The 72089-nt window shown below is 37.6% G+C and overlaps 1 protein-coding gene and 1 long non-coding RNA gene across 2 annotated transcripts; one reads left to right on the forward strand and one right to left on the reverse strand.

Moving 5' to 3' along the window:
• The first annotated feature begins 33207 nt into the window (after positions 1–33207).
• LOC149840622 (ethylene-responsive transcription factor 3-like) lies at positions 33208–34915 on the forward strand. The gene has a single exon (XM_090004504.1). It carries the CDS (start codon positions 33909–33911, stop codon positions 34593–34595), a length of 687 nt encoding a protein of 228 aa, XP_089860630.1. The 5' UTR covers positions 33208–33908; the 3' UTR covers positions 34596–34915.
• Positions 34916–42108: 7193 nt separating this feature from the next.
• On the reverse strand, positions 42109–54442 carry LOC149840623 (uncharacterized). Its single transcript, XR_016431576.1, has 3 exons — positions 54365–54442; positions 53738–53900; positions 42109–42407 (listed from the first exon to the last, which is right to left on the reverse strand). It is a non-coding gene; the product is annotated as an uncharacterized LOC149840623 (long non-coding RNA).
• Positions 54443–72089: the final 17647 nt, after the last annotated feature.

The following is a 72089-nucleotide window of genomic DNA, read 5'->3' on the forward strand; positions in this document are numbered from 1 at the left end:
TCTATATCATTTTATCGTATTTATTTCAAAGGATTTTATCCTTTACTTAGTTTGATAATTATCGAAATTTTGCGGGTTTTACAGGACCATCTTGGACCTCATTCAAATTCAATTTTGACTATTCCAAGTCAAAAATAGTTGTTGGCCCTTGTTAATGTTCATGGCCAAAAATAGGCTAGTCAAGCTCATTTTTTAAGCTTGGCTTGGGAAGGCCATTTGGCTCTTTAATGTAGCCATTTCCCAAGCCCCAAGCCTTTTAATGTATGGAGGTCAACCAAGGGAAGGGAGATCTTTTTTATTTTCATTTTTGGTGTGTGGCTGGTTCAAAAGAGAGGGAAAATTCTGTTTTGGTGGCTGGTTTTGAGAAACCGAGAGGATTCTTTTCGGTGTCGGCTTCTTCCCAGCGACATCCATTGTCTTCGTCATCCGAATATCATATTCCCGGGTTCTCTTGCTCTTACATCTTTGTTGTTTTATCATTGGTATTTTTGTTGTTGTTTCTATCAAAGTATATTGCTTGTGAGTTGCAATAGGTTATGTATTATTTTTCTAGTGAATGAATATAAGTCTTTTATGCTACAGAGTGATTCTATTATTCACAAATATCCCATTTTATTGGTTAATACATAACTCAGATTTTTCTGTCAAAACCCAAATTCCTGAATCCTGAGTTGTCTATAATGACTCTGAAGAATCACTTGTATCGGCTTTGATACTGGTTGAATTCTTGCATTCTTTAGCTTTTTAGAAAGCTAAAACATTTTCCTACAACTTTGTAGTTGAGGTCATTTCGTAAATCATCCATCTGAGTCCCTAAAAAGTGATGTCAAAGTCTCATACTGACAGGACTCCACTATTACCAGTTTGGTTCAGAACACTCCTAGTGGTGTTCGGTATTTCTTTGTTATTTGGAGATTCTCTACATGAAAATTCAATTTTTTTATTCTGTGGAAATTTAGAACCTATATCTATAATGTTTATGTTTTGTGTTTTAATTGAATTTTCGTTTAAATACCTTAAAAATATCAATCTTTGCTGCTGTCAAATAGTGGAAAATTTAGTTCTTTATTCAATAACTCATACCATTTTCTAGAATTCAAAAATTCATAGAGCTTTGTAGAAAACTCAAAAAATTTCAAATTTTAATTCGTTGGAAAGGTCTGGATCTAAACTTTGATTTCTCAGTTAAAAGTTTTCACAAAATCCACTGTTTGTAGGGTCAAAAACCCCTTAGAACAGACTATCCACAGAATTCAGAAGTCTGTCATAGCCTTGTTCGTCAGTCCCAGTTTTGAGTCTATAGAATAGACACCACTGATTCGAATCTAGTGATTTTAGATTCGTTAGAAAGCTGTGTGTGTCACGCACAACTTTTATTTAGGTCACATCTATCGAAGCAGAGTGTTTGGGTTTCGAAATTCCATTTTTCCAGAGTCCTATTTAGACTCATCTTCGTAAAAGCTTCTACGCGTGACGAGATTCATTTGGATCTTGGATCATGAATCGGTACATATCAAGTCCACATTGAGTTATTGTATCAGATACCATACATGAAAACAGGGTCCAAGTCTGGTACTTGACACCCCTAGTTTGGAGACATCGAAAGTGATTGCTTTATAGCGACATCGAGACCCAACTTGGAAGTATCAATGTGTATAGGCTGATGCGTATCGTATTGGCAAAAAATTGTTAGGATACTAACTTGAATTGGCTATTTTTTAATAAATATAAACAAATACTTAAAGTGTTTTTTAATCTTTTAATATTATTTTAAGGGTTTTAACAAGTGCCACATTTTGATAGACACGAAATAATTTGTAATTATTTTTTGCCAATTCAGAATTATTCACTTGAGAATCAGTATCGGCCGATTCACTAGAAACGTCGGACAAACGATTCAAGGCTGATATCGATATTGACAACATTGCATGTAAAAAAAGACCCCCTGATGTGGTTGGGACAGTTGGCACATGGGACGAACATGAAAGGGCATGGGAAAGTGGGTGGTTAGAGACACGCCCAAGCAAAGATGAGATTCTGGTCATTTGAACCAGAGTCGAAACTAACTTCTCCATGGGATGGTCAGAAAGGAGCTATCTATCCTGGAACCCAACTTTCATTGTCATCGACTCCATCATCGATTGTTGCATGGCAGGAGTCCCGCCGGTGGCTGGCATCATCGCCACACTTGATTTCCTTATCTTGAAACTGCAAAGATGTCCCCTGTGGCTGAGTCATTTACACTTCCATGGCAGATCTTGTGTTATAAGAAGAGGGCTTTTCTGGTTGAGGGGGATCCTGATCAGACAAATGAAGGACCTTCTTCCTTTCTGGTTCAAATTGAATCGCATAGTGGTTTGGATTGATGTCATTCACAGTCCGACTCGTTGTAGGCTTGGGTTGACGATAGATTTTGACATGTTGCCAATCATCTTTCGGAACCGCTTCATTGGTGATATTATTCATGTTCTTTCTCAATGAACAAGTTGTTGGAAATATTACTTAACTTAGTGGGTCAGACAAATCAGGTAAGCTCAGTAAAACGCGTATATACGTGCTATCTTTCAAGCGATAGTTGCCCCACTTAAAATCAAATCTTTGGTGCAATGGATACTCGTGAAACTATGTTCTCAGAATGCAACTGAGCTTTTGCCTACTTGCAAAAATTTAGTTCATGCCCTACACTGAACGAGACTGATAATCTCGACATGAAGCACCTTGAACAACCTCTTGACTTGGAAGGAATGATCTCGGTTAGAAATTGTTATGGATCTTAGGTTTAAATATGGGTATAGATCCAAACTGCAAGTGGGTATCGACTCGAACAATACCCAAATTTTGATAGCAATTAGATTGGGATCTTAGTAATGGATTTGAACATCAACTGAATTTGAATAACAATTGAATCTGGATCCAAACTACAATTGAATTTGGATCTCAAGATTGGATTCGTACTCGAATCGGTTATGAATTCGAATTGCAACTCTGAAACCAAAGAGGAGAGAAAGAGCAGAGCTCGTGGAAGAGGGAGAGAGAGAGAGGAGAAAAGAGAATTGAGGATTGAGATGAGATAAATAACCAGCCATAAAGGCCCAAACCGTTATACAAAAAGTCGCATAAAAAAGTATCCAAAATGACTTTGAAAGGTCTAAGAACGACCTTATCGAGTCAACATGTCAATGGTCAAACCAGGTTGAAGATGAGAGGCAACTATGGACTATTTTGAACCTTTAATGCCCATATAAAATCATTGGGCAAGGTTCAAACAGATCTGAATAAGATCTAGAGATATCTGAACAAGATTAATGTTGGGTCAAAGTCAATTAATGGACTAGTCAAAGGTTGGTTTTAGACTTGGGGATTAAATTCATCCCAAGTACTAAAAAGCTAAGTCTAAACCTAAGCCCAAGATCCAAATCCAAAGCCAAAGGTCAAGATCAAGATCAAGGTCAAAGATCCATGGTCCAACGTCCAGGAATAAAAAGATAAATAATTGTAAGATACAATGCCCCTTGAGGGCATTGCCCTTTGAGGCACTACCCCTCTATATAAGGACAAAAGGTTTATCAAAATCCTTTAATGTGGGACAACTTTTGCAGAGAACCCTATACCCACAAACTTAAAAAAATAATAAAGTTAGAGGAAAACTTAGAGATAGTTTTGAGCCAAAATCCAACAATCTCCCACGTGATTCAAAATTATAGAAGATGACTCAAGAGGTTGTTTGTGAAGATACAATGCATATGTGAAGGTACCTTTTGGGTTTGAACCCCCACGTTAGTGTTACTTAGTCTTAGTCAGTCTGGTACCTCAATAGTGTTAGCTTTGAATTAAGAATCTTAATTGACCTTCCAAACATCGTAACACACACTTTTCACTTCAGGTGGTTATATTGTGTCTACTAATATATAAAAGTTGCATATTAAGAGTCTTGTGTTTATCTCAGTTTCAGCTCTAGAGACAAAGTTTAAGTCCCACGTAAGGTGACCCTCACCTTCACACTCACATAGGTAAGTCCATCGAGGGTGTAAATCTGTTTGAAACACCCCAGACATAGGGCTTATGAATCTTATTAAGAGTTCAATTTGAACTCAACCTCCGTACATAGATTTTGAGCAATTGACATCAGAAATGAAAAAATTATTAAGTGTTCAATTCAATCATTCAAAGACTTGTTCTTCCCATTAAACCACTCAACATGGTTTGACGCTTATCATGTGATTAGGTTTTCGTCAATAATGTTGCTTTTATAAACTTTAACCTCATTTCTCTTGATGTCTTAAATGTGATATCTCGAGAAAGTTTCTTTGTCAACCAATCTATTAAGTTTTGACAAGATTTCACATATTCAATTGAGATTACTCTTGGTTTGAGTAAACTATTCCCATAATTATGCATTAGACTAATGTCTAGATTTTTCACCATAAATATTACTTTCTACTTTGTATATAGTTGCTTGACTATCTTAATGCATAGTTATCAGGGGTACTGGTTTATCTCCTAACAATATCTCCATTAAAAGATTCTTTAGCCACTCAACTTCTAACTAGCTGATGCTAATGTTATCAATTATGCTTCTATTATAAAATGAGTTATCACAGTTTGTTTCTTATATCCTCAAGCAATTGCTCCAGATCTAAAGATAAATATCCAACCACTTGTGGATAATGATTCATTAGAATCACAATTCCAATTTGCATCATTGTACCATTCAAGTACAATGGCTTCTCTTTCATAGAATATTCCATATTCTAGAGTTCCTCTCAAGTACTTCAGAACTCGATATATTACATTCCAATGACCTTGTCCTAGATTACTAGTATATCGACTAAACTTGCTCATGCTGAAAGCTATAGCTTATCTAGTTTTATTCATAGTATATATGAGACTGCCAATAATACTTGCATACTTCAATTGTGATATACTTCTTTCAGTGTTAATCGATAGCTTAAAATTAGGATCAATCAGAGTAGCAACATGCTTATAATCATAATGATTATATTTTTTCAATATGGTGAGATTGAGTTAATGTATAACTATTCTCATGTCTAATCAGTTTAATACCAAATATGACATAAGTTAAACTCATGTCTTTCATATCAAATTTAGATGAAAGAAAACTTTTGGTATTATTTATGTATTCTATATTATTACTCATGATTAACATGTCATCCACATAGAGACAAATCATTATAACATAACTATCTTCTAGTTTGTTATATATATGCATTTATCAAAGTCATGAATTTTAAAAGCATATAAAATAATTACTTCATCAAATTTCTCATGTCATTGTTTTAAACCATACAATGACCTTAACAGTTTGCAATTTTTTTTGACCTGGTGTTATATAACCTTCTAGTTATTCCATATAAACTTCTTCTTTTAAGACACCATTCAAAAACGCACTTTTGATATCCATTTGATGAATTTCAAAATTGTAAATTGATGCCAAAGCAACTGTAATTCTAATATATGCAATTCTACTTACATGAGCATAGGTGTCTAAATAATCAAGTCTAGGTTTTTATTCAAACCTTTAGTTACAAGTCTAGGTTTAAACTTTTTAATAGAGCTACCAGTATGAAGTTTTCTTTTGAAAATCCATTTGCATTCTAAAGGTTTAAAACTAGGGGGTAAATGAACCAAAATCCAAGTTTTTTTTTTTATGATAGAATCTAATTCACTTTTTATAACTTATTTCTAAGAAGGAGTATCAGGAGAGGTCATAGCTTTCAAAAAAGAAACATGATCTCTATCTATCATGTAGAGATGAAAATCATGACTAAAATCTTTTGGGTTTTCTTAATCTTTTACTTTTTTGAATTTCAAGAGTTTTAGGCTCACAAGTTCTTTTTTTTGGATTATTTTGAATAACTTTTTAAGATTCAAGTAATTTTAAAGTTAAATCATCTCTAAATTAGACTTGGATAGATTCAAAAATCACTTTGATTTCAATATCTATAAATCTATGTCTTATTATTTTGAGAATATCCAATGAAGATGCATGTTCTGGTTTTTGAACCTAGGTTGATTAATTTTGGTTCAGTAAGCTTCACATAAGCAATACAACCCCAAAATTTTAAATAATTTAAATTTGGTTTTCTACCTTTCCAAAGTTCATAAAGTGTATTTGACTTAGAATATGAAACTCTATTTAGAATATGACATGAACTAACCAATGCATCACCCTATAGATTATAATCTATACTAGAACTAATAAGCATTGAATTAACTATATCAATTAGAGACTGATTTTTACGTTCAGTTATACCATTATGTTAAGGAGTATATAAACCAGTATTTTGCCTATGTATTTCATGAATTTCACAAAATTCGATAAACTCATTTTAAAGATATTCACCACCTTTATCAGATCAAAAAGACTTTATTTTATAATTATAAAAGTTTTCAACCTCAGTTTTAAAAATCTTAAAAAAATTTAAATGGTTCATCTTTTGTTTTTATGAGATAGATATAAGCATATTTTGTGAAATCATCAATAAAGGTTATAAAATAATTGTTACTCCCACGAGTTGGAGTATTTTTCAAATCACATACATCGTTGTCTATTAAATCTAATAATTTAGAAGTTCTTTCAACACTCATAAATGTTTTTTTCATAAACTTTGCTTGAATATAAATATCACATTTTCTAAGATGTTCAGTTTTGCCTTTAAGAATAAGTCCTAAGTTACCTATGCTTCTCAAAAACTTATAATTTGCACGTCCTAATCTATCATGCCATAAATCATATGAGTCAAGCATATAAACAAAAGCATAATCAACTTTATTCATCAGATTAAGCTTGAACAATACATTGGTGGCATAGCCTTTGCCTACAAACTTTTGGTTCTTCGACAATATAATATTATCAAATTATATTACAACTTTGAAACCATGAGTTGTAAACAGATTGACAGATACAAGATTTTTTGTAAGGGCAGGTACATGATACACATTTTGGAGAGTTAAACATTTTTCAGATGTGAAGTGAAGTTTAACACTCTCTTTTTCATGAACTTTAGCTTCATGTTTATCTCCCATATAAATCATATGGTCTTCCACATGGTTTAGTATGTTTTGAATATATTTTTATCATTGCATGAATGAATCAGCAATCTAAAATCTACATAATACCTTTTATCTAAATTAATCATAAATATTTCACTAACTACATTCACCAGGTCATCATCGGATTTACTAGCTTTATTGTTTTGAAATTTCTTTGTGTGTTGACATTATCTCGCATAGTGACCTAGTTTTTCATAAGTGCAGCAGAAAATAATCTTTCTCTTTTTAGCATCAAATTTGGATTTCTTGTTCTTGTTCTCAAGTTTGGCTTTGAACTTTGATTTATGTTCAACCATGTTTACCTTAGAATAAACTTCTTTTACTTCATCTTTCTGACCTCGAGATGAAGCTTCCTCCTCGATTCTAAGATATTAAAGAAATTGTTCTAAGATAAACTCTTCATTTCTATGTTTTAATTCATTTCGATAATCTTTTCAAGATGGGATGTAGCGCCCCAAAATTTCCCGACTTGAAAATCCTTTGGATTTTTTAGTAAACTTTTTTTTTTTTGAAAACCAAAACGCAAATGCGGAAGAAACCGAAAGGGGAAAGAAACAAGTGGAAAACTCTGGGCGGCCGCTACAAAAGTGGAACAACAGTATATGAAACAACTCTTATTAATCATTTTACAAATTTACAAATCATTCCCTTATACAAAACCAAGCTGCCAGAATCCAACAGGCGAGGTTCTGAAGTGTGGGTTCAGAGTCCGCTGCAACACACCGAGCTCCATCGCACGCCTAAGTAAAATCTGTATCCCCATAAAACGGGGTCAGTACTCTTTCGAGCTGGTGAGACAAACCAAACCACAATACCAAAGTGTGAAATTCGAAAGCAATCTATTCAAAACATACATAGCAGGCTAATCTTACATTACTTGAGCAAACACAGCATGAACAAGTATAAACTACACATGGATCTACGAAGGACTGCAACTAGCATGAATCAGTGCAAGTAGGCAAAGCATGAGTGATTAACTACGACTATTCATGTCATAGTTCATATCGAATAGTAAGGTATGCATCACAAAACATAAAGTGCTAACAATAGGTTGTGCTATGCAGGTGAATGTGTCATCGTGAACTGCACACAAGTACAAGTTGACAAGTATGTGCATCGTGTCATAGGTGAAAGAACTAGTCTATGAAAATTCAAACATTGCACACTATGATGAGACAGTTAGAAGCATTTGCCACGGTAGGGCGTGACTTACAAACAGTGCCAAGGTTCATGATCCATACATCTTGATCATGAGCGATCTCAATCTCGCTAACGACTCGCCAAGGAGTTCCAAGGTCGCATAAGTCTTGCACGACTGCAATATCCATAGACTAAATCGCATAAGTCTCGTACGACTGCAATATCCATAGTGCACCCCAAGGCATAACAAGCACGATTATGCCCACATTCCTTAGGTGACAAACATTCCAGATTCACTAACATGAGTTAGCGATTGCATTCATTTCGTACAATTACAAGTACGTGTTTGCACTCGTTACGCTACATAATACCATCATGATATGTTAAAACAAATAAGTTTATGAAGTGCCAAAGTATCAATTACTTATAACATGACCCCTATTTGAAAACACTCTATAGAGCCTCAATCTCCATTACTTGTGTATTATGCTAAAGCGAATCCTATGAACATGTGCGTAGAGATATGCATTCGAAATGCTCATATTGGGGGGGGGGGGGATTGACAAAGCCAAAACATTGTGTTCTTTTGAGAAGCTGTCACACGCACACATGAGCTAAGTTCATAAAATATCACATTAAAGATTTTATCATTTCATTGCGCGTTCAACCGAATATATATACATATATAAAAGTTTGTTTTAGGACAGTGCACACCATTCGTTGCGTTACAACGAGTCAAAACCATACATTATTGGGGTATTGGACCATGTGCTGCATAAGCACACATGCAACAACATGGGTTGTAATCCGAGTATGTGCTAAAACCAGCAAAAGTAGCGAAAGTAAACCAGTTGCGGCTGGTGTTGACCAAGACGGACCTACATCAACTGCCACCTGGTGCCATGGGGCACCACGTACACTGCAGACTCGACATGGGCAAAATGGCAAGACTGAAACAGAGACAGCTATGCTGTCACAAAAAAATGCAGAGGCCGAGTGTTGGGACTGTGTAGGGGCTGGTCCAGAACATGACCCCGACATGGGTCTGCATCAACGCACGGCAGCCCAGGTCTAGACTAGACGTCCAGACCGGATGGGCTCAGCTCACCAAGATCGGTCCAGGTCTGGACCGATTGGTCCAGACCCAAAAGGAGACACACTCAGGTCTAGGCATGGTCTGGGCCGATTGGTCCAGACCCAGTTGGCTACTGCCAACACCCAAAAAGGGTTAGGGGTGCAGGCCTACTGCCTGTACCCAGCTGCAGCTGCAAGGCTGCAGCCAAGGCCGAAACGAAATTAAAAATGAAAAAGGGTTAAGTGCCCAACCAGCTATAACCGGCCATGGCCTTTGACAGGTCTGGACCGGTTCGGTCCAGACCATGTCAGGCCCCAACGAAAACCCCAGCCGCCCACAATGGGCGTTGGCAAGGGGTTTGCTCCAGGCTGGACAAAAACGAGGAGAAGGAAGCGCCCCGTACTGACCCAACTGGGGTCGGTCTGGGCTAAACCCTGTTGGACATGTCCAACATACCTGGACCGTCCAGCCAAGAAGTAAAATAATGGCCCAGCATGAAACAAAAATAAAATAACTGGAAATGGAAAAGCTTGATGCACATAGAGTCGCGGCTCGACCTGCTTGGCCAAAACCAGTAGCACCCTCAAAGGGGCTAACCCGCATGAGCTGGGTTTGCTGGCCATGTGCCAACCGTGGCCTCCTTGCCACCCGAAACCAGGCATTAGAAAAACCTTGCTGCTACAACCAAACCATGCAAGAACCCAACTTGAAGCCTTTGAGGAAAATGCAAGGCTAAACATTTTCTTGTAAACACCTTTTTCCAATGCTAAAACAAGATTTATAAAGTACCAATAATTGTGCAATCACGAAGAACCGTATGGCCTTAAGCCAAAGTGCCAATATTGCATGAGGAAAAAGCTTAAAAACGTGTTCAACCAAACGTTCATAATGCATGCCACCCATTTCGTAAAACATATAAACGAGAAATGAGGAAGGAATGAAAATGCTCAAATTGCAAGCCAAGGTAGAACCTTGCTCAAACGAAATCCACAATAGGCATAGGGAAGGAGGTGTCTCACCTTCGCGGCTTTAGAAAGGGAGGAGAGGAAAAAGGTACCACGGCTGGAGCTGCTCCACTCACACTCCTAACCTCACTCTCAAACTCAGTTTTAGAGAAGAAGAAGAAGAGGAAAAGAGAGAGACTCCTCCAAGGAAATTGCCCAAGAGAGGGCTCTCTTCTCTCTCTTCAAGGGTTAAGTAGGTAGGGTTAAAAACATTGGATGGCTAGGATTAATCCAGCCTAGATAAAGGGCTAAAGTGCTCCACGCCCCTCCCTTAGGAATCCACGCCCAATGCATGTCCATCTTTTGAAATCTCCAACTTTTCTTTCAAAAATGCCATTTAAGAAGGCCTTTAATGTTTATAAAAATTACATGGGCTGCCATCCAACCCAACCAATCAGCCTTTGTTATTAGAATCATTTTGAAAATATTACAAAAGCACCATGGGGCGCCAACCCCATGGTCCCCTTTATTAAAAAACGTCTTTCATGATGAGCTTCAAGGCTCATTATGAGTTTCAAAAAGAAGAAAATGGCCAATCGTGGCCTATATTTCAAAATCCATGAAATTCTTTTCAAAAGTACCACCCAGCTGGTCAAACCTTGACCAGTTGGTCAAACATAGACAAAATCGTCCTCCTAGAGGGGAGCCCAAAGGGTTTGGGTCCTCTAGGTGACCCGGATCCAAGATTCAAAATCGCCAATTTATAAGTTTCAAAACAATACTTATTCAATGCCTTAAAATATCAAATAAACTCCGATAAATCATTTAGTGCTCTGCTAAACACCAATTAATACGAAATGCATGAAGCCTTTTAAGAAAATTCTCATCCAATTGCGAGAATTAAGCGTATCACGTTTCCGGTTCAAACTTGGGTCAAAACTCGAAATTCACATGCACTGACGAGGTTTTTACATCATATAAGTCCCAAATTCGGGGACAAACCATAAAATTATATTATAAATTAACCCTTAAATTTTCAGAAGCTAATTCATCCAGAATTAGACACTTCTTACTTACACAGTAAAACTATGCGATTTTCGGGTCGCGCGTACATGGCAGAAATACAAAGCACAGTCAAATCTCATCAAATCATGTGCTACATCTCAAAAGTACACACAAGCATACATTCTAGCTCAAATCAAACAGTAAAGCACTCAGAAATTCGCGGGTCTTACATGGGAGCAATCTATCAATGATTGCAGCCACCTGAAATAATTAATTAAGGTTCATGCCTTCAAACTTGATCTCATTATCCAAGATCTACATCTCATGGACTTGAGGTAGCAATGGCTTATCATCGAAGAATTTAAAATCTATATATTTGTTAACAAAAAACTTACGATTTTCTGCATCCTCTGTTTTGCACATGCTTTCAAGGGCTTCCCACAACTTCTTTACAGTGCTAACTTCTGAGTAGAGGTCAAAAAGGGTGTCAGAGACTGCATTCAGTATATATTCATGACACACAAAGTCATTTTGCTTTCACTTTAGTGTCCTATGATTTTCAACAATGGTTTCGTCCTCCAGTTATTCTTGATAGTACTCTATGAACACGTACACCACTTTTGCAACCATGAGGAAGATGAGCACCTTGTGTTTCCATCGTTTGAAATTGGTGCCATCGAATTGGGACAACTTGGGCAGCTCCTGGTTTCAAACCTTCAGAGATTTACATACTATAACTTGAAAATTATTGAAAATATTGCTTAACTTAGTGGGTCAAGCAACTGAGCTTGAACCAGGTAAGCTCGGAGGCATGCATATATATGCGCTATCTTTCAAGCAATAGTTGCCCCACTTAAGATCAAGTCCTTGGTGCAATGGGTACTTGCAACTATGCTCACAGAATACAACCGAAGATTCACCTACTCATAAAAATTTGGTCCACACCATGCACTGGGTGAGACCGATCACTATGACATGAACCACCTTAAACAACCTCTTGACTTGTAAGGGATGATCTCAGTTTGAAATGGTTATGGATTCTGGATTCATATAAGGGTATAGATTCAAACTACAAGTGGGTATGGACCCAAACAGTACTTGAAATTGGATAATAATTAGATCAGGATCTTAGTAATAGATCTGAACATCAACTGGATTTGGATAACAAATGCATCTGGACTCAAATAGCAACTGGATCTAGATCTGAATAACAACTAAATCTAGATCTGAATAGCAATTGGATCTATATCTGAACTGCAACCAAATTTAAATCTCAAGATTGGATCTAAATTGAAACTGGATATGGATTTGAACTACAACTCTGAAACCAAAGAGGAGAGAGAGAGAGCAGAGCTCATGGGAGAGGGAGAGAGAGCACTTGAGAGAGAGAGAGCTCAGGATTGAGATAAGAGAAATGAGAGATGGCTGGGGTTTATATAAGCCCCACCCCCATGCCACCCATAAAGGTCATAAAGGGCCTTTAAGAGGCCCAAACAACCAAAAATAATAGGCATGGGCTATGGTTGGCCAAGACGGCCAACCATAAAGGCCCAAACTGTTATACAAAAGGGTTCAAAATGGCCCTGAAAGGTCTAAGAATGATCTTCACCGAGTCATAAGCATATTATATATAAAGGATTGTTTTGAACCTCTAATGCCCATACAAAACCGTTGGGCAAGGTTCAAACAGATCTGAATAAGATTCAGAAAGACCCAAACAAGATTAATGTTGGGTTAAAATCAATTAATGGGATGCTCAGAGGTCGATTTTAGACTTGAGAATTAAATCTGTCCCAAGTACTAAAAAGATGAGTTCAAGTCTAAACCCAAGCCCAAGATTCAAATTCAAATTCAAAGACAAAGGCCAAGGGTCAATATCAAGATCCAAGGTCCAAGAATAAAGAGATGCACAAGCCCAAGATCTAATGCCCTTGATGGCCTTGCCCTTTAAGGCATCACTCTTATATATAAGGACAAAAGGTTTCTCAAAATCCTTCAATGTGGGACTAAACTTTTGTAGAAAACCCTATGCCCACAAACTTAGAAAAATAAGAAAGATAGAGGAAAACTTAGGGACAGTTTTTAGCCAAAATCCAACACAAGTAAGAGTGATTTGTTGATCCACATTGTGAGCAAAACGGAATCCATTGCTCATAAATGATATCCTACACAAAAGTCTGAAAATGCAAGATCATTATTTCTATATGTGATTTAGGTGTGAAATTAAGTGGTACACCATCGCATATACGAGCAAAAGCACCTCTCCCTATGGCCTATGTAAAACCATCGATTTCAAGGAGTTGCCTCCGAAGGAACTGTGCAATACCTTCAAAAATGCCGTGAGTATAGCATTCCATGAATAGGTCAGGCAATTGGATCCATAAGGGGACACGACTGGATGCCTACAACTTCAACTCCATGCCAGGAAGCCACTGGTATACGACAAGAGTGTGTCCTGCGATCTTCCATGAGCCTCCATACATGACACAAGACATGTCCTTCAAAATGTTATCTCTAATAATGAAGAGACCATGTTGGAGGGAAACGAACTTGACAGGAGACACAAACTTCCAAAGATCTCAAAGTCCTTGGAATGCAAAACTATAGTTTGAGGCATTTGCAAGAGTTATCTCCAGAGAACCCTGCCAACAACAACCATTTAAAGGGAGTAATCATCTCATTGTGTCATTCAATGGGGATTTCCAAGCAATAGAAGTCGCCATGTTGGTCCATTATAGCTTTCGAGAATGATCTTGGTGATGAAATGCCTTCCACTACGCTTGCCCAGGATCCCTGGTCCAGAGAATGGGGTTGGGTATTGAGACTATGGGATGCATCATGTTTCTCTTCTCCTTCTAGGAGGGGTCGAGAATCACCTGCAAAACAATTCTCCATCATCCGTCTACAATCACCCAATTCAAGTAGTGATTATGTTATGCCTTGAAAATCCAATATAATATTTTTTTAATATATTTAATTTTTTATTATACTTTTAGATCATTTTGTTTATGAATATTAATGTATCTTAGCCTTGAGATGACCATTATGGTATGGGATATCATGAGGGTCCATAGGTTACATTATAGGGGGTAACTAGATGTTTGACTCTGGGTTAATATGGGATAACTATTTTTTCAGTCCCTTATACCTGAAATAGTCACAACTATGGATGGTGATGGACAACTCATTTAGAGGGTTGTCATAGTGTATAGTGTTCATATTAAATATGAAATGACTATTTTTCAAGTCATCAAATGGGTACTTCACATCAAGACATGAGTGCTTAAGGTTGTGCATGAGAAATTATCTTAAAAATCAATTATTGTCAGTAGATAAATTTTTTGTAATGTCTTTTGACCTGATAAGCTTATTTATTACTAAGTATATAATCAAATTATTTTAAGTATACTCAAATAAGTTGTAATAAATTTATTAAAGGGTGTATATTGAATAATTAGTGAAATACTTGAGAAATGATGAATATCCAACAAGGGATGCAAAACCATTTTTGGAGAATATCCAGCATTTAGGAAAAGTGTAATTCAAATTAAAAGAAAAATCTAAGATTGATAATTTGATAAATAAAAATTTTAAAAGTATTTTATTAAAATTATATTTAAATTTTTTTTATCAAATTTTTATGGAAAAGTTCTATAAGAATTGATTAGTATTTTGAATCCTTATTGCTTAATTACATAGGCTATGAGTTTGACAATAATTTTTTATTTCAAGTAGGCCTATATGAGATATTGAACTTTGAAAGGATGTTTTTGAAAATATTTTTGTAGAAAATGACTTATTGAAATTATCTTTTATTTAGAAGTTTAATAGTAATATAGATTCCCACATCACTTAGGTTTCAATAAATGGCAAAAGTTAAAAGTCATTAATTCATTTAACTTAAACTAGATTAGCCTAAGAGAGATATAACTTAAAGCAACACGTAGCTAACCTCTCATTAATATTTAGCTACATATAGAAGCCTATTAATAAGGGTAATTGAGCGAATAAAAGTACTTCTCAAGATAACCATAGTATTTTCGTGCCAATGAGAGGCTAGGATTGGAAGAGAACAAAAGAAGTCATTGTTGAGTCAAAAGTTTCATTTGAAGCACATCTTCATTATTCTTTCTGGGTATATGATAACCCACTTTATATTCATTATTATTTTATTTGAGTTTTATAATTTAAGCCCATATTTCTATCAAATTGTTGCTCATAGTTCAATCTTGTGACCAACTTTTTTGAGTTTCAAGGGAAGAGCATTCTCAAGTTAGAATCACAATCACAATTCACAACTTTCACTTTCTCATATTATACCAAACTTGAGAAAGTGTTGGGATTATGATTTTGCAATCACATAATCTCAAGAAAACCCAACTTCCATAGGGTATTGCAGACATGCCTAACTGTATTTGAGATGAGCCTAACCATCAGATCTGGTTTTGCTTTGGAGTCAAAGTCAGACTTGTTGCCAAATATTGGAATTCAGATCCGGTTGATTAAAGTCAAATCTGGTGTTGCTTACCTTGGATCTAGTTGTTCTCATTTTTAGGTTAGGTTTTATGTTTGTTTGCTAGTTTTTTTAGAACAACTAGGGAAAACATAAAGAAAACAATGTATAGTTTATAATGGCATAGGTTTCCTTTGACGCGGCATAAAAAAAAGCTAAAATAAAAAAATGGAAATTTTCATTTTTTTTATGAATCAAATGACAACAATGACCTTTATCATTAAAAGTTCAAATAGTGTACTTTTCTTGTATGTTCGGTTCAGCCCTTTTAGAATCACTCTCTCGCAACTGTGAGAGAGTGATTCTAAAAGTAGCTGGAAGCTCATGTTCAACCCAACATGCGCTTCATTTTCAGTATGATTTCAAATAACTCTGATTGGAAATCACATCTCGAGATTCAAAAAAAAATTTTTTTGCAGGCCCGTGAACCTTTGCAAACTCGTGGTTCACGGGTGAGATGAACATTCCCCAACGTTCATCTCCTCCTCCTCTCACCTATTTGAAGAATGTCAAAGGGTGGTCGTCGGAGAAAGGAAGTCGCTGAAGGAGAGAAGATACCAGAGAAGGAAGGAAGCTTACCGAAAAACCAAAGGTAAGTGTTTTTTTTTTGTTTTTTTTTCTTGGTTGCTGAAGTAGCGGAGGGGGAGGATGTAATAACTACATTTTTTCTGTAATTACTAAATAATTAAAATATAAATTTTATACTTGAATTTAGGTAGAATTTAGAATATAAATTTGAGTTTGAACTACACGTGAAACTGAACCTTAGTTGAATATAAAATTTAATTTGAATTTGAATTTGAATTTTTAGTTAATTAAGAGTGAATTTGCATTTAGAATTTAATTTAATTTGAATTCAATTTAATGTGAATTTAGATTTTTTATTATGATTTGGATTTTAGAGATTAGATATGGGTTTACCTAGATTAATGGATTGGATGTGGGTTTACCTAGATTAATTTGGATCTATAATGGATTTGGAATCCAATATAAAAATCTATGAAAATTTTAAATAGGAAATTTAATGGAATAAAAACTTGGAATTTAAGTAGATTTAATTGAACAAATAGGAGTTCAATAGGGTGTGACGTCCCCCTATGTGGACCCATCCCACTTGACAACCCTCTACTTTATAAATTTTGAAGTTTTTTAAGAAATTTCTACTTTGAAATAAATGTCAACATATATCAATAAGTTTCCAAAATTAAAGTCTTTGCTAATAAAAAAAAGAATTAGCAAAGAAAGGGATTTGATTTACAAATAGTAAGAAGGATCCCTAGGGTGGGATGTCCCTCTCTAGCAGACCCCTCTTTGTGTGGTTGGAGCTTCTATAATGAAGCAAGATAAATAAAATCTAAATAGGATTCTAAGACAAGATATTTCAAAAATTCCTTAAATGTACTGAATAATCAAAAGAACCTAAGATTTTTGAGAGATAACAAATAGGCAACTAAGGTTTGGAAATTAGGGAGTGTAAAAGGGGATTGGAAGTTACCTAATGAGATTTAGTAATCCTCAATCATTATTAAAGGGGCTCACATGCCTCCTCTCTTTATTCACTTTCTCTTCTCTCTATACTCTCTTCCCCAATTTTGATTTTCCCTCTTGCCTCTTCGTCTTCCTTAAGTGGTGGAGACTCTGCTGGAGGTGGTGGAGTTGTTGATAGGAGAAGGACCAGACAACTGATCCATCTAACCCAACCTTCATACTCGTGTGAATCGGTCTCTGGCTTCACTTTCAATTTTTGAGGTAAGGGTGTTTTAGCCTATGTGTGTGTGCGTAAGATTACTATACGTAGGCATGTTGTGAGGGTTCAAAGTATTGAACTACGTATCTATATCAGTCATAACTCTTGTTATGACTGATTAAATGCAAAGTTCGAAAGTGAAGAAGCTCCAAAGAACAGTTTGAGTAAAAATCAAATATTTTTAAATAAACCATGTCTTTTCTTAAGAAACAATTTTGGCTGATCTGATATATATGTGGATTAGTCAGGAAACCCCATTTGAATTGAGGGTGACAAACATTTTTTTAGAGGTTGTTAGTGGATTTGTATTGTGCATGTCAACCTATAGACCCTACATGTAATGTCAGCCCAATATGCCTCTTATATTGACTAGCTATGTATTAAGGTGGTGTGGACTCCAAAATTGAATTCGGGTAATTCGGTTTTGAAGAAAACCATCTATTGATTTTTCATGGAAGGGTCATATAGGATTTTGAATGTATATGTAATGTAGTTTTATGAAGAACCCGTTTGCACACATATAAAATTCAGATTCATGGTGAATATGAGATTTTATATATTGGTTTATTATAAGATTAAAAAAAAAAAGAATTGCTTGGTGAAAAATGTTTATATGGTATTGCTAAGTTATTAAGTGAGTTAACATTTTCATTTTACTACAATCAGTATGCTCAGTATTGTACTCAATGAGTGATAAACCTAGGTAATAAGCATGATGAGGTTTATAAATTAGTTTGAATGGTATTTGATGCATTAAAATATTTTAGAAACCCCTTATGCAAAAAATATGTTAATAGAGTAATATGTGTGTTAGACAATTTATACTCTTGCTTGCATCCACCATGCGACATTAAATAATAATCAATCATGAATGTATCATGTGTAAATTATGTAACCATGATTGTATATGGGTTGTATTGTTTCTTTTGGCATGATTAGAATAAATTATATGATTTTACATTTTCGGCTTTAATGGTTTCAAATATGGACTTAAAACTCCCAAACCGCAAACTCGATGGTCATCAAAATTTCTAAGTCTTTTATATAGGCAGAAATTGTTCCAAAAAATTTTTTGAGACCCTACAGTAGTACGGTTTAAGAGAAAATCTCACCTTAAAATGAGACAGAAAATTTGCTCAATTTACGAGTTTGTTTTGACATGTTGTAGTATCTGATTTTTATCTCCTAGATTATATAAGATCTGGGGACAATATTTTTACACATGTCAGATCACACATGGTTGATAAGTGGTAAAAATCTTGGAATTTTTCTCATTTCTAGTGAGCACAAAACAATCACGGAAGTTCACTAAAACTCTGAATTTTTCTAGAAACTAGTTATGTCAAATTTCTGAGTAGTGTCTGATTCCAGAATTCTAGTTATTTATTGAAAAATAATTTTGACACAAGATTTTCAATGTATGAAAGCTAAAAATAAGATTTTATTTATGTCTGTAAAATTTATGGTGGTTGAATCTTTCTGACAATTTGTTGCTAAGAACCAAATCTATCATGTGTAGTTAAAAAAAATAGATTTTGGTATTTGGTTTGTAATTTTCAAATTATAATAAATTTTAACATGAGGTTTGTATGGTTTGAAACCTAACATGTGTAGGTACCTTTGATAAAAATTTGGGACCCGAACTTATATTGTATATAGGTGAGCATCTGTTGTAACAACATATTTTCTACTCAACCAAACCCATATTGAGAAACTAACATGTTATTATGATTATAGTGTGTGCATTTGATAATGCTACACTGAATGCCATGATGATATGTCAACTGATAATATGTAATCTACATGCATGCAAATGAATGAAATGTATGATATATTAATGCATGACTGAATGATACCAATGCACTGAATTATGCCAATGCATGTTATTAAAAATATGCAGTTGAATGATATGTCAATATGTGATACTGAATATGCATACGAATGTTACTGATTTATGCTCATGCATAATATTCTGATATGTTGGCATGCATTAATATATGATTCATGCATGATTGTGCCCAAGGGAGGTTGATAACCTGTGATTGGTTAATTGAAATCATACATGCATGCGCCCAAACTGAAGGTTGCTGACCTTAATAAAATGGTCAATTGTGTTATAGCATGTATGGCAATAGAAATAATAAAATAAAGAATGATATGAACATTAATTATATTAGGGTTTACAATAAGAAGATAAGTGGTACTTCTGGCTTTGTGAGATACTATTTAAAGTATGAAAGGTTGCTTCTCTTCAGCCATTGAGATAAGAAATGTAGCTAACACTACAACCACAGGGTGGTATATATTGTAACTCATAAGTGAAGTATGATATATCAGGTTAGAGGTGTTGGAAGATCTCTCTTGACAATGATCATCCATTATCCAATACTGGTGAAAGGTGTATGGTCAGGTTAATAAGTCATAGTCTATTTGAATCTACCCCTGAGTTATACCCTGATCTAGGAAATCGATAGATGTTAGTACCCACAGATTTTGGATATTGAAACAATTATTGATTATGCATTTAGTTAGGCATTGCATGCATCACTTAAGAAAGAAAATATAAATAAAAAATGTTAAATGCACCCATGTATGAAGGAGATATCTGCTTCGCATTGGTAAAGACATGCATTATTTAATTGTCCATGCATAATTGTGTATTTGCAACTGAATCAAATTGTGAAATGCACTTGTACTTGAAATCATGTCCTGAATGAATAATTGCTTAAGTGTTTTGAAATTGAAATCATATTTTGATAAATGTTTAATTGTTATTCATATGTAAATGAATGCATATCACATGTATACTCAGTTCTATTCACATGTACTATACTTTAGTATCTCTTACTGAGACTTGATGAGCCTAACACCAAATATAAATATGTAAGTATTAATTGAGGAGCCTTGCTATGATAGGATGCAATGGCGATGTCAAGAGACAATCATTTTTCTTTCTCAGGATTGTTTTGAAAAAAAAATATTATTTATTTTGGACTTAAAATTCGCTGATTTAATTGTTAAGTTATTGAGACTGAATTAAATTTAATTGATGAATGTTATTCATATTTTAATTCAGTTGTGATGTTTGAATGATCTGTAACTCGCATAAAGTTTTAACCAAAAGCAAATCGAGGTTTCTGCAGTGGACACTCAAAACAGCATCTGCCACATCCTTAAAACCCTATTCTTTTTGTAACAGCCCTCCCCTTGTTACAAAAAGAACAGGACGCGGGGAACAAGTTAAAAAAAAAATGGGAGTAAGGGTCCCCGACTCTCTCTCTGTCCTTGGCAACTAGGGATCCAGACGCTGGGGATGAGGCCATCAGCGAGTTTTTTCCATTTTCTTTCTTCCTCTTTTCTTCTTTCTTCTTCTTCTTTCTTTCTTTCTTTCTTCTTCTTCTTTAATTTCAGTTTGAATCAAATTCCTTTTTAGGGCATTTTTAGGTTTTCAGATGTGAGGGTTTTCTTAGATTAGGGGTTTTTGTTTGATTTTATTGATTAGGGTTTCTTCTTCTTGATTAAGTTTTTTTCTTATTGATTAAGGTTTCTTCTTCTTCATTCTTCTCCCATCAAACAAAGGACATTTGTTGGACTTAGAACAAAAGGAACAGAAAGAACATAACCAATGTTCTGTTCTATTTGTTCATTTCGTCCAACCCTGAACAAACAATCAAACATACCCTAAAGTTTTTGAAACTGCATCGGATCTCAAAATTAGTGAGAATAAATGCAGGCTTGTGGTCTTTAATGTGCCTCACCGCCATATGAATGTGGCTGAATGTCTTTTTGGCTGCAAACAATCGACCCTTCCACTTGACTAGGGTCTAAAAATCTTGCAAAAACTTCCATCATTGGATGCTTGGGGGGAATTTGAGGAAAAAATCGATTCTCTTATTGATTCTTGGCATGGGATCCATCTTTCCAAGCCAACCAGGGCTACTTTAGTATGTTATGTTCTGAATGGTCTAACGCTGCACCATATTTCCTTGTTTCACCTCCCAGAAAAAAAATTGAAACTAGACTGAACAAGATCTTCTCAAACTTTCTTTGGGGAGGTGAATGTCCAACCAAAGCTCTCGTTAATTGGGAGGGGGTAACAAGGTTGCTGCTGTGTGGCAGATTGGGCATTCAAAAGCTTTCTCAGTTTAACATTGCACTCCTCCTGTCTCTGGTGGTGGCGGTTGGGGTGTGAAGACTTTCCTTGGGCGGGTTTCATGAAGAATAAGTATAGGCTTATTGGTCTTTCCACTCAATGGATAGTGAATAATTCTTGGAAAAGAGTTTCCCCAGTTTGGAAGGCGATTGCTAAGGCCTTTAACATTTATTCTTGTCTCCTGATTGAGTCGGAGGGTGTCAGACCATTTAAATGGTCCTTCATGACTAATGACAAATTTATTGTTGCATCTTGTTACTAGGGATGTTTAGAAGCAGGTATGAACCAAGGTTGTCAAACTAGAAAGCCGATGCAGGAAACGATACGAGAAGCAGAAGCGAGAAGTGCGGCATTTTGAAATTTATAGGAAGCGAGAAGCGAACTATCAAGAAGCATGTAAAACTTAAAATAAAATTGATTATTCTTATATTTCATTATTTTTCAGTAAAAGAGTTAAATTTTTGTTAAAATCTAACAACGATGGTTACCAATTTAAAGAAAGTACATGAAAAGTGACTGATAGCCTAACGTGAGAGAAAATACATGAAAAACATGAAAAAAAACATGAGAAAAGCATATAGAAAAACATATACCATTTGTGTGGAAAGCATAAAAGAAGTGTGGGGGAATCTAGATTTCTATAAAGTTTCGTAAGCAAAGCGTATTGTGCTTCCGAAGCGAGTTTCTGAGAAGTGTGATTCCCACCTACCTAATAAGCTTTCGGTAACTCTGGTATGAACTGCTTCTCAAAGGGCATCATTTGGGGGGTGCGGCCTTCATCCTGTGCTCAGTTCTTGGCCTGGCTTCTCGTGATGGGGCATGCTAATACTCTTGATCGATTTAAAAAATGGGGCATTTATATTGCTAATCAATGCTGTTTGTGTGAACAGGATTTAGAAACAGCTCCACACCTATTCTGGTTCTGATAGTTCATCCAGTCTTTGTTTAATTCAGCTTGGTCGAATCTTACATTGCAGCTTAATTCAGCTTCATGCTTTAGGACGCTGATCTTGGGTCCTTCGTTTGTAAGTTCTCAAAGAAATGGCGATGGGCATGGAAGTGCTGGCTCGTTTTAGCTTGGTGGCAAATTTGGAAAGAACATTACACTAGCCGGAAAATCTGATGTTCAGACTACGCGTTACGCCTTACAGTCTGATGTGTTTCATGCTGCTCGTGCGGTTTGGCCTGAGGAAGACATTTCCTGGCTGGGGTTTAGTCTGTTAGGACCCTTTGTTAAGGTCGTTGCGATGACGATCTCTTTTATGTAATCGGCTTTTGTCCTAGTCGATCCCTCATTGTCTATTCAGAATATTAATGAATTTTTTTTATTCTCAAAAAAAGAATTTTGGATATTTAGATGTTTTTGTTGAAAGCTCTAAAAATCAAGGGCCCACGATACTTTGTAATGTTTGAATTTTCACATTTCAAAAAACATGTTTAGATATCATAAAGTCTTTGTGTAAAATATATTTCTCATTAAATAAGTTATAATGAATAAATATACAAGGTCCAATAGATAAAACACTCAAACATTTAAGAAGAAGAGTTGTTCGATCATCATCAATTATAGATTTTGGACTTTCTTTTGGTTAGAGAAATAAACTATAAACTATATATATATAGGGTAACTGAAATGTTTACCAACTAAATATGTTTATTGGTATGAACTAAGATTTTCATAGGTTTTTTTTATTTATTTTTTGCAAATTTCACTGTGCACGCTTGGTTTTATAAAAAGAGATTCTTTGATCATCCAATTACGATGTATAAGAAGGATTCTTTAAGGGTTGAAAATCAATGGCTTAAATTTTTTATAAATATTAAAGCATAAAAAATCATATTTCTTGATCCGATTAGGATCATCCAACAATAGATTCCTAGCAAATGGACCATGCCTAATGCATCTGCAAGGTTAGCTTTGCAAAAAAAAAAATTATGAAGATTTTGATTCATACCAACAAACATATTTCAGTTTTCCTATATATATATAGTCATTAGAACATGAGAACTAGAACATAAGAACTGAAAATGTGGGCATAGATGTGCTTGACATGGTGAATTTATTAGGAATCAACCATTGGATCATGTATTTTTGATGAAAATTTGTGATTTTTTAATGCTTGACTATTTATGAAGTTTATGATCCATTGGTTTTAAAGCCTTAAAAAAATCTAGTTTATGCATCAAAATTGAATGATTCAAGTGTGGGTTCTTATAAAAACTAAACATGTATCCGTGCTGTTAGATTCAAGAGAAAAAACAAAAAATCTATAAAAATTATGGTTCATACATTATACAGTTCTCATATTCTAATGATTATATATATATATATATATATATATAGAGAGAGAGAGAGAGAGTGGTAGTGGCTCACATGTTAGGTGGTAAATGATACGTGCTAAATGGTTTTTTCTGCCCTTCTAGTGTTTTTTTTTTTGCAGTTCCGACCCCATAAATGCATTGAGCATGGTCAATTTACGAAAAATCCAGACCCGGATCATGTGTTTTCAATGAAAAAAAATGATATTTTGAGCATAAAAATTTTACATAGATTTTAGACCGTTGATTTTTCGAACCTTATAAAAACCCACGCATGTGTCAGAATCGAACGCTTCAAGGGCTGATCCCTACAAAATCAAGTACATAGATCACATCTGTACAGTCAGAATTTATAAATAAAATAAAAAAAGACTGCAAAACCTATTTAGCAGGCTCATTTAGCACCTAACATGTGAGCAGCTACCAATCACTCATGTGTGTGTGTGTGTGTGAGCCTGACTGGATTTGTAAAAGCTTGATGGCAACCCACCATAAGTCTAGAGACTCGACCTTGATTCTGACAACCTACCAATTTCATTTGCAGCATGCATGGCCATAAAATATACACATCAGTTGGATCCCAACTCAGCCCTTGAATGTGAAGGTAAGAGAGAAGCCTGCTTTGATTATGGTTCAAGGAACAAAAGTATTCAATTTGGTTCTCTTTTTGGTTGTTCACTCAATTATGCAAACAAGATGCCTTGGATAGATTATCAGAGAAGCAACAAATATTGGTATATGTGGGGTATGTCCTTAGCTTTCTAAGGTGGTCCACGTAAGGCAGGGTGGTTGTAGAGTCCGGATCGGGTGTAATATGATTGTACAAAAAATTGTGCATTAAGCATCTGGTCGCCCTCCATCAGGTCTTGGGCCCCACAACTGACAGGCCCTGTCCCCAAGATGGAGGGTGATCAGGTGCTTAATGCACAAATATTTGTACAATCTGCACCTGATTTTTTCATGTAGTTGTAGGCCTCACTAGGGGTTTGCCCTTTTGGGGGATGATCCATTAAGTGACCCGATTCTTGGCGAGGATTTCTCATCATTAAAAAAAATAAAAAATAAATATTGATACCGGTGGGGTGAAGGGTAAGCCCTTAGAGTTTTACGCTGTCAGGACAGCGACTGTAAGTATAACAGGCAGAGTAGCGCGACTAGGTCTATGATCGCAGGATGGTCTGTCTGAGTAAAAATCAAACAAAAAATTTTGGTACCGGTGGAGATTGATACATGTGACACCTCCATGTGTGCATGGGGGAGTTAGGTGTGTTCCAATTGGTGTGAACAGATATCCACAAGATGGTGTACCTGTTCTTGGCTGACTCTGTGCACGTATGTCTTTTTATCTTATTAGGACACGCACACGATTCCATGAAGCATTTGGCATCTCTAACAACCAACAAAAGATTAAAAATAAATAAAAGATTCCAATTGCACGATGAGTGCATGTTGCGTGCATAAGAAACTTAGTCTACAGTGGGGTAATTGGGTGTGGTTGGCTGTCATGGAAAATCTAGTCCTTTTTTTAAAAAATCTTGAGAATTTTGTTCAAACAAGATGGATTCAATAATCCAGGAATTTTTTTTGTTTTGTATTCTTCAAATGCCAAAAAAGATCCATGGACACAAGGACATGTGATGCTCGATACGGGCAAGTTCGATTTTTTTTATAGAAAACAGATACAAGGACATGAAAAATTTTAAACTGAAAAAATGACGGTATTGTACGACAAAAATGACATATTTTTTAAAATATCTTATAATTTTTTAAATCCACTGCATGTCCAAATTCACAAATGCCTAACTTCTTTAGAGCCTTTTTACCCTTCGCACGAGCAAACCTCTTGAAGTTCACGCGATATATCAGTACACTCTCTTAATATCTCAAACTCTTACTAAAATGTAGATTCACACATTTTTTTTTTAGACCTCTCGAAGTTTGCATAACCAAATTTGTGAACCTCACATAACCGAAACCAGTGTAACTTCACAAATAATGACTAAATTCATACATACATTACGACACTCGCGAGATACAAACTTTCTTTTAATGACCAATCCTCAAGGAGATCTACAAATATGTGGTGATTTACACATATATCATGTTGCAAATTTCTGTGAAGTTCATAATATGAAATGACCATCGCAAATACGGTACTAAATTCACATATATAGTATCTCACTCTCAAGATACCATGCGACCTCTTTTCAGTAATTGATCCTCAAGGAGATCTGTAGATGTGTGCGATCTACGCATATAACATATTGTTAATTTCTATGAAGTTCGCACTCTGAAATGACCATCACAAATAAGGTACTAACTTTACAAATAAGTCATACAAATATTCTCTTTACATGTAGATTTGATGACAAAATTGTGAATTTGTATAAACATCATAAATATTGAGGATGAATACAATGTGAATTTCTTTATTGTTTACATATTTTTGTACTAGCATTAAATGCAAACTTTGATTTTAAAAACTGAATGTTCACACCTTAGGGCTAGTTTTTCATAAACTAAAGTTTTTTGTGGTCCCCAACATGCTTTCCTCTGGCAACAATTTTCAACTATGATTTTTTATGACTTTTTTTGGCGATTCATTAGCAACATTTCATTGAGGGTACTTTATCGTCGAGTTTTTCAGAATCATCAATGAAATTTTTTTTGGTAAGCACACATTTAATGGTAGAAACAATTATTTTTTTGAAACAATGACTTAAATCAATTATTTTTTAAAAACATTGACATGAGTTAGTTATTTTATAAAAGAATTACATGATTTTCAAGTTATCTTTGCATGTTCAATAACCTTTTTTATTTTTTTCTTTGATTAAATCATTTGCATGTGAGTGTTCATTTGTCTAACTAGTTATCCTAAATCATTTATTTTCTTAACGATTCACATGCATCTATCCTCTAGTTTGGTTGTTTATATATTGTGTATCTTGTATTATAAACATGATTAGAAAACATTGTTATTTTTTTTGTTGTTTCCTTAACTATTCAAGTTTTTGCATTGTTAATAGACTATTCTATTTTTTTTTCAATGCTTTATCAATATCCTGTCTCTATTGCCTACTTGTTTACTTATATTCTTTATTTTGTTATTGTAGAAATTTAGGAATTTGTTTATTACAATATGGCGATTGAGAAGATTGTTTCAAAGGGGTCCACACCCACATCATCTGCTAGTGTTACAATACAACATAAAGAGCCAAAGAAGAAAAATTACACATTAGGTGATTCTTCCTACTATAAAGTATGGAATATGCTTGACACGTGGGTAGAGAGGGAGCCTTCACAATGGCTCAAAGCTTGGGTTTCTGATATTTATCATAGAAAATGTAACCTCACTAATCACAAACCTAAAAATCTATGCTCAAACAAACAACTAATAATTTCATCATGGCTTAAATTTAAGGTAAAACCTGTAAAAAAGTTGATGAGTTTGTGATCACATTTATGTCAATCATCCTAAAGGCATTTAAGAAGGAGGGAGGGAGAGGGGAACTCAGTGGTAAAGAAGTTTGACCCATTAGTTCACTATGAGGTTGTTGCTAACCTGAATACCTGGATAGATGAAGCTAGTGATGCAGCCACCTACAGTGACAGTGGCCAAATAAAGATAAAGAGTGGAGAATATAGAAGAATGATCCTCTATAAGAGTAGAGGAGGTACCACATTAAGGATTACCCCACAATGCAATTATAATTGAATTTCTGTTTAACAATTTAAATTTATGCCAATGCTGGATTAAATATGTCACCCTTGCACAGTTAGCAGAACTGTTTTGGGTACAATAAATGATCAAATGAAGGATTACCCCATGATGTTTTAGTTCAAACAACCTAAAGACTGATGTGATGGCGAAGAAGACATTGACTTGTCATCCATAGTACGTGCTTATGATGAGGAGGATGCAACTGTTAATAACTTGCAAGTTGCAAGCAGTCCCTCCGCAAAAAGGGCATTGAGGAGGAGGGGGGCGTGGAGAAATGAGTCAAAAGCATAGAAGGACTGCACATTGAGTGGATGCAAAATTGACTCTTGCACTAGCTTAAAATCACATTCTAAAAGATTTGTTTCAAACAAAGGAGTTTATTATACAGACTCAAGTTGACCTTATTGCTAATAATAATGTCATCGAGGAGCTACGAATACACCTAACACATCCACAACAATGACGTATGATTTTGATTATTTTGTAAATCATTGTAATTAAGTAAACAATATTTTAAATAATTATAGATGCAATTATAATTGAATTTCTGTTTAATAGTTTAAATTTATGCCAAGGTTAAATTATATATACATGTATGATTGTAACAACTTAATATTGAATTATAAATGCATATATATAGTTTTGTACCGATGAATTTTGTATCTGTTGTAAATTTGAATGTTACTCGATGTAAATTTGAATATTATAGGTGAATTTGAATGTTACAAGTGAATTGTATATCTATTGAATTATAAATTTTAATATTACATGTAACTTCACACACTATGACTAAAGTCATGCATATTGACAAACGTTAAAAATAGAAAAAATTTATTTTTCAAAAACTTGCGATTGTCATTTTAAACTTTCAAGCAATTTCTTGTGATATTATTGCAATATTTTTATAAATCTCACAATATTTGTCACTATAAAGTCATGTAACTTCGTAAAGAAAGGTATGCGAACAATGATTAAGATTTGTGAGGATCAAAAAGTTTGCAAAAAAGTATTGCGAACAATGACCAATATATATAGAACATAAGAACATTCGAGACTTTCGCAGCAAAAAATATATGATTTTCTCTTAAATATGTAGTTTTTCTCATAAATATGCATTTTCTCTTAAATATGTGATTCTCCTATCAAATATTTATTTTTTCTCTGTAATATGCATTTTCTCTTAAATATAGAATTTTTCTCTTAAATATGTGATTTCTTCCTAAATGTGTGATTTTTTTATTAAATATGTAATTTTGTCTTAAATATATGATTTTCTTCATAAATATGCACTTTTTCACCTAAATATGTGATTTCTTCATAAACATGCTTTCATCCTAAATATGTGTTTTTCCTCCTAAATATACGAGTTTCTTCATAAATATGCAAATTTCCTATATTTTATGCATGTTCTTGTTACAAAATATTAAACATAGAATGAAGTTAAACATACAAAATTTACTGAACTTTTTCTTATTTAAAAAATATCTAGAAGTTACAACACATAATTTGCAGAACATCGTATATTTAAAAACATTCAAAATGTAAACCCATAATTTATATAACAGTTCTATCAAATTTACATCAAATGTTTGATAATCCTGTCAAATTTACATCCAATATTTTACAATAGTAATCAATGCATACTTTCTAGAATTGTTACAACTCAACTTTCGATATCTTGTCATCCGACACTTCATTGTCTGACTTCTTCTCATCCTCTGCATTTTGTTTGCCCTTTAGACCTTTTGTGTTCTACTGTGGTTCTATTTAGCTCTTTACCTCTTCCTCAACCTTCTTTTTTGTACCCTCCAAAGTTGTCTTTCTTCAAGAATTTGATTATACGCTTCTTATAGTCTATTACATTATTATGAAAAAGTAGTTATTAACAAATGACTAACTATAGCTTACGTAAAAAAATATAACAAAATATGACATATAAACACGTATGTGAAGTTAAATTTTGTGTTTCTGTTCAAATAGTGCATTTACAATATGACAAATATACCACAATCATACTTATAACAATTATATACCAAGTCAAATACATGTACATGTATGAATTAAGTTAATTAACATATACAAAATAATTATTCGTTTTCATATTGAGGAATATCCTTCATGAAATAGGTTATCTAATCGAAGTAATAGCCAAAACACCTTGAATAAAATGAACTTGCATTACAACATTAAACCTACGGAGTACGATAGAGTAATAAGTACATGAATGAATAAATTACGTTATCGTACTATTTGTTTGATGTTTTTATTTGCATTAGTTGTAGACCCTATAAAATTGTTTTGTTTAAGTCTTTGTTGGTTTAGGTTCTAAATACGGGTTGCTTCAACTATTTTAAATAAAACAATTTGGTTTGGTATTAATAGAAGGATTCACGTCACATGTTCCCATACCTAGTAACATTCCCTTGTCTTTTAAATGGTTCCAAATTTTGAACCCAACCTGACCCATGGATATACTAAATGTGGGTTGGTTCAGGTCTAATTTATATAGTTTCGGGTCAGTTTTGGATCACCTGACCCAATAACACCCACCATGTGTCATAATGTCGGGTTGAATAGTACACACATTCGGATCAGATCCAAAATTACTTGCAAACACATCGGCATCCATATCGGGCAGTTGAGCCAAGCCACGCGGAGAAGGCCTAGCCGAGTCAGACGCGATTCTCTTTATATCCCACCATTGCCTCTTTTTTATTTCCCTGCCTGTCGATGGTGGTTCAGTAGCGACACGACATAATATAAGTGAGATAACACAATTGATTAATTTATTGAATAACATTATTACAAATAAATACATTTTTATATAATACAATATTAAAAAATTTATCAATTAAAAAACCATAAAATCCATACATTTCAGAAATCATTAATTTAATGGGGGTGTTAGGGTGCACCCATTTACTCTAGGAAATACCTTGTCATCTATAATAGAAGTTCCCATCTTACCCTGTGCATCTGGATAAGTGGTTGCATCCAAACACCACCTAATTTGGTTATCTCATTACAGTTAGGGGTGGCAAAATCTGACACGACCCGCCAACCCGCTTCTTAGGCGGGTTCGGGTTTGGCTTAAACGGGTTCATCTCGTAAATGGGTCAACCCGCCTAACCCGTTTATTAAACGGGTTGGGTTCGTGTTAGGGGTATGCCAACCCGCCAACCCAGCTGACCCGTTTAATAAACAGGTTAGGTGGGCGAGTCAACTCGTTTACCTGAACCCAACCCGCCAACCCGCCTGCTGACACGAACCCGACCCGCCAACCCATTTACCTGACCTGACCCGTTTATTAAACGAGTTAACTGTGTCGTGTCGGGTTACCCGTTTAATAAATGGGTCGGGTTCGTGTTTGCCACAGCTGACCCGTTTAATAAACGGGTTGGGTTCGGGTTGAGTTATGCTGACCTGCCGACACGACCCGCCAACCCAACCCGATTGCCACCCCTAATTACAGTCTAGAGGTGTCATGTTATCGTGACTATGAGTGTCAATGGGTCTGGTTGGACTTGAACTTGACCCCTATACCCTTTAGGGTCAAGGTTTGGTGATAAATAAGGAGGTTTGATCTGGCGTCGAATATATATATATATATATATATATATATATATATATATAGAAAGAGAGAGAGAGAGAGAGAGAGAGACGGGTATGGTTTGTGAAGTTTGATGCCGCCCGACTCCAACCCAAGTTCCGATTAAGCCTCGTGCTTTTAATGTAAAAAAAGATTAAAAAATACCATTTTATTGAGTATGGATTGGGTCTAATTCATGTAATCCTCATAAGACATGGGTACTATTTTTCTTATGATAAACTCTAATAAACCCAGGCCCGAACTTGGTACGAGCACCACAAAGTTAGATGTATGTTTGAACCCATCTGAATCTGAACCAGGTCCGACCCATTGACACCCCTCTTGTGGCCCTGCTTTATTGTCTATAATCAAGGGTGTCAACGGGCCGGGTTACCTAGACCCGACCTGAACCAAACCCTATAGGGTCCGAGCATGGTGATAAATAATAAGACCCGGGTCTGGATCCAAAGGTCCGATTAATACATGGACTTGGGTATAGTTTGTGAAATTTTATACCAGATCTGGACCCAACCCAAGTTTCGATTAGGACACACAAATTTTGATTATAAAAATGATAAAAAATAAGGTTTTACCAGGTATAATTCAGGTCTCATTCATGTAGTTCTTATCAGGTCCGGGTATGTTTTTACTTCTAGTGGACCCGATTAGACCCAGGCCTGAGACCCGATACCATACACAAAAACTGGGTCCAAGTCTGGTTCCATCTGGGTCCTAACCAAACCCGATCAGTTGACACCCCTATCTATAAAATAATGTAAGATTCTACAAGTACAATGGAGAGGATAGTTGATCGTAGGGGTGTCAATGGGTTGAGTTGGACCCAAACCCAATCCGTATAAAACCTTATAGGGTTAGGGTTTCGCCAAAAATACTAACATTTGATTAGAATTCGGGTTGGACCGATTAATATATGGTGCCGGGTATGGTTTGTGAAATTTTATACCAGACACCGGTCCGACCTGAGTTTCGGCTAAGATTTGTAATTTTTCAATGTAAAAAAGATAAAAAATATTATTTTACTGGGTATGGTCGGAGTCTGGTTCATGTAATCTTTATAGCAATCCGGGTATGGTTTCTCTTATGGTTGATCAAGTCAAGGACGTAGTACTATCATCTCAAATTAGGTCTGGATTTGGTTTCACCTGGATCCCAACCCAACCCAACCCGTTGACACTCCTGGTTGCTCGTTTGCTTGGACCTTGTAACAAGGGACGTGCACGGGTTGTGGTGGATTTTTTGATGTGTTTTTTAACTTGAACGCATTAAACTACCCACCTATGTCTTTTCTTGTGTGACGAAATTATGCACCTGTGTCACAAGGATGCCCTATTTTGGCCGTGTCCCTGGTGACATGATCAGACACGTCGACTCATGCAGTGAACAACATTATTTTAAATTTTTTTAAAATAACATTGTATTAGATTTCAATTTTATTTGAAAACTATTTTTAATGTTAAAACATTCAAAAATAATTTGTTTTGATTAAGAAATTAGAAATTTCGTGTCCTTGTATCTCTTTTTGAAAATCACTTTTGGAATTTTGATCCTCGAGTCCACGAATCATTGTGACATACCTACCCACTTAGCCAAGCGTGCAGAGCTTTTTTAGCATGTATTTTTTGTCGTGTCCGTGTCTTTGTAAAGCGTTGCGACAAACAGTTTATGGAGGCCGCGCAAAAGGGAGGAAAACCCGGTGAGTAAAAGCTTAACGGCGGGGTTAACGGCGTGACCTTACCAACCTGCCCGGTGGCGCTGCCCGTGCTTGCGGCCCTACGCAGCGATGCACATTCGCCTCTCTCATTGGCCGTTGATCATTTGCGCTTTTTCTGTTTGGCGCCTCACCGAACAAGCCTCTCTCTCTCTCTCTCTCTACTTTATTTCCTTCTTCCCCTCCCCTCCCCTCCAAATCCCTTCACCCCTTCTCTCTCTCTCTCTCAGCCGTCCCCTGCACCTCCTCTCCCCCCCACTCTACTTTCATAGTTCCTGAAACCTGCTTCCCTTGTTGAGAAAAGAAGGGCAGAAAATCAGGGTTTTTGGTGAACTAAACGCTTCTTTTTCTCGAGGGTCTTGGTGCATCCTTCTATTTAGAGGAATTGTTGGGATTTTTCCCGATTTAGGACTTTCTGGAAGTCCCTTTTCGGTTATTTGCCTTCGTTTTTTTCCTGATTTCGGATCTCTGTTTTTCCCATTTTGCAGGATTTTTTAGGGTTTCTTCCTGCTCTCTCTCTGTCTCATAAATATTTAGAGCTCTAGCTTGTGGTTCTTAGTTCTTTTTCTTAATATTTCTGCCTCGGTTTTGATCCTTTTCTTTCATTTTTGCGAGTTAGCGCTGGGATTTGTCTCTTGTTTTTAGGAAAATTCAGGTGGGTGTTCTTCATCGGAAAAAAAAACACAAAACCTAGCTTTCCCGTCGCTTTTTCATCGATCAGTGTCATTAATTTTGGGGCTTTTCCATCTTTTTTTTTTTTAATGTTGGTTGAATTGGGGCATTTCCATCTGGGGTGTCTCAGATTGGAAGATATTTGATCTTAAGGGATTTGTGGGATTTTCACCCGAGACTTTTTCGATCGAGGATTTTCTGAGATTTCTGCCCATCCAAACACTATGACCCCTCAATTAAAGAAGGGACTGCAGGAGGGTGGTGGGGCGATCGCCAAAGAAGTCCATTTCCTGGGAGTGAGGAAGCGGCCGTGGGGAAGATTCGCAGCAGAAATCAGGGATCCGTTGAAGAAGTGCCGCGTCTGGTTGGGGACGTTTGATACGGCGGAGGACGCAGCCCTGGCCTACGACGCTGCCGCCCGGGCGCTCCGGGGGCCGAAGGCGAAGACCAACTTTGCCTTCGTCCCCACAGAGGATCGGAGCACCAGTCTCAGCAGCACCGTCGAGTCCTGGATCAGCCCCAGGAGCAATTTCCACGCCAAGGCACCGTCTTTCGGGGAGGTCAATCCGAAGATTGATCTCAATGTCGACGGAGAATGCCTCCGCGCCGGTTCGCTGGTGCCCGTCTTTTCCGGCAGGGCAGGGCGGAAGCAGAAGGGCGTGAAGCGGAGCTGTGCGCCCGATCGGAGGACCCCCGGCGAGATTAATTGTTTGATTCAGAAGGGGCTCTTTGGTGGTGGTGATGGCGATGATCTGAATGAGTGCCACAGCAATTGCGATTCGTCGTCTTCGGTTGTCGACGATGAGGTGAGCAGGCCCTCCCTGAAGAGAAGGCCATTGTTGGATTTGAATCTGGCTCCTTGTGAGGATGAGGAGGATGATGAATTTTGTAGCACTTCTTTGAGGCTATGATTTTTGCTTACTTTCCTCCAAAAAAAAAGAGAAAAAGCAAGGAGAGATGAAGTTTCTGATATGGAACCAAGTGGGATGCTTCATTTTAGAGATCTTTTAGTCTTCTTGGGAGGTTTGGAGGGTGACCCATCTTCCTGATAAAAGCAGGATTGTAAAATGAGATTGCCCATAGTCAAGTTTTTTATTGGAAAATGGGATTGCCCATAATCTCAAGCAGAGAAGTTTTTCTTTCTGTTTTTATGGGTTGCAACCCTTATTCCTTGTTTTTCTTTTTATTCTTCACTTTGTAATCTGTTTCATGAATGATAATGTTATATACAAATGGTAGATCAGAGAGGACTTCTTCAATCACAGTATAGTGTTCTCCTTTGGTAGTGTGCGAGAATCCCACAAAAGTGAGAAGAAAAATTAAAGGTTAGATAGGGGAGGGGATGTGGATTATACTGTTTTATGATGTTTTATGCTTGAAGCTAGTGCTTCTTTCTTCCGTTGCTTTGTTTTGTTGCTTTTCAGAACGGGAAGGTGCGCTGTAATGATGGTTTTTCTCTGTAGCTTCAGCTTTGGTTTCTGTCCTTGTTTCCTTCTGTTGTTATTTAGCTTCGGTTGGTAACTTCATGGTAAACCAGACTCTACTTGTCTATTTTGGTGTGGGTGGAATGGAATATCAATTTGATTTATCCAGTTAACCTAGGTGGGTAGAATGGAATATGAATTTCATTTGTCCGGTTAAACTAGGTTTTCATCTTGGTTTACACCTCTCTCTCTCTCTCTCTCTCTCTCTATATATATATATATATATATATATATATATATATATATATATATATATATATATATATATATATATATATATATATATATATATATATATATATATATATATATATGTGGTGTGTGTTACAGAAGCATTCAAACTATTTTTCTGTGAAAAGTTGGGTGGTGGTCTATTTTTTCACCTTTTTTTTCTTTTTATCTTGGTTATGGATTGGGAGGAAACCCCATAATTGAGAAGTCTTTTTTGTGTGGATGACGGGTCCCCAATTGAATATCTGGGTTTATCCCATTCTCTCACAGCTCCTGTGTCATATCATTTTCATTCTCTTTTTGCATTCCCATTTGTCCTATGGTTTCATCTAAGTTCCTCCTTATTTCAGCTTTTTTTTTTTCCTCTTTTCCAGGTTTTTCTTTTTTTGGGGCTGGGGCTGGGGCTGGGGTTGGGATTGGATCTTTTAGGAGCCGTCGTTACTGTAGTGGTGCAACAATTTTCTGTAATATCTTGGAAGATGGTATTATCAACTTAGGTGCCAATCTTCCTCGATCAATATTTATCTGCAGCCAATGGTTTTCTCTTTGGGCAGCTTGTGATTTCTACTTTTCTTTGGTTACCTGGAACACGGATCCCATCATTTGAAATAGGACGGGTTTCAACATAGATTCAATCGTACCCATCCAATTAACAGTTAAATGGTTCTGCTGGATGGCTAGGATTGAATGTATGATTAAACCAATCCTATTTGAAATCATTAGCTCCCTGTGCGCACCATGTATTTCAATTCTTCACTTTCCGTCTTCACCAATTCAGCATACCCGCCAAAGTGTTCTCACCACACGGATGTGATCTTCTGCTTTGATCGTAAGGGGGACAAACCCTTGACTCATCCATTGCCACACATAAACAAGATTTTTCAAGGCTTGAAAATTAGCTATTCAAAATTTTTGTATATATTTAAACATTTAAAATTTGTTTTTTTATCAAAAAAGTATAATCCAACAGTTTATTCCTAACAAAATAGACCATGCTGAACCCATCTGCAGGATGGGATTTGCAAAAAAAATCATATGAAACGCCTAGTTAACTAGTATTTTCAGTTCTCATATTCCAGTGGTTCGGTTTAATAAAATCATTTATATTTCTCTGTTTCCATTGCAGTTTCTTCTGAAGTTGAATTTTATGAACTATTTGTTGGGTAACGTGGCTGCCTCTCTCTCTCTCTCTCTCTCTCTCGATAGGCAAAAGCATAGCATAGGTGCGTGACACTATCATATGGTGCAGAGTTACCGACCGACCATATTTATGACTTTTTGCTTTCTCGTGTTCCATTTCGCACCAGCTTTGAAAAGCAAATTTTTTCTTTAATAAATTGAGTCAAAAAAACGATATAACAAGGAAAAATAAGAGCTTTTTGGCTTCTCGATGGTGATTACCGCAATCAGTGGGAGGGGTCTATTTCACCTTTTCTTTTCCAATCTTTCTCTGGTTTCTTTTGCTGTTGGCTCTTTCTTTCTTCTTTTCAACCAGAGGGAAAGCTCTATCAACTCCTTATCCCAAAAATGACACTCTTGACCTGAAAAATACCAAAATGGAAGGGCAGGCAATCGGTTTGATTATCAGCTGTTCCCCCGCCCATCAGCAAATGCGAGCCCTGTGAGCTGCGAGTAGAGAGAACGAGCCATCCCATCCCGAGGTAGCTATTATTATTATTATTATTATTATTATTATTATTATTATTATTATTTGCACAAGGGGTGACGCTCATGCGATTTGAACCTAAACTGCCTGCCCAGCACCAGACAGCTTTGGGGCTGGTGGCTATTAGGTAGTAGGATTTTTGATGAATAAAAATAGCATGCTATATCATACTTTCATTTTATGTTTTTTTTTTTTTAGTTGGGCTAGTAGAAAATTCCATATTACTGACCATGAATCGGCAGACTTTTGATTGGTAAAAACCGTTGAGGTCCTCTGAGGATTGTACCCAGTTTGGACCTTACGGCAAGGGATGACCTCATGGGTTTTGAACTGTAGTTGTGTCATGTCAGTTGCCATTAGCTAGGAAGGCGACCCTTTGTGGGCTTCATTTTGTAAGTTATAATTGCAAAAAAAAAATTGTTTTGTTTGGTGCCCGTAAAGGCCGGAAGCAAGTTGGAGCTCATGTTGCGCTGAGTGAAAACCTAGTTGGTTGGTTAAAAGAGTGGAAATTATTTTTAAAATTATCATAATCAGAATTGAATGCCTAACCTCCTCCTTTCAATCCACACATTCCAACGAACTACTTCACACTATAATATTTGAAATACCTTATATATATAGGGAATGAAAACCTCTTCAATGAAAATTTGTGAGTGTTTTTTTCATAATTCTGACCGTACAGATGTGTTCAGCATAATTGATTTACTGTAAATCAACACTTTGGATAGAAAAAAAGTATGAAAATTGTAGGCTGTTGATTTTACATATAAAAACCAATTCATGCATCAGAATCAAATGCTCCAAGAACGGATTACTATAAAAACAAACATTTAGATCACATATGTATGGTCAGAATTTTGAAAAAAATACAAAAAATTCAATAAAATGCCCATTGAGGAGGTTTGGGAGGGTTTACCATCCGCGAGGTTTTCATCTCTCTCTCTCTCTCTCTCTCTCTCTCTCTATCTATCTATATATATATATATATATATATATATATATATGAGTAATGCGCTGGTGTTGCCCCTTTTTCGTGTTTTGTCCTGTTAGGTCTTTTCAAAAATCATAGTTTTTTTTTGCATTTTTTCTCACAGCTAACACCATAGATGTGATCTATAGGTTTTGTTTGGTGGGAACAGACTTTTTGATCACCTGAATCTGACCTATATACAGGGTTTTTCGGTGATCCAAAATCAATGGCTATGAAGGCATCAATTTTTTTGATGCTTATAAAACTACATTTTTTCGTCTAAAAAACATGATCTAAGAGTCTATTCTCACTAAATCAAGCACGCTAAACACATCTAACCGTTCAGATCTATCATAAAACACTTCAAGCTATGAGGTCTAATGGGGCAGAATAAGAAAAAGGGGGCCTAATATGCTCTCTCTCTCTCTCTCTCTCTCTCTATATATATATATATATATATATATATATATATATATATAGAAAGAAAGAAATGGATACGTGCAAAATAAAATATGCTAAATGGGTTTTTCAGCTCTTCAGTGTTCTTTTTGCAGTTTCGACCCCATAAATGTGTTGAGCATGGTTGGTTTATGAGGAATCCACACCTAGATCATGTGTTTTCATTGAAAAAAATGATATTTGGAGCCTAAAAATTTACAAAGATTTTAGATCGTTATTTTTTCGAATGTTACAAAAACCCACCAATGTGTCAGAATCGAACACTTCAAGAGTTGATCCCCGTAAAATCAAGTACATAGATCACATTTGTACAATCATAATTTAATAAAAATAAGATGAAAAAAAACTGAACTCATTTAGCATGTACCCATTACTCTATACAGGGCATTTAGCATATTTCATTTTGCACACACACACATTACTATATATATATATATATATATATATATATATATATATATATATGTGTGTGTGTGTGTGTGTGTGTGTGTGTGAAGTAATGGGTACGTGCTAAATGAAGGTGCTAAATGGGTTTTTTCTCCTCTAACCCCATAAATGTGTTGGGCATGGTTGATTTGAGAGGAGTCCACAACTGGACCATGTGTTTTTTATGAAAAAAATGATATTTGGAATCTCAAAAATTTATAAAGATTTTGTACCGTTGAATTTTTGAACGTTACAAAAACCCATTCATGTGTCGGAATTGAACACTTCAAGAGTTGATCCCTTTAAAATCAAGTACATAGATCACATATGTACGGTCAAAATTTAAAAATAAAACAAAAAAAACCTGAAAAACTTCTATATATATATATATATATATATATATAATGTGGTGCTCCTACATCCACCTAGCACGATGTCGAGTTGGATGACATCCTGTGTGATGTGTGCATAGTGACAAAAGTTAAAAAATAGCAAAATGTCGGCAGCCATCAAAACAGTGAACAACAACCGTTCATTGTAATATAGAGTAAACCCTTTATATAAGAAAACATGTCACCTTAGAGAGGGTGACGCCTTTTGTTAGTGAATTTATAGAAGTGCTCCGCATCTGATTGCTTTTGACAAAGTTCTATATCTTTGAGACAATGTCATTTTGATTTTAGAATCAACTCTTCCCAAAGCTCGAATAATTTATTATAATATTCTACCATACTTTTATCTCTTTGAACTGTATGGTCAAAAGTGCTAGGCGGTGCTTAGTCGGTAGACTCTTAAAAAGACTAATAGAAAACTAGGTGGGACTAGTCAGTACCCTAATTAAAATATAAAAAAATACACAAAATATACATAACAATATGTTTAATTCTTTTACTAATAAGATATTTTCATTACACAAGTACAAAATTACACATGCTTTCACAAAATATATTAATATACATAACAAAAAATACATACATATATATATATATATAACATATTCAGTATAATCAACAAAATATGCTTTCAACCTTTCACATAAGCACAATAACACATACATATATAAATAACATATTACATAGCTCATAATACTAAACATTCTTTCAAGTTTTTATAGAAAAAATCATAAAAACCAAAATCAATTAAAATTAATTGTGCATGCTTTCAATGTTTCATAGAAAAAATCCCAAAAGCAAAGTAACACTCATACACACACACATGTATGTATAAATATAATAATTAAGCATGTTTTCATGTTTTCATGATTTCACGTGACAAATCACACAAACACATATATATATAATTATATATATACAAAAAAATAATAAAATATATATAAGAATAATAAATTATTAATCTGCCCACATGTTTAGGCAGAGCCAGCTTAGTAGTCGACTAGGCGTCTTAGTCGATACCTAGTCAAAAAAATTGGTATTTTTTAAAGTACACACCTAAGAATTGCAAAGCTTAGGCATTTTACTTATACCTAAAGTGACTAAGTGAACTACGTAACCCTTGAGTCATATTTTGAATTTTATCTTGCAAATTGCACACATGTGTAATATTTTTAAGAGAATACATTACCTTGAGGTATTCTCAAGCCTTATTTTCATGTTCAAATTTGACAAGACTAGAACATTTTTTTATATCAATACTACTAATAAGTCAATACAAGATCTTGGCATGTTCCTTTGAAATATCTTTGGAGACTTTATTATGCATAATAAACAAACAAAACAGAAACAAAGAAAGAAAAGAGAAAGACGTTGAAGGGGGTAAACCTGACATCCCACTCTCTCTAGGGTGACGTCTTTTCTTATATAAAGGGTTTACTCTATATTAAAATGAACGCCGCTTTTTCACTGTTTTGATGGGCGTCGTTCATTTTTAAGATGGACAACATACAAGGCAGTTATGACAGAGGTTGACGTGATCCTCTCTCTAAAAAAACCCCCACTTTTTGTGTTGCGGGGAAGAGAAAAACTCCCTCAATTTTTTGTGTTGGGGAGTTTTCCTTCATGGGAAAATCATGCATCCAAACAGGGTGCATTTGAGAGATTCAAGGATCTGACATGACATGGGTATCTGCTGATGTGAGATGGGGGGCTCATGCTCAGACACAAGGCTATCCAAAAAACTGATTTTAGATCCCTCCCTCTTATAAAGGGAAATAGCCTCAAATCTCAAATCCAAGAATCTCCTTCCATATGCACCCTATTTGTTCCATTCACCTATGCAAAATGCATGAAGCCCAAAGAAATCATATGAAATGCTATCCCTTTATCCGACTCGAAATGGGGAAATGCCCATCTCCATATGAAAATGAGCCATTTTCTCACAAAACAAACGGGCCTTATATGTTTGTCCAACTAGATATCTCAATCCTTACCGTGACGGGCTCTCAAATTTTCCACCATTCAGCACTCGAAATCAATGTTTTCATAATCGTTCTGAATGCCTTTTTAAACTAAAGATCATAAAAAATACAAAAAAAATCAGGTAAAAGTACAAAAATACATAAATAAAGTAAATGATGACTTATAAGGTCCAATCAATTTCCAAAATATACATTTAATGCCTAAACAATCAAATAGTCAATAAATATTATAATTATAATAAAAACAAAAAAAAAACCAAAAAAAAAAACCAATTCAGCTTATTTTCTAGAAAATCAGTGAAAAAACAATTTGATTCAATTCAGTCAACACTGCCTGAAACCGTCTGTTAGATGAACTTGCAAGAATCTCTCTCTCTCTCAAAGAAAATCTATTATGGTTTTTGAACCACAATATCATATGGTAGTAAACCCTGTATCCATGGATCTAGCCACCAAACGTTGTATTATCGTACAGATGGTTTTAACATGATTTATTTACCATGTTAGTAGGTTTAATAATCTATAATATACCAGGAAGAATCCAAAACTGCGAAAATTAATGGCTCATAATTCATGAAGTTGAGGATGGTTAAAAAAGCTTAAAAGCATATTCTTCCAGAGAACTTTAACACATGAAAATAGTAAATAGATCATGCTAAACATGATTCAAAAGTCAATTATTATGTAAATCCGAAGTGTACCATCATAAGCTATGGTGGTTTTATACCAGAATAGATTAACCCACTGTGGATGTGTGTGTACCAACTTTGATTGAAATGACCATCACTTTTACAAGCAATGCCATTTTTGAAACATATAGTTACCTTTTAAGGTAAAAAAAAATCACTCACTTAAGTACACTATACTTCACTTAAGTACACTATACTCGAAGAAGTTTATACAGGAAAATTGCTATTTTTATAAACTTTTAGGCATGCACATAAGATGACTGAATAAAATCGAAACCTCAGCTCTTGTTATGCTTTTGTATAATCAGAAAATACCAAAAGACTCCTGTAACATTGACAATGAATTCACTTCTTCCTAAAAAGGCCAGAATTCAGGTCCTTCAGGCTTCTTCACGAAAATCTGATTGTATTCGGGCCGTGAAGTCTGCAAAATATGTTTGTATATCAATCAGTTTCACTAGTCAGAAATCCGAGTGTGAATGCAGCAATTTTCAGCAAAGTGAACATCCATCAAGAAGTTTTTATTCATACTGGAGTATGAAGATCTGATGAGAAGCTTTGGGGTGCTGGATGACATGTAGATTAAACTGGTTAGCTGTAAAACTGATACAAAGAAAAAAAAATCCCCTAATGCAAAACATTGTCTCTGAAAGCTCTGAAATTTGAATAACTATTATTTTAATGATATTTAACCTACTTTTGTGGGTTTTTTGTTTCTTAAGAAACATATCAATTGTCATCATCATCATTAACTTGTGCTTCTTATTCATCATTATCATCACCACCTTTAGGGCATGTTTGGAAGCGGGAAACGTCTCTAGGAAAAATGAAGCAAGGTTGGTTTTCCAACCTTTCCAAACGAGAGAAAAGTTCATTTTTTATAGGAAAGACTCCTGAAGGAGGTGGTCTTTCCTATTAGAGTTTTCCTGAACTTGTAATGAACAATGCGGAAATACAAATTACAAAATAACTCTTACAAGAGTTTAACAAAGAGTCAAGAATCACATGCACACAATGTGCACAATAAACAAACCCAGGGAAAATGCCAAAAAGGCAAATGGAATATTATTAAGAAGCAAAAGAATGAGAAAAAGATACTTTACAGGAGGGGAGAGCCCCTCAATTTATAGAGAAAAGAAAAGCACTCAAGAGGGGGGCCATTGGGGCTCCCATTGTAGTCATTGGGGACCCCCAACGACTAGAATGGTGGGCCCCCCAATGGTCCCAATTACAAGAAAAAAAGAAAAAGAGAAAACCTAAGAAAAATAAAAAAGTACATTAAAGTTACCAAAATACCTCTATTGGGTATTTTGATATAAATACATAAAGAATATATATATATAACACCCCTCCTCAAACTTTACGGGAAAAAAAATCGAAAGTTTGCTAAGGAGAAACAAGAAGCGAGGAGTCGGAAGCGCCTTGGTGAAAAAATCAGTTAACTGATAGTATGATGTAACAAAAGACAAAGTAATAGTTCTCCTGAAGAATTCATCTCGCACGTATTGACAGTCCATTTCAATATGCTTGGTGCGTTCATGGAAAATATAATTGCTTGCAATGTAGATCGCACTCTTGTTGTCACAACATATCTTCGAAGGAGTTGAGATGAGAATCCTCATATCACCAAGAAGACTTCTAAGCCATACAATCTTCATTGTTGTATACGCCATGACATGATATTCGGCTTCAGTTGATGAAAGAGAAACTTTTTGCTGCTTCTTGCATCTTAAAGAAATAAGTGAATCCCCTAAGAAAATACAAAAACCAGTAGTTGAGATTCGATAATTGAGATTACCTCAGCAATCTGCATCAGTATAAGCAGTCAAATTAAAAGAGGAAGAGAAGGATAAGAAAAGTCTCTTTGAGATAGTATTCTTGACATATCGCACAATTATCATGACAACAACCATATGAACTGTAGTAAGGGTATGCTGAAACTGGCTTACAAAATGGACATTATGAGCAATATTCGGTCGGGTGATAGACAAGTGATCCAATTAATTGTCAATAAGAAGTAGGATTATCAAGTAAAACACTATCTTCAAGTCTTAATTTGGCATTTATAACTTTAGGAGTTTCTACTTGTCATCTGAAATTCCTGACTTAGAACAAATATCCGCTGCCAGCTTCATTTGGGATAGAATATATCCTCACGGTGAATAGGCCACCTCAATACCTAAAAAATATCTCAGAAAACCCAAGTCGGACATATCAAAAGTTTTCTTTAACATAGATTTAATATCGTTTACTAAATCTTTGTCACTTCTTGTGATGATCATATCATCAACATAAATGAGAAGAATTACAATAGAATCACATGTTTTCTTAACAAAGAGAGCAATGTCACTATAATATGAAACAAAACCCAAGTTAATTAATACATTACTAAACTTGTCATACCAAGCCTTGGGAGCTTTTTTAAGACCATACAAGACTTTCTTAAGTTTCAAAACTTTTCCATTTAAACTTGTACCAGGAGGAGGATCCATATAAACCTCTTTACTAAGATCCTCATTTAAAAATGCATTTTTAATATCAAATTGATAAATATGCCATTTTTTTATAGAAGCAATTGCAATAAGAACTCGAACACTTGTCATTCGAGCAACCGGGGCAAACGCCTCATCATAATCTACCCCATACTCTTGTGCATAGCCTTTAGCTACCAATCTAGCTTTATATCTTTCTAAAGATCCATCACTTTTCATTTTACCTTAAAAACTCATCTACATCCTATGGGTTTCTTTCCTTGAGGAGGATCCACAATTTCCCAAGTTTGGGCTTTCTTAAGTGCATTAAGTTCATGTTTCATGGCTTCATTCCAATGTGCATATTGTTTAGCCTCATTGTAATGTGATGGTTCATAAAAAGAATGAATGGCTAAAAGACAAGTGCTAAAATATGGTGAAAAAAACTCATAAAATACAAATCTATTTGGTGCTTTAGAAATACGATTTAACCTTTGAGATAATTCTTCCAAAGGCATATTTTGAGAAAATTTATCAAAAGCACATGGATGAGTATTTTCACTTCTTCTAGTATAAACTTGAGTATTATTTGTTATATGCTCATCTATATTTTCATGAGATTCATTTTCTTCATTGACAAAAATTTGATATTTTCAACTTCATTGAGGGGTTCAATATTCTCAATTGAATTTGATTCCTTGTCGAGGTAGTAAATCAAATAAGAAAGAATAGTCATTGTTTTCTTTTGGCTCATTATTTGCAAAACCATCTTCTTTTTCAAGGAAGTAACATCTTTTGAGATATAAAGTTTATTATTTGATAGATCAAAACATCGGTATCCCTTTTGTTTTTCACCATACCCTAAGAAGACACACTCAATAACCTTAGGGAAAAGCTTATCATTTTTGTGAGTAAGTACATAACATTTACAAAAAAAAATTCTTAGTCTTTTGAAATCTGAAGACATGTTATAAAGTTTTTCAAATAGAGAAACGTTTTTTAAAGATGGCGAAGGAGTTCTATTAATAAGGTATGTTGAAGTTAAAGCGGCTTTGGTCCAAAAGGACTTTGGAATATTCTTAGAAATTAAAAGAGTTCTAGTTGTTTTCATAATGTGCCTATGTTTTCTTTCTGCAATACCATTTTGTTGCGGTGTGTTAGGACAAGACCTTTGATGGTAAATTTTATTTTGTCGTAAATAAGTTTGAAATTCATTTGACATATATTCTCCTCCGGAATCCGATCTTAGAATAGACAAATTACTTAGAAATTTATTTTTAATCATTTCATGAAAATCTTTAAAGATGGAAAATACTTCATATTTTCTACTTAGAAAGAAGATCCATGTATATCTAGTAAAATCGTCCACAAAGATTACATAATATGATAAACCCCCCTTAGACATAATAGGAGAAGGACCCCAAACATTAGAATGAACTAATTCAAACGGTCGTGTAGAGACAAAGCTTCTTTGAGGAAAAGGAGTGGCTTTTAATTTACCAAAGATGAAATCTTTAACTTTTTCATTACAAAAAGTTTCCCAAAAAGGAAAAGAGAGACATCTTTGAAAAATTCAGATGGCCAAGTCTCCTGTGCCAAACATCTATACTTTTGACATTTACAAGATTACAAAATGACTTGGATGGTAGTGTCAAAAAATCCATGAAATATAGATCGCTCCTCCTATGGCCTTACCCAATCAGCTTCTCTGACTGGAGATCCTGCACGGTGCAATCCTTAGGTGAGAAAAAGACTTGGCATCCTTGATCGGTAATTTGAGAAACAAAAAATAGGTTTAAATTGATTTTTGGAACCACCCTTACTTTTGGAACAAAGAAATTTTGAGAATGTTTAAAATCAAAAGTTCCAATGTTTTAAATTTTCAAAGAAGTCCCATCGACCGTTGAAACAAAAGATGTTATGAGAATGAACTGGACATTAGAAATGATGTGTTTATGAGGTGTCATGTGAAAAGAAGCACCGGAATCCAAAATCCACATACCTGGAGGAGATGGGGAGGAAGCGATAACGGCACCCGAAGTAGAAGAACACTTGAAAAGATGTTGAAGTGTCTCTGAAATTTGATTTAGAGTGTCTTTAATGTCTCCTCCATTATTGTTCACTTCTTTATTTTCACTAACCGCGGCCACTTTACCTTTAAGCTTAGGACAAACTGGTTTTATATGACCCGGTTCATTACAATAGTGGCAAATGACACCCTTTCTAAAGCCATTATTTTTGGCAAAGTGGAGAGGCCTATAAGGCTTAACATTAGATCCCGGCCTAGTAACGGTCAAAATCTCATAACTTTTATGAGTCATACCAAGACTAGTTTCCTCTTGGCACACTTTAGCAAGGGCATCTTCAATAGGTAAGGCCTTGCTTCTATGAAGAAGGGATGCCCTTGTTCAAATTTTGGTCTAAGATCGCAGAAAAATTGAAAGAAATGTTCTTTCTCAACTTGTTCTCTTCTCCATTCAACATCTTCCGGAGCCACCCACTTGGGCTCAAAAAGGGCAAGTTCATCCCAAAGGGGAGACAAAGTACTAAAGTAATCTCGGACACTCATGTCCCCTTGTTTAGTACAACGAGTTTTTTTTTTACAAAAAAATTGTCTAACTAAATCTTTTTGGGTATACATACCTTTAATAAAGAACCAAGCTTCATTGGCTCTTCTAAATTTAGCAATGTTAACACAAATTTTTATGTCAACATTGTTCATGAACCACGCCAAAATTTTGGCGTAGTTACTCTCCCAATCTTCTACCTTAGTTTAATGCTCATTGATTGCTTTAATGCGATCTTCACCATCAAGAGCCTTTTCGATGCCACATTCAATGTTGGTTCAAGAACTATCCCCATCACGAAGCCCCATAGTTTTTTTCCACGAAGGTGATTCTCCATAGCCGACGCCCACATCAAATAATTTGATCCGTTGAGCTTGAAGGAAAGTTCAACTCTTGTGTCGTGCTCCATGATGGCAAAAAGAGGTAGAGATGAGAAAGAACTTAAAAGAATGCTTCCAAGATTACAAACAACTCAATGGACTCCGATACCATGTAATGAACAATGCAGAAATACAAATTACAAAATAACTCTTAGAAGAGTTTAACAAAGAGCCAAGAATCACATGCACACAATGTGCACAATACACAAACCCACTAAGGGAAAATGCCAAAAAGGCAAATGGAATATTATTAAGAAGCAAAAGAATAAGAAAAAGATACTTTACAAGAGGGGAGAGCCCCTCAATTTATAGAGAAAAGAAAAGCACTCAAGAGGGGGGCCATTGGGGCTCCCATTGTAGTAGTTGGGGACCCCAACGGTCATTAATATGATTGTTGGGGACCCCAACGACTAGAATGGTGGGGGCCACAATGGTCCCAATTACAAGAAAAAAAGGAAAAAAAGAATAGAAAAAAGAAAAAGAGAAAACCTAAGAAAAATAAAAAAGTATAGTGAAATTACCAAAATACCCCTATCGGGTATTTTGATATAAATACATAAAGAAGAATATATATATTTATTTTTTAACAAGATTCCCCCTTCTCTCGCCCCCTCCTCTTTCATTGCCCCCCTCTCTCGACCCCTCTTTCGTTTGCAACCAGGGAGGTTGTGCCCCTCTCTCGCCCCTCCTTTTTTGTTTGCAACTAGGGAGGACATCCTCCACCTTGATCCCTCCTATGGCTCCAACTCTGCCTCCCTCCCACTCGATGCCCTTGCCTCCTTCCTTGATTCCCACCGGAACATTCCATCCTCGCCAGAGGAATATCCCGTCCCTGGAAACGACGAGGAGGGCAAGTTCCTTACAGTGGGGTTGTGGACCCGACCACTCCGGCATCGAGATCTCGCGCAGCTCCACATTCTCTCAGGCAGCCCATAGGCTTCAGTCTGGATCTCGCCGGCCCTCAGGTTCTGTTCTGCACAGACTCCATGGTAGATGTGATCCGGCGGTCGTCTGCGAGCTACCATCTTGAGTTCAAGAGCGCCGATGCAACCTTCCTTTGGGTCGGAGGGAAACTGAGGCCCGTCCCAAACTCGAGAGAGACAATCTTCCAAGGGTTGATGGAGAAGAACCAGTTGATGCATTTCTTCAAGCTTGACAGTGCACATTTCGATCTCGAGGCCATGGATAAGATCGCCGACGAGGATCTAGAATGGCCATTCATCGAATTCATGACCAAATAGGGATTGCCCGCATCGATCAAATCGATTTTGCCTTTCTCTTTTTTTAGTAAGAATATCTGGGTTTTGTTTTTTTTTAAGGAATAAACAAATGCTTTTATTTTTCTGAATTTGCTTGTAAGAATGCGAACTTCTGCATTTCTTTGTAAGAAACATGGAGGTGCCATTTCAGGAGAACTAGCATTTGTTAGTTAGGAGGAATTTTTTTTCATGCACAAACAAACCAGCAAAAATTTTTCTCTTTCGTTTTCAGCCCGTTTTTCTCATGCTACACAAATAAGCAAAAAAAATTCTTTTGAAAAACTTATCATATCAAAACTTCTCATAGAAAAAAATTTGTTTTCCTATGAGAGTTTTTCTTGCTTCAAAACGTGCCCGTAGTACTATCACTTTCTCACATGATTATCATACCCTTCATGTTATAACCATTATGATCATCATCACCCCTCCATCTCTTTCATATCTTCGCCACCATCATTATCATCATTACAATCATTTTTCACATCATTACCATCATTAGAATCATTTTTCACATCACTACCATCATCAACCACCATCACCATCCTCTTTGATCCCCTTTTTTTTATCCTTTTTCTAGCCATAATTCGGCCATGGTTGGTAGGGTGTGATCCAGGTAGGAAAGGATGGCACTATTAGAGCTAATTGTTGGCCATTAGTTGAGTAGACAATGGCAAAAAATTCACAATGGGGACACCATCTAACCACCATAGGGCCATTAAAATAGCCAGCCAATGGTCATATGAGATGGAAGGAGAGTGAGAGAGGGTCGGCCTCAATAAATGGAGTTCACCTCAGGGGCAGAACTAGAAAATTCATATAAGAGGGCTGATCATATATATATAAAGAACACTTCGAATGGGAAAAAGCTATGCTCTAGAATTAGAGGCTTTAGAGAAAGCTAAAACTTGAAAAATTCAAAATCTCGCTAAAAGAGAAAAACCTATAGGCTATAGGTGAGTGTATAAGGTAAATACTAAAAGTGATGAGACCTTTGAAAGATATAAAGCTAGGTTAGTAGTCAAATGATATTTTTAAGAATATGACAGATTATGAAATATTTTTGTCTTTGTCGCTATTATGATCATCGTTAGGACTCTTATTGCAGTTGTTTCGGTTAGGAATTGACCCATATATCAAATGGATGTTAAGAATACCTATCTTAATAAGAATTTAATGGAAGTAGCGCATATGGAGGCATATCCTGATATGAGTATCCCTGAAGGAAAAACTCTTTACTTGTGGAAGGCTCTTTATGATTTGAAGCAGGCGAAAAAAGCATCGTATGATAGGCGTAATATAGTTATGCTTGATATTGATTTTATATCATATTTGACTGACACAACTTTGTTTGTCAAAGAAACTGATGTAGGAATTGTAATATTACTTTTATATTTGGATGATATGCTCTAGTGTTGTTAGAGGCGAACGCCTCAGTGTAATGAAATATGCGGAAAAACAAAGTGTGTGTTAAGCACTTACAATATCCACTAATGAACAAACAAAAGGGTTAACACCCAAACCCACAAGAGACAACACAACATAAAAATATAAATGTCTCTTATTGAGAAGAGAGAGAGCTCTCAAGAGTGAAAAATACAAGAGGGGTTCACCCCTATTTATACACAAAAGAATGAGAGGAGGGGTGGCCTTATGGCCTTAAAAGAAGAGCCACCTAGGGGCTCCCCATGGAGTCGTTGGGAGCCCCCAACGGTCACAAATGTGACTGTTGGGGGCCCCATCGACTCCATGGTGGGGCCCCTTTTAAGTGAGCAAAAAATACAAAAAATAAAAAATAAAAATGAAAAAAGAATTTACAAAAAATAAATGAAAAGAAACAAGTACTCCTATCGGGTACTTGTGAAATGACTAAAATACCCCTATTGGGTATTTTAGACAATACATATATATATAAACATATATATATATATGAAATACATGTATTTTAACACTCAGTACCTGAAGCGTACGGCTTAGAGGCAAAGCGCAAGCTCAAGGAACCGAGGCGCTGTAGGGAGGCGTTTGCAGGCTTGAAGCGCACGCCTCACGTCAAGGCACGCTTCGCTTCTAAGGCGTACGCATCATGTAAAGCAAAACAAACCCGTATCGGACATGCATCCGAGGTCATTCTGCGGTGGCAAACCCGGATTGGATCCAGGCCCAACCCGGACCTGCCCCGGGGCCCGGGTTCTCGAATAATCGAGCATGCGTCTTTAAAAGATGTAGGCTGAGAGGGGTGAGGGGTAAAACCCTCGCCACTCTCTCTCTCTCTCTCTCTCTCTCTCTCTCTCTCTCTCTCTCTCTCTCTCCTCCCTTCCGTCTCTCTGACTCCCGTCTCCTCCCCTTTCTCCACAGTCGCCGGTGATCGTGCCGACGACCTTCACCCGCAGCATCCCTCATCGGGGCTCCGGTGAGCCACCCCTCTGTTGACAGGCCCCGTCGCTCCCTTCTCTCTGTGTTCGCCGACATCCACCTCAGTGACCACCCGTGGCCGGTGGCAGGAAGATGCCGACGACAACGTCGCCGTCCCCCTTCCTCTTCTTCTCTTTATCTCTCCCCCCCCCCCTCGTGTTCTCTCTGCTAGCATCGACACCCTCCCGTCGGGCACCCTAACCCCCCTTGCCCCTTTTGCTGGGTATTCCTGCTGTCACCTCGAGGAATTATTTTATTAATATTAGTTTATTAATATTATATATTTTATTATTTTGATCATGAAGCTTACGCTTCAATGCCTTGAGGCTTACGCCTCGCTTCGCTTTATCGCATTTAACAACCTTGATATGCTCATCAGTGAAAGAGATATACAGAGAGTTGAAAATATTAAAATGATTTTTAAGAATAATTTTAAAATAATTGATTTAGGGTTTTAAGATATTTCTTAGGAATATAAGTTGCTTATTCGCCCAGAGGTTACTTGTTATCTCAATCTAAGTTTGTCTCTGATATTGTTTTCAAGTCAGGGATCACTGATGATAAGAGGATGGATACTCCTTAAATTACAAACGTCAAGATAAGGATTGATGATGGAGATCCCCTTGAAGATCCTACACTGTATTGATAGTTTATTTGAGTCATCTCTTATCAATCTATCACCAGGCCTAATATTGCTCATGTTGTACATACAACTAGTCAATTTCAACATACTTTTACATGAGTTCATGTGCGAGTTATTATGAGGATTATTAGATATATTAAATATTCTATTTTTAGAAGCCTTTTTTTTGTTTCATCTTTTTTATTGGATTTAATTGCTTATATTGATGTTGATTGGGCAGGTGGTGAATCACTGATCACATGGAGGTGCAAAAAGCAAAAAAAAAAAAAAAAAAATTATCATCAAGTGAAGCTTAGCATCGGAGCATGACAACCACCACTATAGAGATTGTCTGATAAACATGGGAGTCTGTATGACAGGAGCTTTAAAAATGTATTGTGACAACAAGAACAATCCCTTTCTAGAAATTGCTACATTTATAAGAAGTAAAACTGAACGTTCATACAATAGTTCAATCATATGTCCTATTCTGAGAACTTAAAAATCCTTCTAAATATGTGGAAAAACATCAACAATCCCTTTCAAAAATAATTGTACCCATGAACATGCAAATCCATGCTTCCTGATCAGCCTTTTCTTTGTTCCTTATTGAAATAAACATGATTTTCTAATATATGCACCATCACATGAAACACAATAACTTTTTGGGAGCAGTGCTAACATACATCTCTAAACCTTGCTCTTGCAGGCAATTTGAAGGCTAAATATAACCTTTCATAAGCTTTAAAATTGAGATGTACTCTTTAGTCACATTTTAACAGAAGGGGAAGAAATGAATACGGGTTGCTTAAAACATGATTTTGAATTGAGATTGAAGACAACAACTTAAGATGGACTCCATGGTGATTGGTGAATATTCAAATGTTACAAATATTCAAGTTAACATATGGTTGGACACGGGAGAAGTTTATAGAGATCCACACTTGTGCTAGAACAATAAATCATCAAAGAGGGAAAAACCAATAGACAGGCCTTTGGATAATTTCCCATAAAGCAATTCTATATAAGAATCTCACGTGCAAAACATGTAACACTGTTAGATCTAAAATCATGAAGTTCTTGTGGTTTCTTAAAAAATTCATGTTGTTCTGTATATTTTATTCCTACCTGTAACTCGGATGGATCTAACAGCCCATCTTTAGGCTATGAGAAGTTCGAATCAGCCAAACAAATGTTTTGCACATTGCGAGAGATGATTCCACTCTACTTTCCACCTCAATCACTTCTGCCGATAAGAGATTGGATCCACTAATCATGACATATATGCTCACCATCTAATGGAGTTTCACATGTTAATAACTTCCACCTATGGAGACAACATTAAGGAGGGGCGCTATCCTGCCTGCCGGTCCTTGAAAAGGGTGCACAGAGAGAGAGAGAGAGAGAGAGAGAGTAGTTGATACAGATGGGTTCGGGGATAAAATTGGGGTTGCTGAAACGGTTTAAGCAGCCTCCCAGCAGTTTACTCTGTTTGATTCCCACCAGCGGTATCGACCTATTTTGGAAAGGACCACCATAGCACCTGCCCAACCGCAGTCCACCGAAACAGATTGCGTCTTATTTCAGGGATCTACATCCTGCCTGAATGCAACTCTTCAATCCATCCTAATAACTTACACCAATCCTCTGAATCAAAGAGATCAGACAACTTTCTACACAAGGCTTTCAAGTTCGCCTCTACAGAGGTGAGCTTCTCATGAAATATCTATAACAATCCAGCTTCTAAGAAGAAAAAAATTGCTTTCTTTATTTGCCTTTCTACTTATCATTTCTTGCATTCATTGGGGGGTGTGCTTCGATTTATGGATTTACGGGGATTTGAATCCAATTTCACTAAATCATTTGGCTGGTTTTTCCACAAAGAGGAACCTTGTGGGATTGGACTCCAATCCCACAGAAATCCTTGAATCCAAACACATCTTTATGGAAACAAATTGGATTTGGAACAAATATTCATCACAACAATATGAAAAATCCAATCAATGCAGGTGAAATGCCATTATGAAAAGGGATAAGAGTACTCACAAGATCTTTGAAGATAATGAACGCGATGACCAAGAACAAGAAGAAGAGAATCTCAAACTCTGCCAATTTCACAAACGCGAAAACCGAATTCACTGCCCTTGTGAGCAGCGATGCGCCAACCGGTTGAGGCCTTCTACGCATTGTTCCGAATTCAAGAACCGCCCTGTTCGAATAGAAAAAATGAAAACAGATCGCTCTGAGGTCTCCTTTAGAGTTGAAAGAACAGAACTCATCAAGAACCAAACAATTCACAAAAAGATACAATTCTAAAGCAAGCCCCAATGCACAACCGAGTTTATGTCAATGGGAAAGGAGAATTAGAACTACCACCAATATGCCCATCTGCATCCAAATTCATCCCATCAACACCAACTATTACAAAAGAATCGAGGACACAAAGGTTGGTTGGTTATGAAGATTGGAGGAACAAATCTTCTCACCACCAACAAAACCCATCATGTTTAGATCATTCCATTCCCCATATGGAACAATGAAAACATGGGTAATGTTACCAAGACCCTTTCTAAGAGTTTTGACAGCAAGCCATGGAACTACAATCAAGAACCTAAGAACCGCAAATAACGATTGGTTATTGTGATCAAACACACACACAGAGAGAGAGATTACCTCGGTAGTCTCCAACGGAGAAGGATGAGAGTTGAGACTTTAGGCGAGACGGCTTTTCTTTTAAGAAAATTTCAAAACAGACCCATAATTTGCCAAAAATTCCTTTACTTGGTCTCTTTTTTTAAAAGCTCAAGTAGGTCAATTATTTGGGCTTAAGCTGTTAAAAATAAAACCAAATTCTATTTTTTATTTTGGGCACGGTTAGAAGTTTTGTCCATGAGAGTTTTTTATATGAGTTCTCCAAAAGAATTAAAGTTTTTCCCTTGTTCGTATAACATGAGAAAAATAGAGTGAGAAAATGTAAAAAATGAGCGAGAAGGAGGAGGAGGGTGGTGGTGGTGATGGTGAGATGTAGTGAGATGGGTAGCCACAAGTGTAAAAATAAATTTTCTCTTGATAGTAAACATTTCTTCGCTACCTTTCCGGGGAGAATGTTTTCTATCAAAAAGTGCACTTTTTAGAAAAAACTCTATGAAAAAGACTCTCATTTAGAAGGTCAGAAAATTTGTACGATTTTTTTTCATTTTACATCACTTTTCCTGCATCTTTCTCTCTTTCAAAGGTGCCCTTAAAGCGGGTTCGATGACAGGGAAAGCTTCTCTAAGGACAAACTTTCCTTTTCTGTAGGCCCAATATCGCTGGGATAAGTGGAGATCACAGGGTATCCCAACAGTTTTTCTTTGTTTTTTTGAAAGGCAAGCTGGTGTTAGGCTGACCCCTACCAGAACAAGCTCCATGTGGCAGAGGGATTCGATCCTGAGCTTTCAGCTTGACACAAGACTCACTTACCACATGGGATACCACCTGGGTGGTGTCCCAACAACTTTTTTATCTCTAATAAGTTTCTCTTAATAAGAAATTATCTGGTGTTGCAAACATGCCCTTATTATATGGGAAAACCCATCCCAAGTTGAGAGACCTATCACACTGTAAGTCCCATCGGGCTATGATCTCAACCCCAAATTGCATAAGATCTAAGGTTGCCATTCCAGCCACGAAAGGAGTAATGTGTAGCTTCCATACCATTTATCTCCAAAACTATCTAAGAACCCTTTTAAAAATGTACTTGCATGCATTTTTTTGTTTAATTTAAACCTGTAAAACATGTTTATCGTTAATTATTTACTAAAACCATAATTTAGATCAAATTAACTCAACACAAATTTTAAATTTTTCGTTAATCAAGTTTTTGGTGTAATATCAATCATCGATTTGTTTTTTGAGCTAAAAATACATCCTAACATGAAAAACGTTTAAATTAATACATGTTTTGTACTAAATAAAGCATATCAATTACATCTATGAGTTTAGATTAAGCAAAAAAACACATGCAAACATGTTTTTTAGAGGGACCCAGAATGGCCTGAAAAATAAATGGTCTGGAAGCTATACATAACCTACTAGAGAGTCAAGTTGATCCAATCTTGTCACACAAGCTGCATATGTCGTGTATTGAACTCTTGATGTCCTTCTGCTTAACTACTTTACCCACCTAGCAAGATTAGGGGTGGCAAAACCTGACACGACCTGCCAACCCGACCCGCCTCTTAGGCGGGTTCGGGTTTGGAAAAAATGAACCCGTTTAATAAACGGGTCGACCCGCCTAACCCGTTTATTAAACGGGTCGGGTTCGTGTTAGGGGTATGCCAACCCGCCTGACCCGTTTAATAAACAGGTTAGGCGGGTGGGTCAACCCGCCAACTCATCTGCCAACCCGCCAACCCGTCAACCTGACCCGCCAACCTGCCTACCTGCCAACCCGATCCGTCAACCCGCCAACCTGACCCGCGAACTTGAAAACCCGTTTACCAGACCCAACCCATTTATTAAATGGGTTGGCGGGTCATGTCGGGTTACCCGTTTATTAAACGGGTCGGGTTCGTGTTTGCCACAGCTGACCCGTTTAATAAACGGGTCGGGTTCAGGTTGAGGTATGCTGACACGCCGACCCGCCAACCCAACCCGATTGCCACCACTAAGCAAGATGTAGAGAGCCCTTGTAGGAAAAAGAAAAAAAAGATAATTGCAGTTAATCATGGAAAGCTAACTTGAGATTGAATATCCATTCCACTGTTTGAAAAGTTATTTTTACTTTAGATTTTTCAAACTTAAGCATAGTTCAATCATTTATTAACATTTAACTCAAGGTTTCCTTGAATAGTTCCTTATTGATCAATTCTCAAAAGGACTATTCACATTTTTTGATTTGATAATTATTTTGATCATCATAATAACATTAAACTAAATTTAATCTTTCTTTTCCTTAAATCATCAACTGTCTAAACCATATTTATTTTATTTTCTTTTTAAGCCTTGGGATATTCCATTTTGTAAGATAGTAAATAGGAAAAGGATTAAGTGCATGAACAGATGCGCTGGGGCATAAAGCGAGAAGTGAGTGTTTAAGAAATGCTTGGATGTGTGAAGCCAGAGTCTTTAGGAACCATAAGAGAAAGCTAGTACAAATCAATGAAAAACAAGTAAAAAATGACACAAAATCTACTTAAAAACATATTCCTTATTTTAAATGAATTTTGAGTAAATTTTAGCGATAATATTTATTTTCGGTTTATGCATTTTTTTTATATTTACATAGAAAAACTACATCCAGCATCAGAAACCTAGCCACGCTGGCTCTACCTGCCGTAGTTATGGTTGCCATAGTTGTAAGTAGAGATGGGCAATGAATCGGGCAGCCTGACCCAGCTCATCATGGATCAAGCTTGACTTATAAATTAGGTCCAAGTTCAACCCGACTGAGCTGAAATGGATTAGGCCGCAGCCTCGCTTGACCTGTATATATATTACATATAATATATATATATAATGTATATATAATATAATATATATATATATATATACTATATATAATATAATATGTATACTATATATAATATAATAAGCTTGGCTTCACCTGATTAGGTCCATGGTCATAATGGGCGGGCTGTGGGCTGAGGTTTTCTCAATAGGTCAGCTTGAACCGGGCTGTTGGCCCAATTCATCAATTTTTGGGCCAAGCTTTGATCGGTTGGGTCAAGAGCTCTAGTTGTTAGCCTCTTAACTGCATCATTATTGCAGTTAATAATAAGATAAAATAGGTAAATATAGGATTTACTGAGATAAATAGGATAAAAAATTTGAACCATTAAAATTTTAAGAATCCACCTGAATCTTTGTAATTCAAGGAGTTGTAAATACTTTGTCCTTATTAAAGGAGATGAAACTTTATTTTTTTAAAGCTTGATAATATATATATATATATATGATATAAGTATAAAACATATAATATATGTACAGTACTATACACGTGTAAAACATAAATAATATGCATCATATGTATATGATATATAATATATGTATAAAATATATAATGTATAAGCATATAACATGTAAAACCAGCTTATAAGAGCCCAACTCAGACGAACCAAACTTGCCATGTTTGTACTCAGCTCGTTTACCTAAACAAGCTGGCTCATAGCTCAGCTGTTCATCTCCTTCCCTATTCCTACCCAAGAGGTCCATTTTGGTTTGTAAGCCTTTTAATTCCGTTGGATTTATATTTGTAAAGTTGATAAATGCCTTATTTTTTATATTTATAGACATATGCAATATATTCCTAATTTTCAAGTTTGCGTGAAAACAAAAATTTTCAATATATCCCAACTCCCAAGATCTTTCGTCAGTTGAAGATTTTCCGAGATTTGTGATATTACATATATTTATGATGTCAATATGTCATGCAAAGCTATCAATGTGGGCCCCACCCTTCACGCAACGAATGGTGGCGATGAACAGAATGGACGGTGACGATGTCAAAACACCAAGGATTTCGTGATTTGTAGCAGAAAAAAAAAACTTTTGAGGGAAAAGGGAGACCACCCATCATTCCCATATCCTACAATCATCCTATTCTGACCCTCCCCTCTTTGATTTTCACACTTTTGAACTCTCACTGTCTCCCTTGAGCCCTTCAGCAAGGCTCTCTTTTATGCATTGTTGGTGTTTGCATACTGGAAGCCATGGCTGTTGGGGTCTTCATACACCTGCTGCTGCTGCTTGCTGCTTCTGGCCTTAACCATGGAAGCTGTTCTATGGTGAGAGTTTCTGATGGTTGTGAACATTCTTGAGTGTTTTTTCTTAGGTGGGTGTTTGTTTTTTGGGCTGGTGAAATTGAAATTGAAGCTCATGATTGCTGGTGGTACATTTGCATTTTGCCCTTTTGGCTTTAGTGGATTTTTGTTTTCTGTGGAAAATGTGAGTTCATGGTGATTACTTGGGGCAGTTTTTGCTTTGCAGAGTAGGAAGGGTCTTCATTTTCTTGTCTCAAAATGAAGTTTGGCAATGATGGAAAAGTATTAGAGTTGATGGTGATTAAAGTCATTGCTTGTAGTTTTTTTTTGTGGGTCCTTTTCGTTTTGCCCTTTTTACTTATTTATATTTAGGTTGGAGTTTGCTTTTTCTACAGTGAATTTACTTGAAGGTGAACAAGATTGACATATTGTGTTTTGTTAATGGACTGAAGGTTGAGTCAAGTGTTCCCTCAGAGTTTGTGCCGGTTGAAGGAGCAATAATAGGGCCGGTTTTCAATGAGAGTAGGAGGAGACTTGGGAGTTTTCAGATTTGTGCTCTCTGTACATGCTGTGGTGGACCAAGGCGCCTCTGTCTGCTCTCACCTTGTTGCTATGCCATCACCTGCAACATCCCAAACAGACCCTTCGGATTCTGCTCTTTCATCCCTAAAACCTGTAACTGCTTTGGATGCCATTTCTAATCCTTCCCCCACTTATATTTCTTTTCCTTCTACTTTTTTTGTTTTTGGGGTATTCTCAAAGAGTGTCATAATGTTGTTGCAAGGATTAATTCAAGAAATCATTTTCTCTTCTTTGTTGGGTTTTCATAAAAGGTTGTCATTGTGCTTCTGCTAAACTTAATTCAAAATTTATTTCTCATTGGCATGGTTAATTGCTGCCATTGTTATCATTGAATGCCAACTGGTGAATATTATTGCACGCCCACAAGGGCTCCGCTCATCTGGTAGGGGAGACTTGCCAATGTCACCAAGTTGACGGGACTTCACAAGTTCGAAACCCACGAGTGGTGTCCCTTGCTGCAAGGTCCAAGCTGGGTGTACTCCCCGGTGGTCAGGGGTACCTCAAGCGTGTTTTACCAACAGGAGGCCAGCCATTGTGTAGTTGGTGATAGGGGCTTTTCTCCTTGGATTATCCAAAAAACAAGGAAAGTATTATTACACAGAGCATGGCTTCTTTGTTAAGGACAGTACATATCCTCATTTTTTTGGTCTGCTGCTTCTTAGAAACATATTTGAACTTTATTTGCTGTTATTGCTTGGCTATTGCTAGAAGGATGTATGAAAAAGTGAAGCTGGTTGTGCTGTTGGTTGTTTGGGTGTGCTCTCAAAAGCATGGAATAGTTGCACTGCTGGCTGCGTTAATGTGTATAGTTGTGATTGTCCTGATACAATAATTTTCTTCACCAACTTTCTGTCTTCCAAACACATGAATTGCCATCGTGTGTGTGAATGCAACCACTTCTAAGAGGGGAAAGGTGTGATATGGATGACTTAGTTCTGAAGTCTGAGCTCTTGGAGAACACGGTAGACCCATGTCCGTTTGGCCACATTAACTTGTGCCCTGCAAATTGTCTTTACTGTAAAGATGTTTCTTCATCTTCATTTTTTTTTGTTTCTTTCTGATAGATTTGTTCACACTGATTATGCTGTTGTTTGTGTTGGATCGTTTTTCAGATCACGCAGTTTCACAATCAACATCATGATATAAATCAAGATATGCAGTAAAATACAAATTATGATTAACAGTAGATCGAAACAGGAACAGGGAGCAAGCATGTCGGGTTCCACATTCCACCAAAATCCAGACAAAAGCAAATCGACAAATAATTGCATAGAACACAATAAGAACAATAAAAGCATATTAATATTGTGTAAAAGGCTAAGGCGTACGAAAGTAGTCTCCTTAGAGAAGATTCGCCCCCATATACACTGCAAACAGGGTTCGGCGTCCTTCCCCCATGATACAATAGCCTCGACGATCAGAACCGGTGCACTCCGACGGATCGTCTTTCGAAGACAACCTCTACGAACCGATGTTATAGAAAAACCCCTTCAAAAAAAACTCAGTAGAGAGCGAGAGCAACAGGGAGAGAAAACGCAGAGTCTTGAATCTGTTGTGCCTCTACAATCTACGTAACCCCAGTCCTAACCATGTTTTTATAACCTACAAACGGTTACAAAACGTGGAAGGAGCCCGTTACGGAATCCGAAGAGCTGAGACCCGTTAACGGACTCCGAAGAGTCGAGATCCGTTAACGGAATCCAAAGAGACAAGACCCATTAATGGGCACGGACTACGAGGAGTCGTGACCCGTTATCATTTCTCATAACCCATTAAAGCATCCAAATAAACACAGAAACTTTGGGCAAAAAGGTACTTTGGTCTTGATTGAATATGGCCCTAAAGGGCCAATTACCCGAACCCAAACCCGAGCCCGGCCCGGCGGACGGGCGCGCGCGCGCATGTGTGTGTGGTAGTCATCCCAACCTCTTGTTCTTAGAAACAAGTGTAAGAGTTTACATGCAGGTTATAAAGCCTACAACAAACTCAAATACCTTCAATATGGGACTATTCCACATCATCAGGTCTAACATTTTCCAAAAGAAAAACAACCCATGTTTTCATATTTGAATTATCTCACCTCTACTTCTTATACCCAACATTCCCCCACAAATTCAAAGAATGAAAATGGGAGGAAACCAAGATGCAAGATGAGATAATCTACAACAGGACATATCATGCTTTCAACAATGGTACCTTCCGGTTTGAACCACTACCTTAGTTGACTAACTTTACCTCCACAGGAACGAAGTGAACTGAAGTCTTAAACTTGAAGCTTTGGTGTAGGAGTATCCATTAACAACAACACGATAAAGGTTCTGGTTGTAATTTTTAGGGGCGACGCGTTAAGGGCCATGTGCCTGAATCCTGTTTCATGAGTGACTTCAGGAATAACCCAATTCCTTAAACTGCGGCTACACAGCCACACTCACATAGGTGAGCTTCTTCAGAGATGCACTGCTAACATCTCGCCTAGAAGACTTTGAACCCATTCAGAGTTTTAACTCTTCCTTAACTTGCAGCTACAACACCTTTCTAGAGTAATCAGGGGAACAGACACAGATACATAGTATCTCATAAATAAGGTGCTATCCAGTTCATCCTACAGTTTATTATTACCACATTGAACCTACTTTGTATGATCTTCACTTAGATATGTTGGGTTGCTACTGTAGATGAACTACTGATGGGTTTCAGTCCCATCCCCTCTCTGAATTTCAGGAATAATGACTTATCTAGTCCTTTTGTTAATGGATCAGCTGTGTTTTCTTTGGATCCAACATAGTCCACAACAACCACTAACTGAGACACCAATTCCCTTACAGATTTTATCCTGACTTGGACGTGTCTTCTTTGCTTTTGGTTATATTTTGTGCTTTTAATCTTTGCAATTATGGCCATATTGTCACAATGCACAGATATTGCAGAAATTGGTTTGCTCATTAAAGGAAGTTCCTCAAGAAATCTCTTTAACCATTCAACTTCCAATCCTGTGATATCTAAAGCACAGAGTTCAGCCTCAAAAGTAGACTGAGACAAGATGGTCTGCTTTAATGATCTTCGAGCGACTATGCCGCCACCCAAGGTAAATACATACCCTGTCACGTCATAACTCCCAGAGTTCATGACTATCCAGCTCGTATCACTATATCCCTCAAGAACGGCAGTGAATATCTTGTAATACAAACTCAAGGAAATTGTTCCTTTCAGGTAACTAAATACCCTGTCCAATGCCTTCCAATGAGTGCAATTTGGACAACTTATGTATCTACTTAATTTTGTCACGGAGAACAAAATATCCGATCTCGTGCAATTTGCAAGATACATCAAACTTCCAATAATCTGGGAATACCTTAATTGAGACACAGGAACACCAGTCATATTCTTATAAAGAGGAATAGAAGGGTCATATAGAGTTGCTACAGATCTTCCTTGGTTATAGCCAAATTTCTCAAGTACTTTATCAATAAATTGAGATTAAGAAATGGCTATCCTTTCAGTTGAACGAGTCAGCTTTAAGCCTAAGATCATATTTGCAACACCCATATCCTTCATATCAAACTTACTACTAAGAAATGATTTTGTCTCATTCACAATTTCCATATTAGAACCAAACAATAGAATATCATCTACATACAGGCATAAAATAATACAACCATCACTTTTAACTTTGCAATAAACACACTTATCAGATTCAGTGACAACAAAGTCAAATGATAAAATAACATTATCAAACTTCTCATGCCATTGTTTAGGGGATTGTTTTAGTCCATATAATGACTTAACAAGTCTACAAACTTTGTTTTCATTACCAGGAGCCACATAACCCTCAAGTTGAGCCATATAGATATCTTCTTCAAGATCACCATGCAAGAAAGCGGTCTTCACGTCCATTTGATGAACCGAAAGATCATAAATGGAAGCCAATGCAATAAGCACCCTAATGGTGGTCATTCGAGTAACCAGAGAATAGGTATCAAAATAATTTATTCTCTCATTTTGTTTGAACCCCTTGGCAACCAGTCTTGCCATGTACTTGTCAATGGATCCATATGGTTTCAACTTCTTCTTAAAGATCCATTTGCACAAAATAGTGGAACTACCACGAGGAAGGTCAACCAGTTCTCAAGTGCCATTAGAGACAATGGAGTCCATTTCACTCTTTATGGCTCCTTTCAAATGCCTTGCTTCAGGTGAAGCCATTGCATCTTGGAAAGTGAGAGGATCATCCTCGATAAGGTAAGTGATAAAATCACTTCCCAAATCTTTGGTAATTTGTGGTCTCTTGCTCCTTCTAGGTTCAGCTACTTCCTCAGACTCAATGGGTCTAGGATGGGAATGAGATGGTTCTACCCTCACATCTGTCATCATTTCCACATGTTCGGGAATGAAACTAGAAGTTGAAGGTATATCTAAAGAAAAAAGATTTTGAGGTATACCAACTTTCATGAAAAATACATCCTCAAATAATGTAGCTTCACGAAGCTCAACAATAGAGTTTACATCTATGCCAGATATCCCAGACTTAATTACTAAGAACTTATATGCATAGTTGTTCTCTACATAACCCCAAAAAATAGCATCTACGGTTTTAGGACTCAGCTTCTTCCTGTTGTGCTCTGGGACAAGTATCTTTGCAAGGCACCTCCACACTTTAAGGTATTTCAAGCTCGATTTCCTATTTCTCCAGAGTTCAAAAGGGCTACTGTCATTATGCTTTTAAGGAACTCTATTCAGAATATGACAAGCCATATTCAGAGCATCCCCCCACATATAGGTAGGTAATCCAGAACTCCCAAGTAGAGCATTTATCATGTCAGTTAGGGTTCTATTCTTCCTTTCTGCAATCCCATTAGATTAAGGAGAATATAAAGTTGTAAACTCATGAATTATGCCAACAGATTTGCAATATTCATCAAGTTTATTAGAGGTATATTCTCCCCCTCTATCAAACCTCAATCTTTTAAGTTTTTTACCAGTTTGTGTTTCTGCTTCATTCTTAAAAATAAGAAACTTATCAAAAGCTTCATCTTTTGATTTTAGCAGATACACATAACAGTATTTAGTGTCATCATATATAAAAGTAATAAAATACTTTTTATGATTTCTGGTTAGCACTCCATTAAACTCACAGATATCTGTGTGCACCTGATCCAATATTTCAGAATCTCTAACAATCGTATGGAATGATTTTCTACATTTTTTGCTTGCACACAAATTTCGCATTTTTTAGTTTTATCAATGGAATGCTCAGGAATCATTTTCAAGTTTATCATGTGTTTCATAGAATTGAAATTCATATGACCTAATCTATTATGCCACAAATCAGATGATTCTATGTTATATGCAACATTAGATAATGAATCAAAAGAAACATCATTCTCTAATTTATCACTACAAATATGTTCATCACGAAGTTTAAACAAACCATCATCTAAATACCCCTTGCCAATAAAGGTTCCAGAATGTAAAATGACAACTTTATTACATTTAAAGTTAAATTCATAACCCTCTCTAACAAGACATGAACCACTTAGAATGTTCCTTCTAACTACATGCACATTGTGCACTCTGTGTAAAGATAGAACTCATCCTAAAGGAAACTTCAGATCCACGCGTCCAATCCCTAACACCTTTGCAGCTGTTGAATTGTCCATAGTCATGGATCTACCTGCAGCAGCCTGGTATGAGACAAAGACAGACTTATCAGCACAAACGTGCACATTAGCTCCAGTGTTAACTAGCCACTCAGTTTGCTCATAAACGTGATAGATTTGCAGGTTCACAGAAACATACCCAGTACTGGTCCCAATGACCTCAATCACCATATTGACTTGAGGCATTCCATCTGTGGTTCCATGAGCTTTGGCCTTCTTGGAAGGACATTCCTTAGTCTAGTGCCCAACCTGCCTACAGTTCCAGCACGGTTTGTTCTTTACCTTTTTCTAGATTTTGGCCTTAGGTTTAAATTGGTTTTTCATTGCAGATTTCAGTTTTTGTCTCTTGCCCTTAAAAGATCCGATCATCATGTTCACTTTAGGTTGTTCAGTTGGCATCACGACATGTCCACTTTTGGTACAAAAGCAGAAGAAGACGACATGCTTAAAATCTTCTCTAAGATTGTTGGATCATTTTTCAGATCACGCAGTTTAACAATCAACATCATGATATAAAACATGATATAAATCAAGATATGCAGTAAAATACAAATCATGATTAACAGTAGATCGAAACAGGAACATGGAGCAAGCATGTCGGGTTTCGCATTCCACCAAAATTCAGACAAAAGCAAATCGACAAACAGTTGCATACAACACAATAAGAACAACGAAAGCATGTTAATATTGTGTAAAAGGCTAAGGCATACGAAAGTACTCCTCTTAGAGAAGATTCGCCCTCACATTCAGTGCAAACAGGGTTCGACGTCCTTCCTCCAGGATACAATAGCCTCGACGATCAGAACCGGTGCACTCCAACGAATCGTCCTTCGAAGACAACCTCTACGAACCGATGTTGTAGAAAAACCCCTTCGGGAAAAACTCAGTAGAGAGCGAGAGAGAGGGAGAGAAAACGCAAAGTCTTGAATTTGTTGTGCCTCTAGAATCTGTGTAACCCCAGCCCTAACCATGTTTTTATAACCCACGAACAGTTATAAAACGTGGAAGAATCCCGTTACGAAATCCGAGGAGCCAAGACCCGTTAACGGACTCCGAAGAGTCGAGATTCGTTAACGGACTCCGAAGTGTCGAGATCCGTTAATGGAATCCGAAGAGACAAGAGCCATTAATGGGCACAAACTACGAGGAGTCATAACCCATTATCATTTCTCATAACCCATTAAAGCATCCAAATAAACACAGAAACTTTGGGCAAAAAGGTACTTTGCCCGAAACCGAACCTGACCCGGCCCGAGCCTGGCTCGGCGGGCAGGCGTGTGTGTGTGTGGTAGTCATCCCAACCTCTTGTTTTTAGGAACAAGTGTAAGAGTTTACATGCAGGTTATAAAGCCTACAACAAACTCAAACACCTTCAATGTGGAACTATTCCACATCATCAAGTCCAACCTTTTCCAAAAGGAAAACAGCTCACGTTTTCATATTTGAATTCTCTCATCTCTACTTCTTATACCCAACAGTTTGGTGTACTTGTGTTCTTAGATGTCAACTCCGATTGCTTATATGTTTTTTGTTGAAAAATGTCCAATGTGACATAAGGGTATCTTTGAATAATCGGCCCCCGCCCCAAATGGGACGAAATGAATACGGGAGACGGTGATTTCAACAAACATTGGATGTGGTGGACGCTCTGAACGACATCCACCACATCCTTAAAAAGGTGTTACTTTCGTAACACCCCTCCCCCTAATACAAAAGAACAAGACACGGGAAACCCATGTTAAAAAAAAAGTTAGGGGTAAGGGTCTCCCAACTCTCTCTCTCTCTCTCTCTCTCTCTCTCTCTCTCTCTCTCTCTCTCTCTCTCTCTCTCTCTCTCTCTCCTTTGCAGCCATGAGGTCACCGACGCCAAGGATGAGGCAGCCGTCAAGGCGATGTGAGGCTGGCGAGGATGAGGCTGCCGTCGAGGCAATGTGAGGCCATCGGGTTCTTCCTCTTCTTCTTTTATTATGGTTTGAATCAAATTTCTTTTTACGACATTTTTAGGTTTTTATATGTGAGGGTTTTCTTAGATTAGGGGTTTTTGTTTGATTTTATTGATTAGGGTTTCTTCTTCTTGATTAGGGTTTCTTCTTTTCATTCTTCTCCCATCAAACAATGGACATTTGTTAGATTTGGAACAAAAAGAACGTAACAAACAAAACCAATATTGTGTTCCATTATGTTTGTTCATTTCGCCCAATCTTGGACAAACCATCAAACAACCCCTAAAAGTTTGAGGCATCTGCTGTACTTTTACTAAAACATTTAATTTTTTTTTGAGGGAGAAGAAGAAAAAATTTATTGGATTCCCACCAATTGAATAACTACATTAATTTGTTTTATGGAGATAATATAACAGTGTCCTGTTGGTGTCACGGGCCTATTTCCTTCAATGGGCCAGCGCGGCGCGATGGTCCTTCCTTACCACCGCAAGCCTACTCGTCAGCTCGCTTGCCGGTCGCGGAAGCTTATGATCAGAGTGCAAGAGAGCAAGAGAGAATAGAGGGAGAGAAGTTGCAATCACAAGAAGCAATCACAACGAGGGTGAACAAAAGAAAGCTCAACGCATTTAGTTCATTCACAATTTTGCCCGCAGGCTATTACAGTTCAAGTATACGGGCTGCCCCTTCGGGGTATTAATTCACCTGAACCGGGCAGCTTACATCAGACTCAACAAAAGCAAAACAGACTCTAGCGCAACTGTACACTGTAAGTCGCAAGGGAACATGCTCCCCCCTTCAAATCATGCGCCGTCCTCGGCGCCATCTGTTTCGTGGTAAGCCCTGACTTCAGCCGGGTAGCGGCTGTTCATTCGAAATGCAGGCTCCCACGTTGGTTCCGCTGTTTCCTCCCACTGCACCAAGTATTTCTTCGCTTGTCCCAAGTAGTTGACCTTGTGGCGAAGGATCTGACTGAGGTGCTTCTCGGCCCGTTGTGCTGCCGGGGCCCTCTGCATGATGGGAGCGCGTTGCGGCACATTGCGTTCCGGGTCTCCATCATCTGGATGGAACTGCTTGAGGTTGCACACGTGGAACACCGGGTGCACCTTGAAGTCTGGGGGCAACTCCAGCTTATATGCCAGCTTGCCCACCTTCTTTGTGATGGTGAAGGGTCCCTCATACTTTCTGAGTAGTCCGCGGTGCCGTCCGCGGAAGATGCCTGTGCGACCAGGATATAACTTCACCAACACTTGGTCCCCAACTTGGAACTCTGCGGGCCGACGGTGTTTGTCCGCCCACTTCTTCATTCTCTTCGCCGCTTTGTGTAAGAATGCCTTCGCCAACTCATTCTGCTCGTGCCAGTCGCGAACAAACTGATAGGCGAAGGATGGCCTTCCTTTTTCTTGTGCGGCAAGAGTGTGCGGGGTCAGTGGCTGCTGCCCCGTGGCTATCTCAAACGGGCTGTGGCCTGAAGATTCGCTCTTCTGCAGATTATAACAAAACTGTGCCACATCAAGGAGCTTCACCCAATTTTTCTGATTGGCACTAACAAAGTGCCTAAGGTACTGCTCCAGTATCCCGTTGATGCGCTCTGTCTGCCCATCTGTCTGCGGATGGAAGCTTGTTGAAAACAGCAAATCAGAGCCAAGTAACCGAAATACTTCACGCCAGAACTTGCCCGTGAAGCGAGCATCGCGATCGCTCACAATGCTCTTTGGTATGCCCCAGTGCTTCACCACATGCTTTACGAACAACTCTGCAGTCTTCTCTGCAGGGCACTCCTTGGAAGCTGAGATGAAGGTGGCATACTTTGAGAAACGATCCACCACGACTAAAATAGAACTGAGGCCCTCTACCTTTGGCAGACTAACGATGAAGTCCATAGAGATGCTTTCCCAAGGACGTTCTGGAATTGGTAGAGGCTCAAGGAGACCGGCAGCCTTCTGGTTTGTCCCCTTATCTTGCTGGCAGATGAGGCATGTCCGCACATACCCCTCAACATCGTCTCTCATCTGCGGCCAATAGTAGCCGCGCTCAAGGAGTACTAAGGTCCGCTCCTGACCAGGATGGCCGGCCCATAGTGTATCATGGCACTCCTTGAGTAGCTCTCGGCGAAGGCTTCCCCACCGTGGTACAAAGATGTGTCTCCCTTTTGTTACCAGGATGCTATCCTGTAGCCAAAATCGTCGAGTCTTCCCTGCCTGCGCCAGAGAAACAAGGTGTTGTGCGGTCGGATCCTGCTGTGTACCCTCGCGGATGCGAATCAGCAATGCACCCTCCAAATGCACTTCAGAAGGCTCTGCGCGTGCAGCAGCTAATTCAGCCCTACGGCTCAAAGCATCCGCCACAACATTGGTTTTTCCAACCTTGTACTCTAAGGCAAAGTCGAACTCAGCCAAAAACATCTGCCATCGAGCTTGCTTGGGCGTCAACTTCTTTTGCGTCTGAAAATTGCTCGTGGCCACATTGTCCGTCTTGACGACGAACTCGGCACCCAAAAGGTAGTGCCGCCAGGTCCTGAGGCAATACACAATGGCGGTCATCTCACGTTCGTGCACTGTGTACCGCCTCTCTGCATCCTTCAGCTTACGACTCTCATATGCGATCGGATGCCCGTCTTGCATAATAACCCCGCCAATGGCAAAGTCTGAGGCATCAGTGTGGACTTCGAAGGGTCTCGAATGATCAGGCAGTCGCAGCACTGGCTCTCTCACTAAGGCTTTCTTCAAGCCCTCGAAGGCATCTTGGCACGCTCCTGTCCAGAGCCATACCCGATTCTTCTTCAACAAATCTGTGAGGGGCGCAGCAATGAGGGAATAACCTTCGATGAAACGCCGATAATAATTTGCCAAGCCGAGGAATGACCGCAATTCTGGCACTTTGCTTGGCGGAACCCATTCCTGGATGGCCCTTATCTTCTGCCCATCCATACGCAGCACACCACGCCCCACAACGTGGCCAAGGAAGCTGATCTCCTCCTGCCCGAAGAGACACTTCTCTCGTTTAACACAGAGGTCATTCTCCTTCAGCACCTGAAACACTGTTCGCAAGTGCCCGACATGTTCCTCCATGTTACTGCTGTAGATCACGATATCATCCAGATAGACTACCACAAACTTGTCTAAGTAAGGGTAGAAAATCTGGTTCATTAAAGTCGTGAACGTGGCTGGAGCATTTGTCAACCCGAATGGCATTACTAGAAATTCGTAAGCACCATAGCGGGTGACACAAGTTGTTTTCGGCTCATCACCTTCGGCAATCCTCACCTGCCAGTAACCCGATCGCAGATCTAGCTTGGAAAAGATACGGGCACTGTCTAGCTGATCGAACAAGTCTGCTATCAATGGCAATGGGTACTTGTTCTTCACCGTGACCTTGTTCAAGGCCCGGTAATCCACACATAACCGTTTAGAGCCATCATGTTTCATCTGAAAAAGGACCGGGGCACCAAATGGGGCTTTTGATGGACGAACAATGCCTGCGTCCAACATCTCGTCTAGCTGCCTGCGCAGCTCCTTCAACTCTGCTGGCCCCATACGGTATGGAACCATTGCGGGAGGCTTTGCTCCCGGGGTCAACTCAATCTTGTGGTCGACCTCGCGTCTTGGCGGAAGACGCTTTGGCAATTCCGGAGGCATCACCCCCCGAAACTCCTCCAATAGAGGGGCTAGGGTCGGCGGCACTGCTGCTTCTACCTTCCCTTCATCTGCACGCACTGCAACTAAGAATGTCTGCTCCCCATGCTTGACACCCTTCTTCAGTTGCATTGCTGATAACACTGAAGACTTGCCTTTCTGCGTAAGGCACTGCACTGTGTGGGACAGGTCTGATCCCATGATCGTCAACGTGTTAAACTTTGGCAGCATCATCACATTCTGGCTTCGCAGAAACTCCATACCCAGAATCACCTTGAAATCGTCCAGGGGCACCACAGAGAAGTTGGCTTTGCCGACCCAACTCCCCACTTGAGTAGCCACATCTCTTGCTTCACCAAGAATGGGCTTGGCCTCAGAGTTTACTGTTTTGATAGTCCTCTGCTTTGGCCCTGTTTTCAAGCCCAACCGCTCTGCCTCTTCCCGCGAGACAAAGTTGTGTGTGGCCCCGGAATCTACCATTGCCGAAGTAGACTTTCCATTCATAATGACTTCTACGTACATAAGTTCCTTACTGACCTGCATGTTCTTAGCTGCGCAACTTCTAGCTGCGTTAATCGATCGCATGGCGCCCATCCTCGGTTGCATGGTCTCAGTGTCACTGCCTTCAGTATCGCTGCATTCTTCCTGTGCAGCATTGGCTTGCCCGTCGTCCTTTACAAGGCGCTTTGGGCATTGCCGGGCGATATGTCTATCACCACATAACCAACATGTCACAACCGCACCCTTGTTGCTGTTGTTATGCTTTGTGTAGTTCTGTTTCTTTTCGGATTGATGGCGTGTCGACGCCTCACCTTTATCGTTGCGCTGCTCATCCTTCTTGCCTCCGTGGTCAGGCTTCTTCCCAACTTTGGTTGATGGGGTGAAAGGTTTGCGCTGAGTATCAACTAAGCGCTCAGCCGCCACGTATGCATCTTCCAAAATACGGGGGTTGCTCCTTTCTACTTCGGACTGTGCCCATGGTTGAAGTCCCACAATGAACCAGTTGAGCATGTCGTCTTCTGGCATGTTAGGTATCTCCAGCATAAGCTTCTGGAACGTTCGGACATAGTCCTGCAACGAACCAGTATGTTTGAGTTCACGAACCATTCGATAAGCCTGTCTCTGCGCATTTCTTGGCATGAAGTAGTTGCGCAACTCTACTTTGAAGTCGTCGAAGGTGTCTATCACACATTGACCCCTCTCCATGTCATTGCGCTTCCGCCTCCACCAAGCGATAGCATCACCATCAAGTAAGGCCGCTGCAGCCTTGATCCTCAGATCTTCAAGGGTCACATTTTGGATATCCAAGTAGTCTTCTACTTGGAACAAGAAGTTCTCAATGGCCTTGCTGTCGCAAGAACCATTGAATTTTGCGGGTCTAGGTACATCAATCCTTGATGGTCTCTCACCATTTCCGCCATTCAGGGTCACCGTCCGCTGCAACGTATGGTTCCTCAACTCAAGATCGGTCACTGTAGTCGTCAACGAAGTGACCTGCCCCATTAGTAAGTTCACCTGCTCTTGCAGGCTCGCCACCACATCATTCAATCTATTGAATGATTCACATGCGCGTGAAATCGCTTCATCATGCGAAGTCACATCTTCCACCAACTTGTTAACAGTTGCAGCCAACTCTTCTTGGCCCCGAGGTGAACCCATCTCCTCAGCTTCGGCAACTGCCTTGCCTCTGGTGTTGCGCAAGTGTTGATAAGGCGCCACGATGTCTTGCTCACAAATCGCAGCCTGTCGGCGTGTCTGTCGACACCGACTCCGGAGTCCCTTCCCCAGCATGAGAACGGGCTCTGGTACCACTTGTCACGGGCCTATTTCCTTCAATGGGTC

The sequence above is a fragment of the Nuphar pumila genome, chromosome 4, assembly GCF_984573655.1.
Source record: "Nuphar pumila chromosome 4, dmNupPumi1.hap1.1, whole genome shotgun sequence".
Classification (NCBI taxonomy): Eukaryota; Viridiplantae; Streptophyta; class Magnoliopsida; order Nymphaeales; family Nymphaeaceae; genus Nuphar; species Nuphar pumila.

Coding starts and splice junctions, on each gene's coding strand:
- LOC149840622 (XM_090004504.1), top strand. CDS start 33,909: ATGACCCCTCAATTAAAGAAGGGACTGCAGGAGGGTGGTGGGGCGATC.